The 62525-nt window shown below is 54.1% G+C and overlaps 4 protein-coding genes and 1 long non-coding RNA gene across 14 annotated transcripts; 2 read left to right on the top strand and 3 right to left on the bottom strand.

The window, feature by feature from the left end:
• The first annotated feature begins 3683 nt into the window (after positions 1-3683).
• On the top strand, positions 3684-17202 carry KCNN4 (potassium calcium-activated channel subfamily N member 4). Of its 6 annotated transcripts, none has more exons than NM_001435316.1 (9): positions 3684-4014; positions 7098-7193; positions 8488-8918; positions 11093-11228; positions 14165-14275; positions 14399-14517; positions 14922-14991; positions 16201-16368; positions 16626-17199. In NM_001435316.1, the coding sequence occupies exons 1-8, from the start codon at positions 3856-3858 to the stop codon at positions 16363-16365; spliced, it is 1287 nt and encodes a 428-aa protein (NP_001422245.1). In that variant the 5' UTR covers positions 3684-3855; the 3' UTR covers positions 16366-16368; positions 16626-17199. The 6 variants fall into 6 exon arrangements, 5 of the variants coding, with proteins under 5 accessions (NP_001422245.1, XP_005219369.1, XP_024834148.1 ...); XM_005219312.5 differs by having other exon boundaries at positions 3728-4014; positions 16201-16300; positions 16626-17202; XM_024978380.2 differs by having other exon boundaries at positions 3728-4014; positions 16150-16300; positions 16626-17202.
• Positions 17203-20251: 3049 nt separating this feature from the next.
• Positions 20252-26909, bottom strand: LOC104974883 (uncharacterized). The gene is made up of 2 exons (XR_812869.4): positions 26601-26909; positions 20252-25963 (listed from the first exon to the last, which is right to left on the bottom strand). It is a non-coding gene; the product is annotated as an uncharacterized lncRNA (long non-coding RNA).
• A 150-nt stretch (positions 26910-27059) lies between these two features.
• Positions 27060-47407, top strand: SMG9 (SMG9 nonsense mediated mRNA decay factor). The gene is given in 14 exon segments (NM_001046559.1): positions 27060-27196; positions 30454-30609; positions 33120-33194; positions 33289-33553; positions 33650-33747; positions 35481-35593; positions 38708-38819; positions 40863-40958; positions 41344-41429; positions 43967-44073; positions 44804-44911; positions 45111-45239; positions 45519-45663; positions 46901-47407. Coding segments are annotated over 13 exon segments (1563 nt in total). The 5' UTR covers positions 27060-27196; positions 30454-30459; the 3' UTR covers positions 46980-47407.
• Positions 47408-49350: 1943 nt separating this feature from the next.
• On the bottom strand, positions 49351-55435 carry LOC616722 (immunity-related GTPase family, cinema-like). 3 transcript variants are annotated; one of them, XM_002695160.6, is made up of 3 exons: positions 55069-55435; positions 51642-52288; positions 49351-50115 (listed from the first exon to the last, which is right to left on the bottom strand). In XM_002695160.6, the coding sequence occupies exons 1-3, from the start codon at positions 55107-55109 to the stop codon at positions 49460-49462; spliced, it is 1344 nt and encodes a 447-aa protein (XP_002695206.3). In that variant the 5' UTR covers positions 55110-55435; the 3' UTR covers positions 49351-49459. The 3 variants fall into 3 exon arrangements, with proteins under 3 accessions (XP_002695206.3, XP_059733551.1, XP_059733552.1); XM_059877568.1 differs by lacking the exon at positions 55069-55435 and adding an exon at positions 54807-55003; XM_059877569.1 differs by lacking the exon at positions 55069-55435 and adding an exon at positions 53089-54771.
• Positions 55436-55524: 89 nt separating this feature from the next.
• IRGC (immunity related GTPase cinema) lies at positions 55525-59495 on the bottom strand. 3 transcript variants are annotated; one of them, XM_024978427.2, is made up of 2 exons: positions 59396-59495; positions 55525-57197 (listed from the first exon to the last, which is right to left on the bottom strand). In XM_024978427.2, exon 2 carries the CDS (start codon positions 57008-57010, stop codon positions 55613-55615), a length of 1398 nt encoding a protein of 465 aa, XP_024834195.1. In that variant the 5' UTR covers positions 57011-57197; positions 59396-59495; the 3' UTR covers positions 55525-55612.
• Positions 59496-62525: the final 3030 nt, after the last annotated feature.

Below are 62525 nucleotides of genomic sequence, written 5' to 3'. Positions count from 1 at the left end.
TTTGGTCTCTTTGGAGGCAAAATTCCCCTCTACTCCAACTTCCAAGTCTTTGATTCTGACTCCTGCTTTCTCCTTACCTTTGGGTCTCTTCTGTCTCCATCTCTTTGAGTTTATAAAAAAAAGTTCCCACCCCTTTCTCTCCCACCATCCCCTCCCCTCTGTTCCTTCTCTGTCTGTCTGTCAGTCTCTCTGTCTTCCTCTCCTCTGGCTACAACTTTCAAGGTCTCCCTTATTGCCTCTCTTCCCTCAGTGTTTCACAGTTGCCCACAAGCATGCACGGAGGCAGTGGAGGGCCTGGGGCTAGGGGCCCGTTCTGTGGCTACCGACCCTCTCAGGCAGCTGCAGTCTGGATGTCTCTGGCCTTTGGCCCCTGAAGCGAGGCGGGGGTGGAATGGGGGTGGGGGGGGGGAGGCAAGGCTGTCCCCAGCTGTGTCCCTGAACAGGAGAGGGAAAGTGAAGCAGAGATGAGCTTAGAGAGGTCCAGAGACACCAAGCTCTAGAGACAGAGAGAGGATGAGACAGAGAGCAAGAGACAGAGACCCGGAGTTGGGGTGGGGATTCTCTGGATGTTCAGTGGTTAGGACTCTGCGCTTTCCCTGTGGAGGACCTGGGTTCAAACCCTGGTCAGGGAACTAATACCCCGCAAATCACTTGGCACAACCAAAAAAGAAAAAGGAGAGACAGAGCCTGTTAGAGACACAGACAGTGAGAACACAGAAGAGGGGCATGGAAGCAGAAGGACGAGGACAGGGAGAGAGAGCGAAATAGAAAAGCAGAGGGGTCATCGGGTATCACCTATATATGGAGTCTAAAAACATGGCACAAATAAACTTACTTACAAAACAGATATAGAGTCAGAGACACAGAAAACGAACTTATGGTCACCAAGGTAAAAGGAAAGCGAAGTTGCTCAGTTGCGTCCGACCCTTTGCGACCCCATGGACTGTAGCCTACCAGGCTCCTCCGTCCAAGGGATTTTCCAGGCAAGAATACTGGAGCGGGTTGCCATTTCCTTCTTCAGGGGATCTTCCCCACCCAGAGATGGAACTCTGGTCTCCCACATTGCAGGCAAAAGGGGGTGGGATAAATTGGGAATTTGGGATTAACGGATACCCACTACTGTATATAAAATAGAGAAACAAAAAGGACCTACTGTATAGCATAGGGAACTACATTCAATATCTTGTAATAACCTATCATGGAAAAGAATCTGAAAGAAAATATACATTTATACACGCACACACACACATATATATAACTGAATTACTTGCTGTACACCAGAATCATTGTAAATCAACTATACTTCGTAAAAATTTTAAAAAGCAGTGGGATGCAGAGACAGAGATGCTGAGAGACACAGAGACACAAAGAGAAGCAGGGTGAGAGAGAGAAACGGAACCACACAAATGCACAGAGTCAGAGGTGCTCAGAGAGAGAGAGCCGGAAGAGACAGAGGGGCTTAGAACAGAGGAAAACAGAGACCGAGAAAGACAGCCGGAGACAGAGATAAAGACGAGCCCAGAGGCTTCCAGAGTGGGAGAGACAAGAGGAGTCAGAGGCGAGGCCCCGGGGAAGCCGAGAGGGAGGAGAGGAGAAACGGAGGGCTGCAGGTGGGCGGCTGGGGTGCGGGCTGCAGTCTTGTGATCGCCCAGAGGCGGCAGCGTCTCCTTAGAGCCGGCACACGCGTGCGTCTCCATCGCGCTCCCGCCGTGTCTCCGCCTCCCATCCTGAGTGGGGATCACACGCGCGGCATGGGGCAGGGTCCCAGCCTAGGTTGTGTTTTTGTCACCGGGTGTGTCTGCGTTTGCGGTTTGGTGCCTCTGGGCGTGTCTGTGTGGGTTGTGTTGGTGTGACGCCAGGCGTGTCTGTGTGTGTCTCGTTGCCCTGTGGCTGGCCGGTCCATGGTCCTGCTTGACACGTGACTCCGGGGAAGGGAGAGGGGCTAATGTCTTGTGTGTCCCTCCTCCCCACCCAGAGTGGTGTCCATGGGTCCGTGGGCCACACCTTGAGAGGGGTTTTGTGTCACCCCGCCAGCAAGTCCTCGTGCGTTGCTGCGGGAGGGCTTTGATCTGTGTCCAGCTGTATACAGTAGAGACCCGTGAGTGACTTCTGTGCTGCTGCACGCGGGCACGTGACACACGCCATGCGGCTGTCACTCTGGGAGTCATCACGCGTCATTCTGCATTGCATCTGCTGTTCTGTACAGCAGCGCACGTGCTGTGTCTCTTTATAGGTTGTGTGTGTGTAACAGTTGTGTCTCACTCAGTGATGTGACACTGTGCTCTCCTTTCAAGGTGTATGTCCATGTTGGGGGTCTCTCCTTTCCCTGCCAGGAACACAGCCCGGCGACCACACTCAGAGTGTTGTGACTGTGTGGCTGTGTATCACACTGTACCAGAGGGTGTCCCTCTGGTGCTGTGTGGGTGTTGGTGCTGGCCTACGTGACGGATGTGTCAGTGGGCCACATCCGCCGGTTCACGGGACACAGTGTCTGTGCTGGGCAGACTGCATCCGTGTTGGGGTCATGGTGTCTTTGCGTAGTACCCTGTATATGTGGTGTTTGTGTGGCCGCTGGTGTTGGAGTGTATCATGTGCGTGGGGTGGTACGTGCTGTCTGTCAGTCTGAGGCAGTGGTGGTGTTCTATTCCGTGTATGTGGCTCTTGGGCATCAGGGCCTATGCAGCCTGTGTGCCCGGCCTCCCTCCCCCGGGCACCATTCTGTTGTGTCCTGGATGATGCAACAAAACAGCTCAGGACGTCTTATAGGGGCAGGTGCCCCCTGGGTTTCTGCGTGCATCACTGTGCCTGTAGGCTTTTCCCACACGCATCCATTCCTACTGTTCTCTGACTGTATATTTGAATGGCAGCGTGTACTTGGGTTACATTGTGTGTTGAGGTGAATCCGTGTATGTTGTGAATCATTCTATGAGCATATGTGCTGGAGACACTGTGCTAGGTGAGTGGTGACAGCCATGGGTGTGTCACTAAATGCCGTGTGTCTGCATGTATTGGGTACTGTTCCACGGGTGTGTGATGGCTGCGTACCTTGTTCATACAGATATGCTGTGCGTGGCACAGGGGGATTGCTAAGTCAATACAGATTGCGTGTTTGTGGAACACTTGTATAGGTCGTGTTTGTGTAGCTACGGACGGGCATCATCCCCTGTGCCGTGTCTGGGTGTGGCTGTTTGTGTCAGACGATGTTGTGCCAGTTTTGACCGTGATGTCCGTGCTTCTGTGTGGACAATATTTGGGTGGCCCTGTGTGCCACGGGGCGCTGCCTGCTCGCTAAGTGCCGGCGTGTGTCACACCGTGTGTGTGGTGTCTGGGTGTGGCTGTGGGTTTCAGAGCTTGTCGGGAATTGTGAGTCACTCGGTGTCAGTAGTGTTGTGTGCCCATGGGTGTTAGGTTCCGTCTCTGGCCATGCCACGGTTCAGGGTGTAATCACTGCATGTTGAGTGGTGTCCGGGTGTGGCCCAGTGTAGGTGTGTATTATACGCTGCAGACAGTTGTGTGTGACAAAGCCCATTGTGTGTTGGTGTGTGTGTGTCTTAATCCACGTGGACGCACGCCTCTTCCTTGCTCTGCCCTAAGACACACCCCCGCTCCTCCTTAGTCTGAGAAGGGGGGTTGGGGAGCCTCCCCTCTGCCCGGGGGCCTCCCCAGCACCTCCCCGCCCTGCCCAGCAGTCACCACCTCCCAGAGGGCACAGACTCTGCTGTGCCTCAAAGCACAAGCCCAGAGCAAGGGAGCAGAGCGGGCCGGGGGCCTCAAGCCACTGTGGCTGCCCTTTGCGTGCTGCGAGGTAGGGGACCCTGGGCAGGAAGCTGGCTGGGCCCCAAGACCCCGGGAGCCATGGGCGGGGAGCTGGTGTCGGGCCTGGGGGCCCTGCGGCGGAGAAAGCGCCTGCTGGAGCAGGAGAAGAGTCTGGCCGGCTGGACACTGGCACTGGCAGGAACTGGCATTGGACTCATGGTCCTGCATGCGGAGATGCTGTGGTTCGGGGGGTGCCCGGTGAGTGGAGGGTAGAGGCAGAGACTTCTAGTCTTGAAGGAGGAGGGGCTGGGGGCCAGGACTCCTGGGTCTAAGGGAGGAGGAGGCGCTGGGGGCTGAGACTCCAGGATCAGAGGGAGGTGGGGCCGGGGACCCCTGGGTCTAAGAGTGGAGGAGGTTGAGCGCTGGACTCCTGGGATGCAGGGAGGGAAATGGTAGGGGGCCCCCTCTGCAAAAGGAAGGGAAGAGGGGTCACAGGGTGTCAATTTGAAGATACTGCAGTCAGACAGTTGGAGGTCCAAGGGGTGGCTGGTCAGATACCGGAGTCTCCCAAGAGCAGATTAGGGGAGGGGTAGCCCCAGGTTCAGTGTAGGGAGGGTGAGGAGAAAGGCTGACTTCCACTAGGTGGAGGCTCCTTGGTCCTTATCTGAACTCAAATGTTTGCCCAGTATCTCAGAGGCAAAGGGCAGAGACGGAAAAAACTGGCTGGGGTTGGGGGGGGGGGCCTGGGGGGGGAAGAAGCATCCCCCCCGCCCCCCCCGCCAATTCCATCTCCATCATTGAGAAGCTCAGCTTCCTCAGAATCTATTTAGTCTGAGAAATAAGGGAGAGGTAGGTTTCTCGCAGGCTGAGCTCCTGGGTCCTGGGAAGGAGAGGCTGGGGGCCTGGGCTCCTGGGTTTGAAGGGGAGGGCACCTTAGAGTGTGTGTAGGGGAAGAGGGGCTGACTTTGAGGATAGTGTGCGTAGGGAAGGAAAGGACAGGTGGGGCCGGGACAGGTCTGAGCAGGCTTCCAGCACATTCCAGCCCGGGTCCGGGCTATGATGGGGGCAGATGAAGGACATGGGTCAGAACTGGCAGCTGCAGGACGGGACAGAATTGCTCAACAGGAAAGGAGGGGCTGCAGATCTGTCTGGGGTAAGGGGTGTGGAACTGGGCTCGTCGGGGGGCCCTCGATTTGAGGGTTGAGGTGGGGGCATTCCCGGGGACAAGGCTCAGGCTTGGATTTGGGAGTGGGAGAGGCAGGCAGCTTTGAAGTACCCAGGAGCCCCACGGAGGGTCGGGGCAGACTGGCTTCCTCTGGCCGGGTGAGGGCAGCGGGCACTGAGGGGGTGGGGCCGCCGAAGCCCAGGCCAACAGGAAGCATGGCCCAGCTGACCTGCCGCTCCCAGGCTTCAGCACCCCACCCAGCAGGGGAGGTGAGGCTAAGGGGGCAGATGCTATGGGTCGGGGGTCTTTCCTTCACCATCCAGTCTCTCTACCCTCTCACCTCCCCCTGCTTCCCTCCACTGCCCACCAGGCTGCTGCCTCCAGCAGGGCGACTCTGGCATCTGCTGCAGCTCTCTGGGCCCGTTTTGTCAACTGGAAATTGGGGGTGAGGGTTGAAATAGATGACCCGAAGGGTCATCCTCAGCCCCCTTTCTATGACCACCTTGACAATACCCATGTCCCCTCCCCACCTCCATCACAATCCATCACAGTCTAATGAATTCATTCTGCAGGGATCCAGACACCTGCTGGTAGCAGGGAGGGGCTGGAGGAGAGGCAGGGGCCAGAGCCCACTGAGACAGGGGAACGTGACCGATGCAGCCGGGCAGGAGAGGGAGGGTGGTGAGGGGTACAGAGAGGCTACCCAGGTGGTGCTAGTGGTAAAGAACCCGCCTGCCAATGCAGAAGACATAAGAGACACTGTTTTCATCCCTGGGTTGGGAAGATACCCTGGAGGAGGGCATGGCAATCCATTCCAGTATTCTTGCCTGGAGAATCCCGTGGACAGAGGAGCCTGGCGGGCTACAGTCCAAAGGGTCACACAGAGTCGGACACGACTGAAGCGACTCAACACACACACAAACACACAGAGGCAGAGATACACAGAAAGACACAGAGAGAGACCAAGGCAAAGATGCAGTGAGAGACAGCGTGCTACAGACAGAGAAGGGGGTGCAGGATTCGGGGCAAAAGGAATTGCAAAGGAGAGAGGACCACCAGAGAAGTGGACGACAGAGCTGGGAGAGGGCTGGGTCAGGTGGGGTGCTGGTTGAGACAAACTAAAGAAAGGGAGAGGGAACTGGGGAGCCGTAGAAGGATGAGGGGGTGGGGGAGGGCTAGGGACAACAGCACCATTGTTCGGGGAGGGTTGGGGGGGGAGGCCCCCCGGGGCAGGAAACTGGCCCTTTTCCCCTGCACAGAGGTGGGGCCCTGGCCGGCGGGGAGAGCTGGCAGTGTTCTAGAAGAAACAGGTGCTGAGCTCATTGCGGGCGCTCAGGTGGCCCTTTCCCCCGACACCACCTTCCAGGCAGGCACCCCCTCCTAGGGAATCCAGCAGTCCCATTCCCCTCTAAATCTCTCCCTTAAGAATTCTAGATTCCTCCAAGGTATAGACGCACAAAGAGAGGGAAAAAAACTTCCCCTGGTTTCTGGAGGCCATGTGCTTCCGGCCAGATCTGCCCTGGGCTTGGAGCCAGGAGAGAGGGCAGGAGAGAGGGGGGAGAAAGGCCATTCTGGGCAGGACTGGAGGCCTTTCTCAGAGCTGGGGCTGGGGTCTCAGGGACCCAGCTCCTGAATGAGGGCAAGGGAGGGTGTCATTCATTCCTTGGGGACTGAGTAACAGTTTCTAGGCTCCTTAGGAATTGGGTTGCTGGGGTGGGGGGAGACTTGAAGTTGCTTTCTAGGGCAGAGACCAGCTGGGGAGGAAGGGAAGAGGAGGGACACTCTTTAGAGGCTAAATATCTGTTTCTAGACACCCCTCCGCCAACTGAGAACTATTTTTGATGGGGACCCATACGCGGCAGTTAGGAAGGAATGTGCATTTTGAGGTCTTCTCTCAGGGGTGTGGTCTTAGGAGAGGCTGAGGAGGAGGGTGAACCCTGCATCTGGGCCAGGGCTGTCCCCTTAGGAAGGAAGAGGGTGCTCTCCTTGGGGACCCGATGACAGTTTTGAGGCTTCCTCAGACCTGGAGGCATCAGTAGAGGGCTGGACTGGACGTGGGGTTAGGAGGCTAGGAATCAGTGGGAAGGGAGAAGGGATGGTGGTTTGGGAGGAGGGTAGAGGGGGCAGAGCAGGTGGAGACCTAGGATCTCACCCCTTTCTCTCTCCCTCCCAACAGTGGGTGCTCTACCTGTTCCTGGTTAAATGCATGATCAGCATTTCCACGTTCCTGCTCCTCTCCCTTATCGTGGCCTTTCACGCCAAAGAGGTCCAGGTAGGGCAGGCCCCACCCCCAGCCCCTTCTTGCTCCCCTAAGCCCCCACCACACCCTGTCAGCTCACACTTTCCAGCCTGCTGAGCTGAGTAATGAGCTTCCTCCACCCTGAGATGCATCCACGCCCTGATCTACCTGGAGGGGATGAACCGTGGACAACAGACAGAACCTCCCGGAGCAGCCCTGACCTTCCTCCACCTGCTGCTCTCTGACTCACCGGGCAGGCACACCTGTAGGTGCTGAGAGTTCCCACCCCCAGGCCTCTCTGTCCACTCTAGCTCCAGGCTACCTCACACCAGGCCCAGCCTCCCAGATCTCCCTTCTTCAACCCTTGGGCCCCCACCTATTCCGGTCCCAACAACTCAGATCCTAGTTATGTGCCTGAAGTCCTTCCCCATGCCTGAGCTCCCCACCTCTGTGCCAATGACCCCCAGATCCAGGCGCCCTTCCCATCACATGGAAGGGCGCCCTCTCCCCGACATGGATCCCCCCTCCCATCGCATGTCTCAATCCACACTGGGCTCCACACCCCTTCCCCTCTGCTCCCATCTTCCATACCCCTAGGTCCTTGCCCCACCACTTGGCGTATAAAACGGAGGTTATTGGCCGAGTGTGGTATGCCCCTTGCAGAGACTGGCATACAAGACAAGCTCAGTAAGAAGTAGACCTTATCATTCATAGCAGTCATTCAAGTAGTTAAGCGGCCTGATTTCGTAGCCCAGCTGTGCAGCTGCACCTGAGCACCCTGGGCCTCAGTTTCCACATCTATAAAGTGGGAGTAGGAATACCTTCATTCTCACTGTCTTGTGAGCATTCCGGGAGTCACAACACCAAAGAGGATACCGCAATGCCGGGCACCCCCCAGGTGCCCCGCACGTGTTGGCTATTGTCACTGTAATGGGATGATGCCAGTTACACTGCTGGGTCCCCAGAGACAGGAGTAAGGCCTGGCTCTGTGGATGTAGAATGTAGGCTCCAGGGAGGAAGGCGTTTTTGTCCTGTTCACCCATATCCCCAACATATCTCAACGTCGGGCACACAGTAGGCACTCAATAAGTGTTCCTGGGCTGGAGGTTCTGGAAGTAGGCTGCACGGAACACAGGAGTGAAGGCGGAGAGATGTCTTCCTCTGGTCCTGCCGTGTCCCTTCCCCACCCTTCCCGGCCCCAGGCCCTGCGCTATCTGCCTCCCTCTGCGGCCCCGCGAGTGCGCCCCCCTTATCTCCTCGCGCAGGCTGGGGAGCTGGCGCCTGACCTTCGCGTGACTCCCTCCTCCGTCCGTCCTCCTCCCCGCAGCTGTTCATGACGGACAACGGGCTCCGGGACTGGCGCGTGGCGCTGACCGGGCGGCAGGTGGCGCAGATCGTGCTGGAGCTGGTGGTGTGCGGGCTGCACCCGCCGCCGGTGCCGGGTCCGCCGTGCGTGCTGAGCTCGGGGTTCCCGAAGACCGCGGCCACGCAGTCCTGGCCCAGCTTCCTGGACCAGGGGGAGGCGCTGCTGTCGCTGGCCATGCTGCTGCGCCTGTACCTGGTGCCCCGCGCCCTGCTCCTGCGCAGCGGCGTCCTGCTCAACGCCTCCTACCGCAGCATCGGCGCGCTCAACCAGGTCCGCTTCCGCCACTGGTTCGTGGCCAAGCTGTACATGAACACGCACCCCGGCCGCCTGCTGCTCTGCCTCACGCTTGGCCTCTGGCTCACCACCGCCTGGGTGCTGTCGGTAGCCGAGAGGTAGGGTGCCAGGGCGGGTGGGGATGGAGGGTACCTGAAGCCTCTGGAGGAGCCGCTTACAACCACGCTTGCCCTGCACGGTGGTGCAGATCAGGACTCCCCGGGACCAAGCCGTGGAGAAAGCTATCTGTCCACACTCTTATGCAGCGGGGTGGGAAGAACCGAGACAGACCAGCCCCAAAGCCTTTCGTCCACTTGCAGCCTCCAGTCTCCCCCACCCCAACCTCCCAACACACATATACCCTAGGAAGCCCCGCCCTTCCTGCCTCAAATCTCTCCTGCCTCCGGAATCCAGGTATAATGCAGGCCCTGGGGCCTGGCTGGCCAAGGGTTACACCTGCTTTGAAGGAAGGAGACTTTCTGCCTTTCCAAATAAGCACAGATGCACTGGTAGGTGCTCCTAACCACCCCAGGGCTGCCCTGGAAGAAATTCCCAGCTGCCTGCTGGACTCTGACCTGATGCTGGAACTGTACCCCATCAGGGCCTCCACTTATCTTTGTTGTTGTTTTAGTCACCAAGTCCTGTCTGACTCTTTGCGACCCCATGGACTGTAGACTGTCAGCTTCCTCTGTCCCTGGGATTTCCCAGGCAAGAATACTAGAGTAGGTTGCTATTTCCTTCTCCAGGGATCTTCCCAATCCAGAAATTGAACCCACGTCTCCTGCATTAGCAGGTGGATTCTTTACCACTGAGCCACCAGGGAAGCCCCATTTATCTTACAGATAAAAAAAATTAGGGGTAATCTTAGCCAGTGGTTCTGGGACCAGCAGCATCTCCTGGATTTAGTTCAGTTGCTCAGTTGTGTCCGACTCTTTGTGACCCCATGGACTGCAACACGCCAGGCCTCCCTGTCCATCACCAACTCCTGGAGTTTACTCAAACTTATGTCCATTGAGTCGGTGATGCCATCCAACCATCTCATCTTCTGTCGTCTCCTTCACCTTCTGCCCTCAATCTTTCCCAGCATCGGGGTCTTTTCCAATGAGTCAGTTCTTTGCATCAGGTGGCCAAAATATTGGAGTTTCAGCTTCAGCATCAGTCCTTCCAATGAATATTCAGGACTTATTTATTTAGGATGGACTGGTTGGATCTCCTTGCAGTCCAAGGGACTCTCAAGAGTCTTCTCCAACATAACAGTTCAAAGCCTCGATTCTTCAGCACTCAGCCTTCTTTATAGTCCAGCTCTCACATCCATACATGACCACTGGAAAAACCATAGCTTTAACTAGACGGACCTTTGCTGGCAAAGTAATGTCTCTGCTTTTTAGTATGCTCTCTATCTCCTGGGAACTGGTTGCAAATCCAAATTCGCAGGCCCCACCCATATCTATGGAATCCAAGACTCTAAGGGGCGGGACCTAGCAATCTGTTTTTAACAGTTGATTCTGATGCTGGCCCAAGTTTGAGAACCTCTAGTTTAGTACATCGAGCAAAGGATTCTTGAGGGGAGGTAGAGAATGGGACCATCTGCCCTGAGATTTCTCCTCTCTGAGCCTCTGAAAGGCGAAGTCCACAAACTTGAGTGTACTTTGGGATGAAGGGGGTGGGGCTTAACCATACAGATTCAGTCCCCACCTCAGGGCACTAACTTAGTGGTTTTGAGGTTTCTGGGACCCTGGTGAATGATGCTTTCTTTGCTCTGGCCTAACTATGGGTCAGAGTTAGACACATCCTGATTTTCAGTCCTTTCTATGACTAGACCTAAATATCCCCTTCCATGAAGTGTGGGGAAAGAAGAGAATCCCCTCGCCCAAGCCTTTTTAGAGTCCCATCTTTTTAGTCCTGACAGAGCCACCTCTAGGCCACATAGAATCTTTGTGGAAATCAGAAAACCCACTCTTTCTCTGGGTGGAGGCAGTTCCCTGCCAGGGACTGACAAGTGAACTTCAGGTTGGGTTTCTTCCCCCTTTCAACCCCTCAACCACATTAAATGCAGCAGCCCTGGTAGCCTAGCTGAAACCAAATGGGCTTTGGAATTGACAGGATCCAGGTTCAAAGCCCATAGCCCACAGTGGTTGAGCATTTTGTCTAGGTCACACAGCAAAGAGGAGGCCAGGCAGGCTTGCCAAAGCCAGGCAAGCTTTGAGTGCTTTTTTTGAGTGTGGGTGTGTGCTAAGAAAGAGGGTATCAAACACCACAGGAACATCAGAACTAACCCGCTCTTCCCCTATAGGCAGGCCGTGAATGCCACTGGGCACCTTTCAGACACACTGTGGCTGATCCCCATCACATTCCTGACCATTGGCTATGGTGATGTGGTGCCAGGCACCATGTGGGGCAAGATTGTCTGCCTCTGCACTGGCGTCATGGTGAGTACATCCATTCAGGGACTCCTGTATTGCACACTGCTCATCCCCTGGGCCCCAGGAAACCATGGAGCCAACTGAAGCACTCAGGGACACCCCAGGAAACATGGGTGTCTGGACCCCTACAGCCTCACTGCCTGTCCAGGACACAGTCGTTGCTGTTGTTCAGATGCTAAGTCATGTCCAACTCTTTGCAACCCCATGGACTGTAGCATGCCAGGCTCTTCTGTCCTCTACTGTCTCCTAGAGTTTGCTCAAATTCATGTCCATTGAGTTGGTGATGCTATCTGACCATCTCATCCTCTGTTGTCCCCTTTTCCTATTGCCTACAGTCTCTCCTAGCATCAGGGTCTTTTCCAATGAGTTGGCTCTTCCCATCCAGTGATCAAAAGTATTGGAGCTTCAGCTTCAACAAGAGTCCTTCCAATGAATATTCAGAGTTGATTTCCTTTAGGATTGACTGGCTTGATCTTGCTGTCCAAGGGGACTCTCGAGTCTTCTCCAGCACCACAGTTCAAAAGCATCAATTCTTAGCTCTCAGCCTTCTTAATGATCCAGCTCTCACATCTGTACATGACTGCTGGAAAAACCATAGCTCTGACTACATGGATCTTTGCTCAGAACACAGACACCAGCCCTATTTCCTTTGAAAATCCCAGGAATCCATCCCCTAAAGCCCTAACTCTCTCTGGAATCTAGCACCCCAGACCTCATCCTCCTTGGGAACCTCCCAGTCCTTTTTCCCTTTTTCCTCCCAGAATTCAGGAATCCAGCCCTGAGTTCCCCCAAGGCTCAGGATCTTGCTCTCTCCCCTCTTTACCCTCTCAATCATCTAGGACTCAGGGTACCTGGTTTCCCAGCTCCAGGTTCCTTCAGGACCCAGGGATCCAGTTTCCCAGTCTCCATTAAGGCTATTGCATATAGATATCAGGAGCTTGCCTGTGGGCTTGGGCTGCTCAAGTTCAAATTCTGTTTCTGCCACTTCCTAGCTGGGAGTCAGCCATATAATCTTTCTGGGCCTCAGTTTTCTCATCTATAAAATGGGGATGATGATACCAGTGTACTGCTCAAGGAGCTTCTGAGAAGACTAAATGAATTAAACCATGTAAAGGGTCTCAAAAGGGCTTCCCAGGTGGCTCAGTGGGTAAAGAATCTGCCTGCAATGCAGGAGACACGAGACACCAGTTCGATCCCTGGGTCAGGAAGATCCCCTGGAGAAGGGCATGGCAACCCACTCCAGTATTCTTGCCTGAAGAATCCCATGGACAGAGGAGCCTGACAGGTTGCAAAAAGTTGGTCATGACTGAAGCAACTGAGCATAGCACAGCACAGCACACAAAGGGTCTCAAGCATAAGAAAGGCTCAGAAAATGGGTCAGGGGTGGCAATGGGGAAGCTGTTATTGTAGCTGGTTCCAAGCATGTGGCTGTCTGCTATCCTAGCTCCTGTGCCCTCAAGGATGAGACAGAGGGCTCCCTAAGCCTTAGACCCGAGCCTGTACCCCAGAGTCAGCCTCCCTCTGAATCTAGACACCCACCCCCTTCCCTTCGTAGACCCAGCACCCAATGCCTTGGCCTCCACCTCCCTATGAGATCTGGCTCCCTTCAAGCTCAGGAATTCAAGCCAACAGCCCCCAGCCCTGATTTGTCCCAGGAAGGACATGCTGAACCCCCGAGTCCTGGGTCCACAGGTGATGCATGGGGTGGCAGGGAAATGTGGCTCACACACACACACATACACACACACACACAGTGGTGAGTCTCTGTGACTAGGAAAGAGGGGCAGGGATGCAGCCAGGGACACACTCCCAAAGGGTCAGAGGCCCTCAGGGCTGCCTGGGACCTCCTCCCTCATTTGAGAAAGGGAGAACCTGAGACAGAAGGCTCTCTCATGGTGAGTTTTGCACTAGCTTTGCACTAGAGTTCACAGCCTACTCCCGGCCGAGAGGTTCCAGGTGCAATGAAATAATAATGGCTAACTTTTATTGGGTCTGTACTCTGCCAGGCTCTGCTCTCAAGGTGCTAACTGATGGAATCCCTGGAGTAATTCTGTGAGGGCGTGCACATTGCACAAATAAGAAGCTCAGGCACTGAGATTAGATAACTTGCTCCAAGCTGGGCTTGGAACCCAAGTGGTCTCTGTAGCTAGTAAATTGTTCCGAGGGTCAAGAGCTGAAACAGAATGGGATGGGAACAGACTTCAGACGATTCATTCTAACTTCAGGAACAGTGAGCAGGTGGTACAGGGCAGTCGGGATTTTATGGGGCCTTGATGGATCAGAGGCCTCGAGAAGGAAGGGATGAGAGTGAGGGTTTGGAACAAGGTGCTCAGGCAGGTGAAGGATGAATTGCCTGAGAGGGAGGCTGGGCAGAGAAGAAGGAGTGGCCTGGACCTTAGCAGGCCCTGAGAGCCGGGCTAAGAAGTTTGGGGCAGTGGGAGTCCAGAAGGAGATTAGGGTGAGGGGGTCAGGGTCACAGCTGGGTCAGGGTGGGGTGAAGGGGAGGCTAGAAATTGCCCAGGAGGGAGAAGATGTGGCCAGAGCTGGGCAGCGTCTATAGGGGTGGGGAGGAGGGGGAAGAACACCCCTGATGACCTGATGGCCGACTGGAACGTGGGGAGGCAGGGGTCCTGCCGGAGCCTGAGGTCTGCCCATCACCCAGCACCAGCCCTTCTCCCCCGTCTCCGATCACACCCTTAACAAAACAGGACATGGTGAGGTGTAAACACCTCAGATGTGTGATTTTGACCTCAGCTCCACCTCTGGGACCTCTGGGACCCTGGTTCTCTCCCAGTGGGTTTGCTTGTTTGTCAACTAGGAGGGTGGTGCCTGCCAGCTGTGGCTGTTGGGAGGATTCAAGGAGAGATAGAGAGAGTTGGTGGCACACAGCTGGCACTCAGAGCCCCAGGGCCCCTGTGTCGTAACACCTGCTGTGCCCACAGGGGGTCTGCTGCACAGCCCTGCTGGTGGCCGTGGTGGCCCGGAAGCTGGAGTTTAATAAGGCAGAGAAGCATGTGCACAACTTCATGATGGATATTCAGTATGCCAAAGAGGTGAGGGGGGCCTCCAGCACCCAGAACACACCCTCTCTCAGACCCAGCAGTCCAAGCCCCCAGCCCCTCCTCCCAGAGCCCTAGGGGGTCCATGTCCCCTGACAATGTGACCCCCACACCCAGATGAGGGAGTCAGCTGCCCGAGTGCTGCAGGAGTCCTGGATGTTGTACAAACATACACGCAGGAAGGAGTCTGGAGCCGCCCGCAAGCACCAGCGCCGGCTGCTGGCTGCCATCAACAGGTGAGGACCTCTGTGTGTGCACATGCCGTGTACAGCCCTGTCTGAGTCTACACCTCTCTGCAGGGTGTGAGTGTGTGTGTGTGTCCGTGTGTGAGTATGAATGCATACCCAGGTCAGGATGCCTGCGTGTGGTCCCACTAAACAGATGCCCACCTGGACATCACAGTGACTCTGTGCGTGTGTGATGGTTTCGTCTGCATGTTTCAGAGTGCCTGTGGGTCTGGCTACCTGGTTCTCTATGTGGGAGGTGGGCTCATGGGTGCAGCCACTCACTCCCACCCTTCAGTTCTCTGGCAACTTTTCCTCATTATATTCTTATCTTTGTGAGTCTCTCCTCCCCTCATCCCACCCCTGTGCTAGGGCTGCTCTGACCCCCACCCCTTGCTGTTCTTTTTAACCCCCAGGTTCCGCCAGGTGCGGCTGAAACACAGAAAGCTCCGGGAGCAAGTGAACTCTATGGTGGACATCTCCAAGGTACTGGGATCCTGTGAGAGGGGGTCTAGGAGAAGAGGGAGGTAGGGGTGGCTGGTAAGGCGCTCTAGGCCTGGAATCAGGGACGCTGGCACACACGGGCACTCAAGAAAGCTCTTGTGGTTGAAGGAACAAACAAATGAATAAGTGAATGATGCAATAGAGCTTCTCGTGAAAGGTGCAGCTTCCTTTGAAGCTTAAGGAACTTACTTGTGCAAAGAACTCCAGTGTTTGATGTGAAATTATTTCCATTATCAAGTTCCCTACATGTGGGTAGATATAAAATTCCTTTCAACTATGACTCTTATACAACCATAAAACCAAAGCAAATTGACAAAGTTCAAACACAAAGTGCAAAGCAATAAAATGTGAATTAACAGCACCAACATACAGACGAGTGACATTGTTCCGGGAAAACTCAATCTGTGCTGCTGCTCTGAAGAGGAGGAAGGTGGCCAGGAGCGCCGGGCAGGCTTGCCTGGTCGAGGGCTTGCCCTCCTTCTGCTGGGTCTCCTTGACTCTGAAGTGCTCAGGGTCAGTGATGTCGCGCCCCACTGGCTTGGTTAGCAGCTCCTCTTGCTTATCCGGTAGCCTTTGCTTTTTTCTCATTAGCCCGCGACAACTCAAACAGTGGCCCTGGGCCCTGATGCCATGGTAAACACAGCCGCAGGTGCCGGGCCCCTAAACTGCATGGCAGTGGCCTAGATCTGCCGGAATTGGCAGGTCGTGATTTCTAAGATTAGCCACCTGGCCCCAAACGCGGAAGTCAAGAGTTTTCATAGAAAGCTCCCACGCCCTGAAGGACGAAGCTGTGAATCCTAGTTTGAGAAGGCAGAGAAAGCGCTCTGTGGGTTTTAAAGTCAGGCGGCCATCAAGGCCACAAAGATCTAAGTGAGCACCCACTACGTTCTCGGGTCACCCTGATCCAGGGGCTGCCTTGGGCATGTCAACTTATCTTCTCCAGGCCTGTTTCCTCAGCTGTTAAAAATGGAAACAGGACTCCCATTTCCACACTTTTAGGAGGATTTTAAACTGCATATGAGGATCACGTGGCCTAGTCGCTGGGCAGGTGGTTGATAAATGGTAACTGTTATTATTGAGGATAATCTCCTGGGCCTGTAAGGACTTAGGAAATGCTGGTTCCACTGCCTTACTCTGCAGGGCAGGGAGGGAGTCTCCCCCAGCCCCCTGATTCCTCTGACCTCTGCCCAGATGCACATGATCCTGTGCGACCTGCAGCTCCGTCTGAGCAGCTCTCACCAGGCCCTGGAGAAGCAGATTGACGCGCTAGCAGGGAGGCTGGACACCCTGAGTGAGTTGCTCAGCGCTGCGCTGGGGCCGCGGCAGCTTCCAGAACCAAGCCAGGAGGCCACGTAGCTGGTGAGGGGGCTGGGACTTGGGCAAGAGAACCTCCTGGAGGAAGGGTGCCCTGTGGCCAGCACCCCATGTGGCTAAAGGGGAGGGGGACGGAGGGGCTAGAGTTGAGGCCACCCGATCTCTTCTGCTCTGGCTCTGCCTGCAGTGAGGGACACCAAGTTTGGGGCTGGACCGCCCCCCGCCCTCTTTCTTTGCTTGGTTTGTCTCTTCCTCTGGTGTCTGGCCTGCCTTTCTATCCAACTCTCTGTTCGTCTCCCCAGGACCCATCTGGGAAGAACGAGGCTACCCTTCCCCAGGATTGAGGTCAAGGACATTCTCTCTGCTACTCCTGACCCAGCCGCACATATAAAGCCCCCCTAAGTGTGAGGACTGCTGGGGGCCCCACCTTGGATGGTGGATGCTGAAGGATGCCGGAGGGGATGCTGGATTAAGGAGGGAGGCCGTGGCCCACCCCCGACCAAGGCCCCAAATGGGAAAACGGTCACCCCTGCCCCACATACCCTCGACAAAAACATCCTCACTCTGCTGCTGTAGATGGCCACCAGCTTTCAGTTGGACGTGGAGGTGCTTGGGGGCCGGGACTCCTGGGTCCCAGAGGCCCAGAGTCCAGGATCCAGGGCTGCCTCAGTGACCCGCCCGCCGGCCGGCAGAGCTAAAGGAACCAGGCCCGAAGCCGGGACGAGGCAGGAGGCAGCGCCCCCTGGCGGTAGAGCGAGGAGGACACTGTTTCTCCAGAGGTGCAGAGAACTATCTGGTGGGAGAAGATGGGAGGGGCCAGGGTGCAGCCCACCAGTCTCTGCTCTTATACTTTGCAATAAATGTTAAACAAAGCCAGAAGTTGTTGTTTCTTTCTAAACACACCCACACTCCAAACAGGCAGGTCAGCCAGTGGAAGGCCCTTTCCCTGTCTCAACCTGCTTGCCTGCTCAGTTGCTACAGTTGTTTGGCTCTTTGCGACTCTATGGACTGTAGCCCTCCAGGCTCCTCTGTCCACGGGGATTCTCCAGGCAAAAACACTGCAGAGGGTTGCTGTGCCCTCCTCCCAGGGATCTTCCCGACCCAGGGATCAAACCTGAGTCTCCTGCATTACAGGCAGATTCTTTACCCCCTGAGTCGCCGAGGAAGCCCGGCTGAACCAGCTTCTGCAACTATAAAGGAATGCTCCGAGAAGTATCCTCCCCAGGTCTGTAAGCTGAAGAGTCCTCAACACTGTCCCTACCCCTGCCCCAGCCCAGATCTTAGGCTAAGAGCAAGGGCTCTGAATTCAGACAGATTGGGGTTCAAACCCTGGATCTGCCATCCACTGGTTGTGTGACTTTGGGCAAATGGCTTCATCTCTCCGAACATTTCACTTCACCTGTGAGATGGGGTTACCTTCCCACAGGGAGGGGCACAGAGGGTTGGGCATTTAGTAAGAATTCATGAGAGATAACTTAATCGTTTTTATCAGTGCTATTGATTTTCAGACACAATCAGTATATGGCTGCTCTTTCCTCTGCCCCCCTCTAATCATAGCCCACCAGAACCCAGATGACAACTCGTCCATCAGGAGAGTAACGGGAACCCCAAACTATCCCCTGTACTCATTTCTCGTATCTGCTAGGACTTGGCCAGGAAATGGGAAGGGGGCTGGCGCTTATGGAGGTCCTCCTGTATGCCCAGCTCTGCGGTCCCATTTTGTAAGTCACCACCACCTCTGCCTGCCCCGCCCCACCCCACTGTACAAATACAGAGACTGAAGTTTCTAGAGGAGGAAGGCTTCAAGGGTCTGGCTTCACACCCAGTGCATCCTGAGACTGAGCCTGGCTTGAGGTGAGTCAGAGACAGAGTGGCCTTGGATCCTGAACCTGGATCTCACTTCCCACAGCCGCTGCCTTCCACTTTGAGAGGCTGATTCATCCCCGCTTCCCTTGACTTGTGGGGAAGCCCGGGCTGCGAGTCATCCTTCTCTGCTGAGCTATCTTTGGATTTCCCTGCAAGTCCTCAGCCAGCCCCGCCCCTCAGCCCCCAGAGCTAAACTGGGGCTTGCCCCACCCACTGCCCCTTCCTCTGGACGCCAGCCCACCTGGGCGGCAGAGGAAACAGGAACACTTCCAACACCCTCCCCTCCAGTGAGCCCTCCTCAGTGCTGCCAGATCCCTTACTGGGACCACCCTTTCCTAGTTCTACTTGGCTTCACTGGGCAAACTCCTTCCAACTCCTTTGGGCCCCAGCTTACGTGTCCCCTCTGCCAAGAAGCCCTCTCTGAAGCTCCCACAGACCCCCTGAACCTGTCTCTATCACAGTAATATTTATTGTGCCAAGTCCCACATTAAATCCTTTATATAAATGATCTCACAAAATCTCTACAGAAGGAAGGTGGTATTACTGGTCCCATTATACAGATGAGGAATCCGAGGCACAGAGATTGAGAACCCTACCTGAACCCGCAGCAAGGAGATGGCAAAGCTGGGATTTGACCCAGATGGCCTGGCTCTGAAGGCCCAGCGCTTAGCCAGCCAGCTCATTCATTTAGGGATCATTATACCCTCCTTTCATTTTTGCTCTCTATATTGTGTCTTCATTGTCGAGGGCCTGCATATGCTGGGCCTCAGTGAGTCACCACTGAATGAACACACTGCCTACCTGGGGTGGCCGGAAGCGCCGCACCTTCTATGGCTTGGTTTCTCCTGCGACAAGGTAGGCACTGGTGAGAAGGGGCTTTTTGCCTAAGGCACTAAGAGCACGGGAGAGCACTGCCGTTCTGAATGCTCGGATCTGCCCCCGCCACTCTGCTGCCACTCACTGTGGAGCACGGGTCCCGACGCCCCGCTTCCAGCAGTCTTTGCTCACCCCCTCACACCATCACCACTTCCTGACTGCCCTGCACCGGCGTGGGGGCTGCAGGCATGAGTCAGAGGGCTCTGCTCCCGAGGGACTTGGTTTCACGGTGATTTTGGCAACTTCCCCCTCCTACTTCAGTTTTGCCTCCATGCCTGTAAGAGGACAGGGTGGGGAAAAATGGGTCCAGAAAGGGCTGGGGGATTACTGGGGTTCGAGGGCCAGTCAGGGGTTGGGGCCACCATCCAAGACATGACCGGGCCCTTCCCTTGCTCAAAACCCTGCCATGATTCCCACCTGTATTTCCGTCAAAGTCCAACTCCTAGACCTAGCCCTGCGGCATGTGGGATCCTAGTCCCCCCACTAGGGATGGAACCCATGCTCCCAGCAATGGAAGTGCAGATTCTCAACCACTGGACCGCCAGGCAAGTCCCCACTCATTTTTTCTTTTATTGAGATTTATTTTACATAAATGACACAAAGTTTAAAAGCAGCCTCAATAGATTTTTTTACAAATGCATTCACCCGAGCAAATACCACTCAGCTCAAGCTTGAAGTTTCCATGACCCTAAAAACTCTTCCTTCCCATCTTGATTTTCTTTTGCCCAATTCTGAACTTTGAAAAGAAACCTGCTGCGCACCCTGGTGTGTACCGGCTTCCAGGTATCAGCCAGTGCTGTGTTCTTTTTCCCTACAGAATGGTGTTAATACCCCACAGGCCTCACCTGGGGTGCTCTTCAGGCTGTGGCCCAACCCCTCCTCCAGCCTCCCTATCCCCTCCCTGTCACAGCAGATAATGATTCTGCACCCAATTCCAGTGTTGTGGTTTGGGTTTTTTTCCTCCCCCCAAGCAATTCTCAGACATCACAATTCAACTCAGCCCTGACACTGTCTACCCAGAGACAGCATCAGATTACACAGGTTAAGGGTTGGGTCCTACAAGACTGCCCCCAACCCCTACCCCTTCAGATGCCAATTTCAAGTCCAGATTGTCACCTGTGTGTCTGACCAACTGGCTACAGATCCAACAGCCCCTTCCTTGGGTTCAATGAGTGACTCACAGAACTCAGATACACGTTTTATTTACTGGATTATAGGTTTCTTATAAAATGATGTAATTGGGGAACAGCCAGATGGAAGAGAGGCACAGGGCAAGGGTTGGGGAAGGGGCAGGGAGTTTCCATGCCCTCTCTTGGCACTGCTCTCCCCAAATCTCCAAGTGTTCACCAACCTGGAAGTTCTCCAAGCCCTGTCCTTTGGCGGTTATTATGGAGGCTTCATTTCATAGCCATGACTGATTAAATCATCAAACTTTGGTGACTAATCCAACCTCCAACCCCTCTCCCCTTCCTGTAGATCTGGAAGTTCTAAACCTCTAATCACCTCTTGGGGCCCCTGGCACCCAGCCCCTATCCTCAGATTACCGAGATGCTTCGCAAAGCCACCTCATTACAAAAGACACCCTTATTACTCTCTTCACTGGAAGTTCCAAAGGTTTTAGGAGCTCTGTGCCAGACTCCGGGATAAAGACCAAATCCATATTTATTATAAACCAAGTATCACAGCTGCTCCAGCCACAGGGCTCCTCTTTCTTCCCAAGAATTGTCAAAACTGGTCATCTTTCCTGGACTCTCCTGTCCCCTTTTCCCCACCCATGTAGAACAAATATCACCAGTATTTTTCCATTTCTTTATGAGGGTCCATGAAGGAAGCCATATCATCTACATCAATACCAGACTGCAGACTAAAGACTTGTTTTTAGGTTTTCTGCTGTGTGGGACAGCTGCTAACATGTAAAAACCAGGAGAGTGCTTTTGCAACTTGGAAGCAATGTCTTTTCTTTCTTCTACCAGAATGAACTGGCCCTTCTTCTAGTCCAGCCAAGGGTGTACCCTGGCTGCGCCCTTTCTCACTTCCTCAAGGGCCAGAGTCCTAAGTTTCTTCCCTCATCCATTTTCCCTGCTATTGAAATAGAAGGGAAGGGGCAGGGGGCAACCTTTAAAAGAAAGACACTGCCATAGGACATGACAAACTAGAACCAACTAGAGCCAAGATGGCTGGAGACTCGACTTCCAGTAGACCTGAGTCTCATTATTCACTCACTGTAATACATGAGCTAAACGACACACCCACCAGCTCCATGACAGTTTCAGGGCCAATGATAAAAGGTCAAAAAGTGGGCTGTGGTGCAATTCCTGGCAATCCCTGCCCCTTCCTAGAAATAGCTGGACTAATCCTCCCACTCATTAGCCCCAGTCCATAAAAAACTCACAACTCCAAAATTTCCAGGGCCTGTCACCTTCTGAGACGGCCCACGTTCTGTCTGTGGGGTGTGTTTCTCTCTAGATAAATCTATTTCTTACCCGTCACTTTGTCTTTCACTGAATTCTTCCTGCAAGGGGACATCTAGAACCTGAGCTTCATTAAGTGCTGAGGCCAGGTGTGGGATCTCAATTAAAGGACCGTGGGTTTGAGTCCCAGTCTGGGTTTGGCCGGGTGTGAGTCCTGGCCCGTGGGTTCAAGTTCCAGTTTGAGTGGCATGGTTTCACTGTCCCTCCCAGCAGCACACAAACATGCTGTCTTTCCTCCCATCTTAAAACTGGCCCCCCGGAACTTTAAGCACTTTCCATCCTCCACTATCCTTAAAGCCCACCATGTACTCACCACACTGCAAAGCAGCTGGAATTCAACTTGAGTCTTTATTTTCTACATTGTAAAACAACCTTCATGTAGAAATCCTTTCCAAGTTCTTACAAAACAAGCTCCTGATACACTCAACAGCAGGGAAGACTCTCACAGACCAAAGAGCTAAAGAAGGCAGACAACCCAGAAGACCTGCTGTCAGATCTCTATCAAGTTCAAGAGCAGCCGCAACTCATCTGTAATGACTGGAATCAGATCAGAGGCTGTTTCTGGAGCAGGGGAGCTGACAGGGAAACAGCCCATCAGAAATCTCTGGGGTTTCAGAAATGTTCTCTATCTTGACCTGGTTAGTGGTTACATGAGTACATATATATATTTGTAAACATTTAATGACCCTTTTCTGCACTTGGCCACATTAAGTTACACTGAGACAAAAAAAGATAAAGAAAAATAAGTGCCTATAAACTTTTCCTTATAGATTCTCTATTACGGTATTGAGAAGTTTCCACAACAGAGTGAGACCAAGACAGGAGGGAAGGGGACAGGACCCAACCTTTAAAAGAGTGATGCAGATCTTGATGATACAATTCAAACTAGGCCTACTAGGCCCAAGATGACAGAAGATACAACTTCCCTAGACCCTGAGCCTCATTATACGCTCATTGTAATATATCAGCATATGCTAAGTGACACACCACACACGCCATGACAGTTCTGAAGCTGACCACAGAAGGCCAAAAAGTGGGTGGTGGCCCAATTCCTGGAAATTCTCGCTGCTACCCCAAAATAGTTGGAATAATACTCCCACTTGTTAGCTTATGAAATTATCCAGCCTATAAAAACTAACCATCCCCACACCCACTGGCCACTCTTGCTTTCTGAGATGGTCTCCTTTCTGACTACGGAATGTGTCTCTCTCTAAATAAACTGACTTTCACTTTACACTATGGCTCACTCTTGAATTCTTTTCTGTGTGAAGCCAAGGACCCTCACTTGATCCTCTTCCAGACAATTATCCTGCAACAAGACTGGGAGATAAGACAGTCATGTTTTCTTCATGGTGGACCCACATCTACCTCCAGCTACTGCTCTGTTATCTCTGCTCCCCAGTTGATCACCAACTTTTAGGAACTCTTCTTTCCCTTGGCTCTAGGTTATCACCTCTCCTGATGTTCCTGCTCCTTCTCTAGGACAGTGGTCCTTTCTCTGATTCCTAAATGTGGGAGGCCCAGGGCCCAGTCTCTGCTCAATCTACTCCCTCAGTCTGGATGGTTTCAACAAATCCCCAGGCTTTAAATGCCATCTATATATGAACAGCTCAAAATTTAGCATACTTGTATCGTTATTGATAAAATGACAGGACATCTGAAAGTCTGCTTAAAAGCTTAAAAAATAAAACAGAAACTCTAGGAGAAAGTGTACTTATAAAATTAGAAAGAAGAAAACAGAAGAAAAAAGTTAAGTAAAATGGGCTGACTGGCCATACTGGGTGGTGGGTTTCGAGTTCTTCATACCAGAAAAACTTTTGTGTGTGTTTTTAAAACTCCACAATGAAAAGTCAGTAAAAAAATTCTGAATCTACAAATGCTGGCTTCTCTCTATTGTGACCACTTACTTGGACCAACGTGCACCTCAAAGCTTGGTCCCACCAAGTCCGCTCGTTCCCATCTTCAAAAAGCATCACTCTTCACCCAGTGGGTCAGGCCCAAACCTCCAGGATGACTTTTAAGTCATCCCTGATTCATGCTTCCTCTCACAACCCTCCTCCTGAGTCATCATCCTCTCTCGCCCAGGGAAAGGACAGTGGCTTCCTCATCTCCTGCTTCCACTGCTGCCCAGCTGCAGCCCACTCTCCTCATGGCAACCAGCACTGCTTTAACTTTTTTGCATGTTCATAACAGTCTCATAGTTCAGAAATGTAAAAGTCTTAAGAAAACGTACATCACAACACGCTGGTCCTTGCTCCAAAGGCTTCCTGTTTCACTCAGAAGTAAATTCAAAACCCTTTACCATGGCTTACAAGGCCTCATGTAACTTGGCCCTCTCTATAGCTGTATCCCTAAATAATCCTATCCCTATTTCACTATGCTTCAGCCACTCTGGCTGATAATCCTTCAACTTGATAATCCTTGAACACCCTGGTCCGTTATCACTTTGGGATCTTCAATCTGTTTTTCAGCATCTGCCTATGGTTCATCCCCTTACCATCTTTCAGGCCTCTGTTCAAATGTCACCTTCTCAGAGGAGCCTTCCCCGACGACCTGTCACTTTCTGTGACCTCTGTCACTCTCAATTCCCTTATCCTGATTCTTCCTTCCAAGCATCTTTTACCTGACATCATCCACCCCATGAGAAGATCTGTTCCAGGAGGGCAGGTGCTCTGTCCTATCACTAAAGCAGCGGTCCCCAACCTTTTTGGCACCAGAGACCAGTTTTGTGGAAGACAATTTTTCCACAGATGGCATGGGGTGGTTTGGGAATGATTCAAGCGTGTTACATGTATTGTGCACTGGATTTCCATTATTACATGAGCTCCAGCTCAGATCATCAGGCATTAGATCCCAGAGGTTGGGGACCCCTGCACTACAGGATCTCCAACTTATACCACGTCTGGCAGATGACTCGAGTTCTAGAATTCATTCACTAGATATAAACAAATGAATGAAACCAACAGAGAAGTGCCTTGAGAAATGAACAGATCATTTGGCAAAGGGCTCTTAAAATTCCCAGTTCATGTACTCTTTGACCCAGCAATTCTACTTCAAATGAGGTACTCTATTGATAATACTATCACCTACATGCAATCTGATGTACAACAATATTCATTGTGATCAATGTTTGTAACAGCAAAAGTTCAGAAAGAACCTGAGTGTTTATCACTAGGGCAATGGTTAAATCCTGCACATCCACACAACTGCATACCATCCTACTAATACCAAAGGCAGCTCTCTGGGTGCTCAATTGTGACTCACCGCTAGGCAGGCTGCCCATTGCCTGAGAAAAAAATATGGGCTCGCCCTAGAATGAGACAGGCTGGAGTTTGAATCCAGGCCTTGATGCCTCCTGGCTATGGGGGCTTCAGTAAGGCCCTTCTTCTCAGACTCGTATTCTGCATGTGTTAAATGAGGAGGGAAGGTGGTTACAGTGGGCCCACGGCCCAATGCCAAGCCTCTCCTTTCCCCTTAACTCAAACTTCCACCTCTAAGGGTTTCCCAGAGGTGAAACTGGCATGGAGGCTCCCCTGGGGTTGAGAAATTCAGGTAATAAAAACAGATGCAACCTAACAGATGAAGATGCTAAAAAGGGATACCGACAGACATAACACAAAGGTGTCCTGTCATGTGTATCTCTGCCAAACACCCACAATCGTCTGGAGAATCATAAACAACAGGACTCTCAACTCAGTCTGTGTGATGGTTGTTTTCACCCAGACTGTTAACGGCCTGGAGCAAGAATTCCACCTGCCACCTGTGCTGAGAAAATGGCAGCAGGGATGAGGCCTGGAGGGGAGGGGAGCAGTTCAGTCACTATCACTGTCTTTGTAAACCACAAAATCATAACACAGTACCCCTCTGCATGAGTGCTCAGCCCCTCCGTTGGGTCTCACTCTTTGGGATCCCATGCACTGTAGCCTGCCAGGCTCTTCGGTCCATAGGATTTTCCCCAGGTAAGCTTATTGGAGTGTGTTGCCATTTCCTACTCCATGGGATCTTCCCAACCCAAGGATCAAATTGTGTCTCCTGCGTTGGTAGGTGGATTCTTATTCACTGTGCCACCAGGCAAGTCCATCTCCATTGCACCTTTATTTGGCTGTACTGGGTCTTAGTTGTGGCACTCTGGACCTTTGCTCTTTATTGGGGCATTTGGAAACCTTAGTTGGTGCACATGAACTCTTAGCTGAGGCATGTGGGATCTAGTTCCCTGACCAGGGATGGAATCCAAGCCCCTTGCATTGGGTGTGCAGTGAATTAGCCACTGGACCACCAGGGAAGTGGTGATCCAGCACTCCCTTTTTCTTTCTTTGGCCTTGCAAAGCTGGATGCAGGACCTTCGTTTCCCAAGCAGGGATCCATCCCGTGCCCCCTGCACTGGAAGCATGGAGTTTTAACCACTGGACCGCCAGGGAAGTCCTCCACTGTAGAAACAGACGAAAAGGCAGAAAGGGTTCAAGAACTTGGCCAGGCTCAAGTTCTCAGCTCCAATGCTTTGGTGTAACAGCAGCTCCAGGACACTGGGAAGCGGGGCACTAGGAATGGAATATGGGAACCAGCGTGGAGAAAGACTTTTCTCGTGTACTCCATGGGCTGCTCGAATTTTGTCAAAAAGTACATGTATTCCCTGTCCAAATAGAATTTTTACATGAAAAAGGGTGAATTCTCCACTTATCTACATAGCTATGAATACACATACACTTTTCTCTTGAAGTATCTAGCGTTCCCATGGGTAACCATCAGCTCCATCTAAGTCGCGGAGCCCTTTGGACTGACTGCGCACGCACCCTCTGCAGACAACGCTCCGCCTGGCATTCCTTTTTGGCGCACAGTGGGCTGCGCACGCAGGCGTTTGAATTTTCGACCTTTAGCACTATCCCTCCTCCACCGCGGCTAGCGAAGGGTTTAATACGTGGTCTTCTTCCCACCAGTCTGTCTCTCACCCGTGGAACTCCAGGAGTCCAAGCCAGTCTGGCTGGACCTTTCTCCCCCGGTTCCCTCGCCTGAAGTGTCCTTGCCCGACCTTCAAGACCCGCGCCCTTTCCTAAGTGATTTGATTACCCAACAGTCTCTTTCCACAGGCCGGGATCCCTTCCAGCGTATGCGCCAGGTCTGATTCATCCCTGTGTTCTCAACACTCAGTCAGCCCAGGACACTTAAATTCTCCCTTGCTGTCTCACCCCACAGCGTCTCGCCGACACTACTGAGGAAGAACTCGAACCTAAATTCTTCGGCGCCACCCCCACCCCACCCGTCTCTGCAAGCCTACGCATGCTCCCTGCGACGCGCACGCGCACCAAAGCAAAATCGGCGAGCCCGTTGAGGCTACTTCCATCGACGCATGCTCAGTCTGGCGCTCACGCTCGATTCTTGCGCGCCCAGCCCGCGAGCCCGTGAGACCCGATTTCAGTTTGGTCTCGCGATATTTCATCCAGCTGTTCCTCCCTCCGGCTGGCCTTCCTTCGGTGCTGCTTCCGGGATGCCCCGACCTGTCCTGGGTTGACCGGTACCGGTTCTCTTACTTCGCTCCTGCGACGCTCCTGGGCCCCCAGACTCCATTTACAGGCCGGTGGCTTCCGGTGGACCCTGCTCACCCCTACCCTACCCCATCTCGGAGAGCCCGCTGCGCCCCAGGAACCAATCAGCAGCCGCCTTAGGTAAGAGGCCCGCGTGTCCGCTCGAGGCGGGCGCCCCTACCGGGGCGGGGCGCGGGGCGTGTTTCGGGGCCCGCCCCTTCCTCGACCGCCAACTGGCTGCCCGGACTCCCGGCGGCTGTGTGTCACTGAGTACCCAGCTAAAGCAACCCATTAAATGCTGGCTGGGTTGGCGGGAGTTCGGTGGAGAGGAGACAGATGATATGTGTATAGCAATTTCAGTTCTGGGGGACGATTAATAGTGAGGGCCTGTAAACTAGCGGCAAAGTACTGCGAAATCCCTTTAATAACGTGCAAAGAGAAATTTAAGTCCTGGGGACACTCGTAGAGGGCCTCCAAACGGATCCTTGACTTTTGTCTTCCAAATGACAACAGATACTGCATAAATAGAAATTTAAGTTCTGGGGTTCTCCCCTGGGAGGCTTCTAAACAGATTCATAATTATGAGGACGTCCCCTGAGTAAAACATTCTAGACTCTAGTTCCAGGGGAGACCCCATATAAAAGACTGTACATATATATGTAATTGTTAGAGAGTGTTTTAGAAAAAGTGTGAATAGATTCAAGTACTGGGGGGTGTTGCGTCATTATACCATAAATACAGGGTTAGGAATTGGGAGACTCTCCAGACAACTTGGAGATAGACACTTTGATTCTGGGAGATCCCCCAAAAGGGGCTTGTTAAGAGATGCCTGAGTACTGAGGAAGTTCCTCAAAGAGCCTTAATTTAATTAGGCTCTTAATTTCTGGGAGGTCGCCTTAAGAGTCCTGTAAATAAACACAAATAGACTGGCTTTATACTTTTTTGGGGGTCGAATCCCCAGAGGAGCCTAGAGACAATGTTTCGAGTTCCCCAGTATGCTTGTAGGTGAACTCTTAAACTCTGGGGAACTCCCCTTCAGGGCTGTAGAATTGACTCAAATTCTGTGTGAGTTCCCAGAATAACATGCATAGGAAGAGGATCCTGCTCAGGCAGAATCCCCATTGAGACAAGAAAACAGACACTTAAGTGCAGGGAAGGTCTCCAGGATAAAGTGTAAACAGACCCTTAATTGCACAAGAGTCCCAGTTTCTGAGGGGACTCTCCATGACTGTAAACAGTCATTTAAGTGCTGAATCAGTTTCCATAAGCATCTTTAAACTGGCCTTGCCCTCCTTTGTCTCAGAAGGCAGTCTTCCATCTAGTTTGTGGCTGGGGAAGAGGTCATGTAAAGCAGTGGGAGAGGAGCTAGACAAAATTACTAGCTAGCAAAATTACTCCTGCATCCAGTAAACAGTTATTTCTGTTCTAGCGAAAGTGTCTCACACAGAGACCTGTTAATGTCACTGTGTAATGGGGTAGGAGGTGGAGCGATTCATAGAATGATTTGAAGGCACCTAAGAGCTAAGCAAAGGTCAGCATACTTTTTCTGTAAAGGTCCAGAGGGTAGTTATTTTAGACTCGGCAGTCTGGACTGCTCTGCCATTGTTTCAAGAAGCCAGCCATAGACTGTTTATAAATTGATGGATGTGGCCGTATTTCAATAAAACTATTCCCCAAAACAGAAGGCAGACCAGCTGTGGCCCTGTGAGCTACTCAGAGATTTCCCTGGAATGAGGTGTAAACAGCTGGATAAACTCCCTGCTACTGCTACTGCTAAGTCGCTTCAGTCGTGTCCGACTCTGTGCCACCCCATGGATTGCAGCCCACCAGGCTCCCCAGTCCCTGGGATTCTCCAGGCAAGAACACTGGAGTGGGTTGCCATTTCCTTCTCCAGTGCATGAAAGTGAAAAAATAAAGTGAAGTCGCTCAGTCGTGTCTGACTCCTAGGGACCCCATGGACTGCAGCCCACCAGGCCCCTCTGTCCATGGGATTTTCCAGGCAAGAGTACTGGAGTGGGGTGCCATTGCCTTCTCCGGGATAAACTCCCTAGGGACCTATAAAAGAAAGAAAGAAAGTGAAGTCACTCAGTCCTGTCTGACTCTTTGCAACCCCATGGACTGTAGCCTACCAGGCTCCCCTGTCTGTGGGATTTTCCAGGCAAGAGTACTGAAGTGGGTTGCCATCTCCTTCTCCGGGGGATCTTGCAACCCAGGGATTGAGCCCAGGTCTCCTGCATTGCAGGCAGACGCTTTACCATCTGAGCCACCAGGGCTAGAGAGTGGGTCATGGAGGTAACTATATATTTTATAATGTCTTAGATTAAACCCTGGTGAGAGCTTGGAGTTTGAGGGGTGGCAGACCATCAGAAATGGAAGGTAAACACACTGAAAGCAGAGGGACACCAGATGAAAATGGGTCCTTGAGTATTGGAGCCCCCCCACCCCCCAAACATGTGCTGTTGGCTTATCAGAAGAGTAGTTGTCAAACTGGAAATCACGTTACAAATATGTTTGGACAGGATTTGCTACACTTTGGGAAAGAGTGTGTCCCATTTTGGGGGGTTTCCCTGGTGCCTCAGTGATAAAGAATCCACCTGCAATGCAGGAGACAAGAGTTCAATCCCCGGGTCAGGAAGATCCCCTGGAGAAGGAAATGGCAATCCACTCCAGTATTCTTGCCTGGGAAATCCTAAGGACGGAGGAACCTGATGGGCTACAGTCCGTGGAGTAACAGAAGAGTCTGACACGACTGAGCGACTGAACAACAACAATATCTCATCTTTATGTGACCCTCCTGCTATGTGTTACTATTTATGCTGAGCAAAGTGATTAGTAGTTGGGAATAGTTTTGGCTTCAAGAGAAGGGGATATTATTTGTCTCTGCATCCAGAGATAGCCAATTTAAGGTTAACGTTCAGTTTAAGGTTAATAGGGAATCTCCGAACCTCGTGTTTTGTTCTGTCCTGCCTTCTTTCCATTCAGTTGCCTCACAGGCCAAAATAGCTGCTTAAACTCCAGCCTCCAGACCCACAGTCCTTTCAGCCAGGAGGAGAAGGGGACAAACGGCATGTACCAGCATCTGTGAAGAAGAGTTTCCCAGCGCTGCCAAAACACACTTCTACTGCCATACTGTTGACCAGAAAGAATTTAGTCACATGGCCACACCTAACTGTAGACCAGCCCGAGAAGTGTATCCTGGATAACCATGTACCCGGCTCAGAACTCCGGGTTTTATTTCTTTGAAAGAAGTGAAGCATGGATGCTGGGAGCCCACTGGCAATCACTGCCACAGCCACAGAGCTCTCTTGAAAGGATGTGCTTTCTTGTATTCCAGGGTAAGCCAGATGGAGTGAGGAGAGACTCTCTTCACCCTGGAATCAACCTCATTCTCCCCGCAGGTGACCATGTCTGAGTCTGGGCACAGTCAACCGGGGCTCTATGGGATAGAGAGGCGGCGGCGCTGGAAGGAGCCGGGCCCTGGCGGCCCCCAGAATCTCTCCGGGCCCGGAGGTCGGGAGAGGGATTACATCGCACCCTGGGAAAGAGAGAGACGGGTGAGTGTCTGGGTCCAAGGGCGGCGTTCATGCGTCTCCTCATTCCACAAAGTTTTGTTAAGCGCCTGCCTTGTGCCAGGGATGTATCTGTGGACAAGACGAACGGTCCTCAGAGAACGATAAAGGGGCTGTCTTAGATGAAGTGGTCAGAGGAGGCTTCTTTGAAGAGCTGACTCATGAGCAGAGACCTGAGGTGAGAGGACAAGCCCTGACAGTCTGAATAAAGAGCCTTCAAAACAGAAAAACAGCCAGTGTGAAGGCCCTGATGCTTTTATCTGGTGTGTTCAAAGAGGAGCCTGGGGGGCACCAGTGACTGCAGTGGATGAAGAAGGGAGAGCGATAGAAGATGAGGTCAGAGGACACTGGGGCCAGGCCATGTGGGATCTGCTCGGCCTTGGGAAGCACTTTGGATCTGATGCTGGGAGGGATTGGGGGCAGGAGGAGAAGGGGACGACAGAGGATGAGATGGCTGGATGGCATCACTGACTCGATGGACGTGAGTCTGAGTGAACTCCGGGAGTTGATGATGGACAGGGAGGCCTGGCGTGCTGCAATTCATGGAGTCGCAAAGAGTCGGACAAGACTGAGCGACTGAACTGAACTCAGTGGGATTGGCATTGGAGTTGGAGCTGAGAGGTGCCAGAGCTCCTGTCTTCCAGAGTTGTGTAATTGTAGTGGCCATTTCTGTTTGCTGAGCAGTGTGCTGGCGCTCTGCAAAGTGCTTTCTGTCCTTTGGTTCTTCTTCAACTCCTGCAGCTGCCCTGTGAAGTGGAGCCTACATTTGACCTGACTTTCAGTAATGAGGAGATGAGTCTTAGAGGGGAAGGGACACCCCCAAAGTCACAGGTCAATAACCTATGGAGCCAGAACTCGAACCCAAATCCAAGGGAGCCTAAGGCATAGCACCCTCACACCCAGTCTAGAGACTGTCCTGTCCTGGGATTCAGGACTTGGGAACTTCAGCCTGGGCCCCGCCCCACCCTGCTCCTCTCACTGCCAGAACCACACTCCCAGGTTCTTTCTCCAGCGCCCTGCCCACCTCTGAGGGCTGTTTGTGGGGAGGTGGAAGAAGGTAACAGTTGGGACAGTTTCTGAGCCCTAAAATGGTACACATGAAGGAAATTTCTTCACAGGGGGCTTGGCTCTTGCTCCTTCTCTTGGGTCTCAGGGTAAGTGGTAACAACAGTCTCCCCTCCCACACACATCCTTCTGGGGAGTGTTACCATCTTCCTGAACTTTCAGCTTCAGCCCCTGAACAGGCAACTCCCAGATCTCTGGTCTGTGACTCTGACTTCGCTGCTGAGCCCCACAATCTGCTAACTGGCCAGTGGACTCCTCACAGCCTCCACATCTCCCGCTGACCCGAGTGTCTTCCTGCCATTTCTCTTCCTCTCAGGATCACTGACAGCCCATCAGGCCTCATCGTGGACACTCCCCACCCCCACCCGCCCTGCACCTGTTACTGTACAAGGTGCCTTCTGACTCTGTCTCCAATCCATCATCATCTCCCCACCCTCACCTCTTCTTTTTTTTTATTTTAATATTCATTTTTTAGTTCATTTATTTAATTACTTGGCCGCATCAGGTCTTAGTTGCAACATATGGAATCTTTCCTGGTGGCATGCAGTCTTGAAAGCCCAAGGGATCCATAGTTACAGCACTTGGGCTTAGTTGCCAACCAGGGATCAAACATGCGCTCCCTGCACTGGAAGGCAGATTCTTAACCACTTTTCCCCCAGGGACATCCCCTCACCTCTTCTTCCCAAAGCACTTGGATATCCTTTGGTTTGTCCGTCATAGGCCAGTGAGTGAGCAGGATTTAAATGTGTCCTCAATATGTGGGTGAAGAAACAGATCCAGTGAGGGGTCAGGACTCTAACCCAGGTCTCTCCCCTTTCTTAGACAGATTTGGGGTGAGTCAGAAGAGGCCTGAAGAGGGCAAGGCGTGGGAATCAGCTCGCAGGTCTGGGGAGGAGAAGGGGACCGCAGGGCTGTCAGATGGCAGCTCTAGGTAGCTTGCTCCTGCCACGTGCCTGATGCCACGTGGACGTTTGGGGAGTCCTGTCTTTCAGCCTCCTAACAGTCCTATGAGGAAGGAGTTCCTGTCCCCATTCGCCAGATGAGCACACAGGCCTAAGTGAGGGTGGTTCCTGGTCCAGGTCTGCACGACCAACAAAAGCCAGGGCCAAGTTGAACGCGGTTCCCTCTCCTGAGCCCCAGCTCCTCCCACCCAGGCTTGTCCAGCAGAGCAGCTGGCAGCGTGGTTCTGGAGCCAGATCCAGAACTGGGATCTGGCTCCACCACTTAATGGCTGTGTGACCTTGGGCAAGCCGGTTAACCTCTCTGGATCTCAGTTACTTCATTCAAAATGTGGGGCTCAAGGTACCTCTCTGACAGCGCTATCTTGGTAGGTTCGGGGGGGTTCATGTCTGAAGGCATTTAGAGTGGCACTTGGCACTTACCGAGTGTCCAGGGCATCATTGCTGAGTAACTGCCCTCCCTCACCACAGGATGGCAGCGAAGAGACCAGCACGGCGGTCATGCAGAAAACCCCCATCATCCTCTCAAAGCCTCCAGCAGAGCGGGTGAGCAGGGCAGACCCTTTTCTTTGAAAGGGGAGGCTGGGAGCAGTTAGGGCAAGGATCTCTTCCGCTGAGCAGCACCTTCTCGCTCCCGCAGTCAAAGCAGCCCCCGCCTCCAGCAGCCCCTGCCGCCCCGCCTGCCCCAGCCCCTTTGGAGAAGCCCATTGTGCTCATGAAGCCCCGGGAGGAGGGGAAAGGGCCGGCGGCCACCACGAGCACCTCAACTCCCGAGGGCACTGCCCCACCACCCCCGGCGGCCCCCGTGCCACCCAAGGGGGAGAAGGAGGGGCAGAGACCCACACAGCCCGTGTACCAGATCCAGAACCGGGGCATGGGCACTGCCGCCCCAGCAGCCATGGACCGTGAGTTGGGGGCAGGGTGGGATCTGGTTGGGAGCCGACACCCCTTCGCACAGAGCCTCACCAAGTCCTCTGCCTCCTGCTTTCTCTCGCCTGCAGCTGTCGTGGGCCAGGCCAAACTGCTGCCCCCAGAGCGCATGAAGCACAGCATCAAGTTGGTGGATGACCAGATGAATTGGTGCGACAGTGCCATTGAGGTACTAGGGGGCTGGGCGACTCCTGCTCGAGCTTCTCTGGGTTCTACCCTCCCCTCCCCTCCCCGGTGCCCTCCACTCTCACCCTCTTGGCAGGCTACACCAGCCTAGACGGCTTTTGGGCAGTGGCAGCAGTGAGAGGGATTCTCCGGTGGCTCAGCTGGTAAAGAACCTGCTAGCCAATGCAGGAGACACAGAAGACTCGGGTTCCATCCCTGGGTCGGGAAGATCCCCTGGACAAGGAAATGGCCACCCACTCCAGTATTCTTGCCTGGGAAATTCCAGGGAAAGGGGAGTCTGACGGGCTCCAGTCCATTGAGTCACAGAATCAGACACGACTGAGCGTGTCCATGCAGGGGTGAGAGGGAAGGGATGAGAGAGTTTTCACCTAGCTGGGCAGAATCTCAATGGCTCAGCTGTGCTGGTGGTTCAGTTACTGAAATACTTGGATACTGGTTGGCCAAGAGGGCTCCACTAGCACCGCAGAGTCCCTGGGATCTCCCCGCTCCCACAGCAGGGCAGCCTCCAGGGCCTGCACCAGTCCTGATGGGTCGAACCCCGTGCTGGACCGGTGCAAAGTGGGTTGAGTGTCAGCCCTCCGAGGTTCCCCGCTCCGTCCCAGGAGCCCCCACTCTGGTTCTCACCTCACACTCCTGGCTGTCATACCTACTTCCAGCGTCCCAGTCTTTGTTTCCCCTCTTCTGATGTGTTTCCCCCACACCTGACACATCACTTCTCTTCTCGAATTCTCCCAGCTGATCCCCTCCTTCCCAGCCTGGCCTGAGTAGGACAGCATGCCAGCCCATCTGTTTCCTGGCCCCTGCTGCCTTGCTGGGTCCACTGTCATGTTGATATCAACTGGGGCATGGGGAAAAAAAAAGATCACTGTCCAGACCCTGCTATTGAGCGCTTACCCACAAATCCCCAAATATGGATAACTGAAGAACTAAATTTGTAGTTTTGTTTCATTTTAATTAAAGTTAAGTCGTCACATGTGGTCAGCGTCTACCATATTGAATAGCGCTAGCCCTTGATATTCTACTTTGATGGGTCCAGAGTTCGGCCCAGGATTAGATTCTTTTTTTTTTTAAGAGCTCTCCAGGTGATTCTGAGGTGCAATAGCCGCATGGAGGGCATGACTGTTTTCCTTGAGGAGTGTGTCTCTCACACCCCCTGGTGGTGAAAGTCAGCGTCGCTGGCAGCCCAGAGGCGAAGGTCTCCAGACTCCACAGGACTCTTAAATCCCACAGACAAGAGCCAGGACCGGCCTGGCTCCCCTTCCTGCTTGCTGCTCCCTTTCTCACGCTTTCCCAGTTTCCCCAACTTCCCTGAAGCCCAGGGCCTCCCAGGGGCCACTGCAGTGGCCCACAGCTACCTGGTACTTTCTTCCACCTGTCTTTTTGTTCCTGAGCCTCTCCCTTTTCATCGCCAAAGTCAGGTGCCCCTTGTCCACTGTGTTCCAGCCACACGGACTTCCTGTTAGCCTCTTGACCAGACAGGCTCTCGTCCACTTCGGAGCTCTCACAAGTGCTGTTCTTTGTAGCAGGAACATTCCATGTGTGCCTCCACCACCACACACACACAGAGTCTCTGTGCCCATGTGAGGGGATTTGGGGCCATAAACACTTCTATATCTGACAAGGCAGGGGGGCAGCCACGGAAGTCTGTAGGGCCCCCGTCTCCCGCATTAGCAATGGGCAGATTTATGAAGGTTGCATTCCGGCATCTCCCCACAGTACCTGTTGGATCAGACCGATGTCCTGGTGGTTGGTGTGCTGGGCCTCCAGGGGACGGGCAAGTCCATGGTCATGTCGTTGTTGTCAGCCAACACTCCGGAGGAGGACCAGAGGTGAGGGGGGCATTGGGTGGGGGTGTGGAAGGCCGTGGGGAGGTGGACACCCACCTTAGCAGCCAGGGTGTTGCACGTGGCATCACCAAGGGCTTTGGGAATCACTTCCTCTCCCTTAACCTCAGTGTCTCTGTCAGAAGAGGGTGATGATGGGCAGGACCACACTCTCCTCTTATGCAGCTCCAAGGAAACCAGTCCTGTTCCTCCCTCCCTTCCTGCCTTACTCCTGGAAATGGTGCAGGGCCAGCCAGGAACTGGGATGGCCCATTCATTAAGTCTGGATTTAGGTCCACCTTGGTCTGAGCCCTGCGCCAGCTGGTTGACCTCGGGCAAGCCCCTTCACCTCTTGGTACCTCACTTCCTCATCTGTCAAGTGAGTTTTGGGAGGGTGAGACAAGATTGGGGAGGCAAACTTGAGCATGAACCTGGCACAGAGCAAACGCTCCCAGGATGTGGCTGTTTTGGCCTGGAAAGCCACAGTGAGGAGAGAGACCTGGAAGAAGGCTGTGGCTTCTAGACTAGCCTCTTGCCTGCCTTGTTAGGAAGGATGGGGTATGATTGTGAAGGCAGAGGATGGAGTTGTGGGAGAGGATGTGGGGGAGGGCAGAGTTTAAGAATTAGGGCTCCAAACTCAGGGCAAGGAAGAGAGACAGGCAGGGATTATAAGGAATAAGAGTAGGGGACATAGACAGTCTTAATTCAGGAAGAATCAAGATGGGGGGTGGTGAGCAGAAGTAGTAGCCATTGGGGATTCCTTTGAAACAGTAGGGGTCTGTTTTTTTATGAAACCAGTGATTTTGCTGTGGACTCCATGGATGGGCCTCAGGGGTCCATGAACACCCCCAGTGGTGTATCTAGGGTTTTACATACATCTACAGCCAGGCTTTTCTTCTAGGGAGAGGCTCCACAGTTCCCGGCAGATCTCAGAGGGGCCCGAGGGAAGCCCAGAATGGGTTAAGTTTCCCTGTGGCAAGAACATACACCCCCAGACCCAGAGCTGCAGGCGCTCTGCCTCCCGGCTGGCTCCATCCTGCTCTTCTTGCTCACGACGTCAGCTCCGATCTGGCACAGCTGCAGCTCTCTTGGCTGGCATTCTTTCCATCTCAGCTTCCACCCCCAGCTCTTGGCTCAGAGTCCTCAGCTAGACTCCCATCAGCCTGACATGTCTTTCTGAGGCAGCTCAGCCTGTGGTGTGGTAGACGTTGCTACCAACTTTTGTCATCAGGTCTCATAAGGCTTTTTTAAATTTTTTATTTTGTATTGGGGTACAGCCAGTTAACAATGTTGTTAGTTTTAGGTGAACAGCAAAGAGGCTCAGCCATACATACACATGTATTCATTCTCCCCAGACCCCACTCCCATCCAGTGTAGGCTGCCGCATAACGTTGAGCAGAGTTCCATGTGCTATACAGTAGGTCCTTGCTGGCTGGCTGTTATAAGGATAGCAGTGTGTACATGCTAATCCCAAACTCTCTAACTATCCCTTCCCCCCAGCACCCATTAGTTCATGTTCTAAGTCTGTGAGTCCCTTTCTTTTTGTAAGTTCATTTGTATCATTTCTTTTTAGGTGCTACATTTAAAGAACGTCATACAGGGTTTCTGCTTCTCTGTCTGACTTACTTCAGTCAGTGACACTCTGTAGGTCTGTCCGTGTTGCTGCAAATGGCATTATTTCATTCTTCTTAATGGCTGAGTAATACTCCATTGTATATATGTGCAGCATCTTCTTTATCCATTTGTCTGTTGATGGGCATTTAGGTGGTTTCTGTGTCTTATGCTTTTGTAAACAGTGCTGCAATGAATATTGGGGTGTGTGTATCTTTTGGAGATACTTAACATTTTTTTGTTTGGGATTTTTTTTTGGTCATACCACACATGTGGAATCTTCATTCCCCAACCAACGATTGTGCCCTGTGCATTGAAAGTGCAGAGTCTCACCACTGGACCGCCAAAGAAGTCCAGATCTCATAAGGTTTACTCCTAAATATCTTGAGAATAGGCTTCCCAGGTGACTCAGATGGTAAAGAATCCGCAATGCAGGAGACCCAGGTTTGATCCCTCGGTTGGGAAGATCCCCTGGAGAAGGAAATGGCACCCCACTCGAGTATTCTTGCCTGGAGAATCCCATGGACAGAGGAGGCTGGCGGGCTACAGTCCATGGGGTCTTACAGAGTCAGAACCTTGAGAATTCATCCGCTCCTTTCCTCCTCCACACCCACCTCCTGGCCCAGGCCACTGCCACCTTCCCTGGAGGAGGCCAGGAATCTCCTAACTGGTCTCACTGCTTCACTTCAATTCAATCAGTATTTACGAGGCACTTGCCATGGGCCAGGCCCTGTTCTTCACGTTGGGGCTACAGCAATAAACAAAAACTGGCAGAAATCCCTGTTCTTATGGAGCTTGCATTTTAATGAAGGAGATGGTAAACAAGCACGTTAGATGGTAACTGAACGGGGAAGGGATATAGGGAGGCGGCATTGGAGCCAGGTTACTGTTTTAAATCAGGTGGTCCAGGAGACATTTGAGAACAAGCAGACTTGGAGGAGGGGAGCAGGGAAAGCATTCCAGTCAGGGCAGGAACGAGGCACCGAGACACCCACATCCTCTCACCGTGGGGTGGAGAGTTTTCAGGTCTGCGTGTCCTGTGCCTGGCGTATGGTGGGTACGCTTGGTAGTGAATAGCTAGCGATTTCATATCGCCGTGTGTCAGCCACTCTTCTACGGGCTTTACGTATGTTAACCTCACAGTCACCCTGAGAGGTTGACACTACTGTCCCCATTTTACAAACGAGGAAACAGAAGAAAGATTAAGGAACTTGCTCAAAGCCACACAGCCAGGAAGAGGCAGAGCTAGGGTTTGAATCCGGGCAGCCTGGGGGAATCTCTGCTCTGAAACACCTCAGTCTAGTAATTTTGTTGAGAATTCGCAGGTCCACTTGTGGGTTGGGGTGAAGTCACATGATATAAAACGTAGCCCCCAGACAGCAGGGCCATGGATGGAAAGCTTCACAGATGGGTGGGGAATCAAGTCCCACAGGCTCACTCATGGCCTCACTCTGGAGGCGGCAGAGGCCGAGAACCTGACCCCTGATGACCCTACCTGCTCCTCCGCAGGGCGTATGTTTTCCGGGCCCAGAGCGCCGAAATGAAGGAGCGAGGGGGCAACCAGACCAGTGGCATCGACTTCTTTATTACCCAAGAGCGGATTGTTTTCCTGGACACACAGGTGCTGGCCCCCACCCCCCCCACCCTCCCCCGCCGCATGCCGTGTTAAGCTCCTTCCCTGCAAGGGTCTAGGCCACAACTTTGCTTGTGTTCCCCGTGGCTCCAGCCAAGCCGTGGACATGCTCATGCCTTTGGGCAAGTTGTGTCTCTTCTTGGCCCTTAGTCTCCTCTTGTCAGATTTTATCCCCCTCCCCTCCCGTCCGTTGTGTACAGAGGCGCCTCAAGAATCAGTGGTCCCCAGCCTTTTTGGCACTGGGGATCAGTTTCGTGGAAGACAATTTTTCCACAGGCTGGGCAGACGGTGGAATGGTTTGGGGATGATTTCTCATAAGGAGCTCACGAGCTAGACCCTCACATGGGAGGTTCACAATAGGATTCACGCTCCTGTGAGAGTTTAATGCCGCTGCTGATCTGACAGGTGGAGCTCAGGCAGTAATGTGCACATGGGGAGCGGCTGTAAATACAGGTGAAGCTTCATTCGGTTGCTTACCACTCACCTCCGGCTCTGTGGCCTGGTTCCCCCAGGGGTTGGGGATCCCTGCTGTAGCCTGTTGGTTAAAAGTGGGGGCCCTGGAGTCAGTCTGAAGCCAGATCTGACCTTTAATTCTTACCAGCTGGGTGACTAAGTTTTAACCTCCCCCATACACCTCAGTTTGTTCATCTGTGAATGGGGTTGACGGTTGTTTTCAGCTTCATAGTCAGTGGACCAGTCCAGGCAGCGTGCTGGGCACAGGAGCCGGCACGTGGGAAAGCTTCATGGGAGCTGGCCTGTCCTGTGATGCCCGGCAGCTTTCCTCAGCTCCTCCGGGTTCCCCGTTCCTCAGCCTGGCATCCAGGGCCCGTGTGGCTAGCTTCCCTCAGGCTCACCATGGGCTCGCTCCCGAGCTGCGCCACCTTGACCAAGTTACTTAACATTTCCATTCCTTAGTTTTCTGAAGCAGGATAGACAACGTTACCTCCCTCATGGGGCTTCTGTGAGGTGTCAGTGAGTGAGCACAAGTGAAGTCCTGTCAGGGCCTGGCAGGAAGAGGGTTCTCAGTACTGTTGGCCGTCAGGACCGGCACCAGCAGAACACACTCTCTGCCCCTGCTCTGTTCCCTGGCCACTGCCTTCTCCCTGAAGACTGCTTGGGGGGAAATGCCTCCTCCCAGGAGCCACCGCCTCTGAGCGCCTGCTGGTGCCCATGTGGCCGTCCCAGCACCACTCATGACTGACCTTGGTCTGGTTCTCGTGTACGACACTCGCTCCCCCGCTGCCTGCAGCTCCTCAGGGAGCGTTAGTGCAGCAGAGTTCTGGCCGCCGCACACATGGGTGACGGGAGAGTGGGAACCCTTGCACAAACGTGGGATGAGGCCTGCGTGCTAGGACCCCCGGCACCTAGAGACACAGTGACATGGCTGTGGGCGGGGCTGGGAGCTCTGTGGAGCAGAACAGAAGTTAAGATCCAAATACCACTGTGGTGTCTGGATCCAGTTATAGAAAGTGAGCCCTTGGGAAAACCTCTTTCTTAAAGGATTCTACCAAGTGCAATAAGAAATAGATAGCCCAGCCACTAATTTAGGCTCTTGTTTTTCTAAATGGAATGTTCCTTTAAGAAGAGGTGATGAGCTCACCGCGGATTCTTGCACACCCACTGATACCGTTTTTAAAATCCTCACCAATCTTCACATTAATCATGGTTATTTGACCTAAGTAATTGTCTTAGTGAAATTTTGAAGGCATTTGAAACAACAAAACAAGGGTGTTGTAGGGACATGACTCATTCATGTAGATGTTAGATTTATTAGCCCTGGAAGTGTTCTTCTAGGGCAGGCGACACTTGAGAGCAGTGAGGATTTGCAAAAGAGCTGGGGAAGGTGAAACTGCTTTGAGACTTTTTTCTTTCACTTCCTCTGGCTGATTAGCTGTGTACTAATTAGAAGGAAGCTGCCTGTGTTTCCAAACTTTCTTTGTCCTGAGAGGCAGTGTACTTGCCATCACCAAGTGGAACTTGGGTGACTGTGTACCCTGGGATCCCTGACAGTCCTCTTTCTTCCTACCCCAGCCCATCCTGAGTCCCTCCATCTTGGACCATCTCATCAACAATGACCGCAAGCTGCCTCCAGAGTACAACCTGCCCCACACCTACGTTGAGATGCAGGTGAGGGGACCGAGCCAGGCCTGGGGACCCGGGGCAGAGAGCTCATGGGTATGGGTTTGCCACTTCTACTTGCAAAGAGCCCTGGTACCCCGAGAGCTGGTGGGAGAAGATGGCATCAAGAGTCGGGTCTGGCTCTGCCCCTCGGGAAAGTAACCCCCGCCCTTAAGCCTCCACATCCGCCTGTATGACTAGGGGCTGATCATTGCCGTCTGGCCTGATCTAGGGACAGCTTGGAAGGGAAGTACCACTGCAATCTGGGCACACAGTAGGTGCTTATAGGCTCAGAGGCCTTTGTCCTACGGCCCCCTCAGCTGAGTCCTGAGATCAGGGACCCCATTCTGGACCTGGGGACCTTCAACCCTGTTGTCCCTTCCTGCCCCCTCAGTCACTCCAGATCGCTGCCTTCCTCTTCACGGTCTGCCACGTGGTGATAGTCGTCCAGGACTGGTTCACGGACCTCAGTCTGTACAGGTGAGGCACTTGGGGGGGTGAGCCAGGGGAAGGACGGGCCCCCAGACTCCGCGATCTGCCCAGCTCTCACCACTCCCATACAGCAGCCAAGGGACCCTCTGAAAATTTAAGCCAGAGAGGGTCACTGCCACTGAATCCCCCGTCAGCGCACGCACGTAGACTGCGCCTGTCACTCCCGGTAAAATCCGAAGCCCTTCCCCTGCGTGGTTTACAAGGCCAGTGTAATGGTCCTGGTCACGCCACTGACCTCTCCCACCACGTCCCTCACTCCTTCCATCAAGGGTATAGTGGCCCCATAGCTGCTGTTCTTGCTACTTTGAACCTCTGCTCTCCTCATCCCGCAGCCAGAAACATTCTCCCCGGGTTCCAGGCCCCCCTCATGTCCTGGAGGTCAACCCGAGGCCTCCCCTGACCCACTGAGTCTCCTGTGACCCTGCTGTGTACTTCTTTGCACCGATGACACAGCCTTCTTTATGGTCTTTCTCCCTCCTTAATCCCAGTGCCTCGCACACTGCCTGGCACAAGGTGGACGTTTAACCCTAGTTTGTTGAATGAACAGCGTGCTGAGGAGCTGGCATGTCTGATTCTTCAAGCCTCGTGGTCCATCTCCTCCAGGCACGGGTGCTGTCCCCGAAGTACCCTGCTGGGCTGGGAGGGGAAGGAGCCAGGATCTGGCAGGAGTGCTGCCTAAAGCAGCTGGAGGTTCCAGAAATGCCCCCAGATAGGACTGGCTCCCATCCGTAGGTCCCAGGAGGTAGCTGTGGGTTGGCCAGCAGCCCTGGGCTCAAGGCCCAGGCAGACAGATGGAAGGAACGGGCGCTCACAGGGAGGGGGAGCCAAGCTGAAGGCAGCAGATGTCCCCAGAGTCAGGCAGCCCTGGGTTTGAATCTGTGTCCTTGTTAGGTGGTGGCTGCTTTTTCCACAGCTTCTTGTAAGCAAACGGTGTCCTGCGATGAAGTGAGTTAAAGAATGTAAAGCGTTCAGCGCAGTACCTGAAGTGAGTTAAAGAATGTTAAGCGTTCAGCGCAGTACCTGGTACATAGCAAGATATTGACAAGTAGGAGCTTAATGTGTGTGCTAGCAACTCTGGGGATGGAGATAGGCTGAGGGTCTGGCCAACAGTAAAAAAAACAACTTGTTGGGAGAGCCGGCTGACATGACCGGATCTAAGTGGCTTTATTCTGAAACAGCCCCCTCCTCCCACCATTGTCTGTTGGTTCAGGGACAAGTGTATTGGACGTTGTTAGGCCAGTCGCTGTCCTTTGCCCTGGGGATACAGGTGTGATGAACAGATACACAGGCTGCCCTGGGGAGTTCCCATTCTTGGTGGGGTAGGGGGTGCCTTGTGGGCTGACCTGGCCCATGCAGAGCCTCAGTTTTAAGTCAGTGTCTTCAAGGTGGGCTTCCCAGAGTGGGTGAATCACTGGAAACTGTGGGCAACATACTTGTGCGTGTGTCTGTATGAGGAGAATAGCCAGAGTTAATCAGACCCCGTTATCTCTTATCTCAGGTAACAGGTTTATTTTATTTACCTTTATTTACATATGTTTGGAAAAATTTACTTTAAAATCGCATAAACTGAGAACTTATATTGATGCAAAAACCTGCACAGCTTTATTCATGGTTGCCAAAACTGGGGCAGCCAGGATGTCGTTCAGTAGATAAATGGATCCGTGAGTTGTCGTACATCCACATGTTGTTGTTGTTCAGTCGCTCAGTTGTGTCTGACTCTCTGCGACCCCATGGACTGCGCCACACCAGGCTCCTCTGTCCTCACTGTCTCCTGGAGTTTGCTCAAATTCATATCCATTGAGTCAGTGATGCTGTCTAACCACATTATTCAGTGTTGAAAAGAGATGCGCTGTCATGCCACGAAAGACATGCAGCAGCTTCAAATGCATATAATTAAGTGAAAGAAGCCAGTTTGAAAAGGCTTCATACTGTACGATTCCAACTCTGTGACATTCTGGAAAAGGCAAACCATGGAGACCAGTGAGAATACCAGTGGCTGCCAGGATTGGGAGGCGGAGGCGGGGCAGAGACAGCTTAGGGCCCGGCAGCTACTCAGTGTGACGCTCTGCGGTGTGCTCACGTGATTTTTTCTTTTGTCAAAACCCATAGAACAGACTAACAGCAGGAGTGAACCCACATGTAAATCAGGGGCTTTGGGTGACAGTGGAGGGTCATCAGAATGTTGCTAAGTTGGGGGCACAGCGGGGGCAGGCAATCTATGGGAAACCTCTGTACTTTCCACTCAATTTTGCTGTGAATCCAAAACTCTCAAAAAATAAAGTCCTTCTGGATGGCATGAATTTGTTAAAAAATACGTAACATGTTGATGTGGGTCCATGAATTGGTGTCTAAGGGTTGTTTCTGGATTCCCTGAAATTGTGTGAGGAACGTGGTGTCTGTGTGGTGTTTTTTCCCAGCATGGCTCTTGCTTTAATCAGATCGGCAAAGGGAGCCCCCTCCTTCCCCAGACAGTGGGATACAGAGGGCCGGTGCTGGAGCGCCAACCTCTTACCCCAAACCCGCAGGTTCCTCCAGACAGCAGAGATGGTGAAACCCTCCACCCCATCTCCCAGCCACGAGTCCAGCAGCTCATCAGGCTCCGAGGAAGGCGCTGAGTACTACCCCCACCTGGGTGAGCCGCTTCCCCGGGGGCTGGAGGGGTGGGGGCTGGAGGGGTGGACGGGGGGAGAGTTGGGGCAGAAACCAGGAGCGCTCTGGGGAAGGGGGCGCCGGGAGAGCGCCTGCGAGAGCTGTGAGGAGGGGGGCCAGGATTGTCTGCCACTTCCTCCGAAGGCCCCCTCAGGCATCAAGGGCTCGACCCCCGAGTCTGACTTTGGCTCTTTGATCAGAACGGGAACCTCTTGGGGGCAGGACCCTAGTCTTCCCATATCTGGATCCCTGGCCTGGGGCTTAGGGAGCAAGTGTCAAGTTGGCCTGAGTGGCGCCGTGCACCCTGGCCACACTGCCTGGGGCCCCTGCACGCATGTCCTTGGCCTGCTCTGTCCCTGCCCTGCTCTCCTGTAAAGATATGGCTCATTTATGATGCCCCAGACAGGCTCTTCCCTATTCTTCCGCCTGGCCTGGCCCCTGGTCTTTCTGGCTCAGTCCTGATCACATGCCCATCTACTCTTCATCTTTTCCATCAGACTAGGGGCTTCTTGAGTGCAGAAGCCAGATCTAACTCATTTCTCCAGGTCCCCAGCATCAATCAGCACAGGGGCCTGGTACTGAATACTTAGCCGTGATCAGAACTCTGGGTCAGGGCAGGTCTTTGGAGTGAGGAGGGGAGTCCGCGTGGCAGAGCACCAGCTGCCTCTCAGACTGCGCCTCCCCCCCAACACCCGCGCGCCCCCCGCCCCAAGTCTTCCTGCAGAATAAAGCTCGCCGGGAGGATTTCTGTCCCCGCAAGCTACGTCAGATGCACCTGATGATCGACCAGCTCATGGCCCACTCCCACCTGCGGTACAAGGGTGAGGGTCCCTGGCCACCCCCAAGCTGGCCCGTGGCCGCCTGGCTCCTGGTCCAGTCCCACGGCCCTTCTCCCAGACTTGGGAGGGAGGTCAGACGTGGTCGCCTGACCCCAACTTGACCACCCAGCACAGATCTCCCTCCCCACTCCCTGGCCCTGCACCGCGGTGCCTGCAGCCTCTCACGGGTTCTCTCCACCAGGTACTCTGTCCATGTTGCAGTGCAACGTCTTCCCCGGGCTCCCGCCTGACTTCCTGGACTCCGAGGTCAACCTGTTCCTGATGCCCTTCATGGACAGCGAGACAGAGAGTGAAACCCCACCTCGCGCAGGTACGGTTCCCCCCGAGGGGATCTGGGCCATGGGGAGACACGGGCTGCCCTGGTTTGAGTGTGAGAGAGACTCTTCCTGGTCTGAGCAGAGATGCAGGCCTGTCCCTGAGTTGCTCAGACCCTTTCTTGGGAGTGTGTTTCCAAGTCGTGGAAGAATGGGAGGACCTGCACCGAGGCTGAATTCAGAGGTGCTCCTGGGAGGCCAGGGCGCTGTTGACGGGGAGGCTGGCCCTCTCTTGGCAGGCTCCCCCCCTCCCCTCCTAACCTCTAACTTTCCAGGACCTGGTTCCAGCTCCCTCTTCTCCCTGCTCCCTGGGTACCGAGGCCACCCCAGCTTCCAGTCCTTGGTGAGCAAGCTTCGGAGCCAGGTGATGTCCATGGCCCGGCCGCAGCTGTCACACACGATCCTCACCGAGAAGAACTGGTAAGAGTGCTTGGCAGAGGGAGGGGGTCAGTGTGAGGGCCCCATGTCGAGGGTCTCGGGGATCTCTCCACACCTCAGCACCTGTCCCAGAACATTGATCGCCGCCATCTTGCTGCTCTTCTGTGTGATTTTGAATCCTCACGAGCTGGTAGTGTGTGGGTCTCGTTACCCGTTTTACTAATGGGGAAGGTTAGGCTCAAAGAAAGGAAGTGTTGTATAGTGAGGTCACATACCTGTAATTAGGTGTCACTTGACTGCAAGGAGTAGGAGCAGTGAGCCTGGTCAAGTTAAAGGATTTATTCTAAGACCCTGAGTGCAGAAAGCATAGTAGCACCGGAGAGGAAAGCAGAAAGCTGTCAGGAACCATGGGCGCCGCGTTCTCCAGCTCCCACTGGCTCGCGGGTCCCGTGGTCCCCTCCACTTTCCCACCTCTGCCCTCAGGCTTTCTTCATCTGCCCTCATAGAGCCCTGCACCACCTCCCACCCCTGACTCTACGTGACTTTCTATGGCCAGAGCCCACAGCAGGGCTGCCACAGATCCAGGACTGCCTCATTTCCAAGGGAAACAAGAACTTGAGAAGTAGCTTTAGCTTGGTTCCCTGGGTCTGTCCAGTCGGCTGTGGGCAGAAGGGGCAGGGAGTGTGGGCATAGCAGGATGCCACTTGGCGGGTGCACGGCCTGGGGGATCGGAGGTCTGCTCCTCTTGTTGGTCTGAACCAGGACCCAGCGGGGAGAAGAGAACTGGGGAGGTGGTAGGGTTATGCTGCTGCTGGACATTCCTAAGGGTCTTCCGTGGTGGCTCAGTGGAAAAGAGCACACCTCCCAATGCCGGAGACTCGGGTTCAGTCCCCGGGCCGGGAAGACCCCTGGAGAAGGAAACGGCAACCCACTCCAGTATTCTTGGCTGGGAAATCCCATGGACAGAGGAGCCTGCCAGTCTAGTCCATGGGGTCACAAGAGTCAGACACAGCTTAGAGACTAAATGACAACACAAGACATTTCTGATCATCACAAGACTCGGGGGGCTGAAGGGATAGACCCATACCCATGAAGGCCAGCACTGAGGGGAGTGGGAAGCAGTTTGGGCTCACAGCTGGGGGCTTGCGGACTTCAGCCTCGCTTCCCCCGGGGAGGTGAGGGGCTTGGGCCACCTCACATTCTCCGCATCCCAGGCGATGGGGTCGGTCGTGCAGGGCCTGCAGCCAGGGCAGCGCTGACTCTTGACCTCCCCTCACAGGTTCCACTATGCCGCCCGGATCTGGGACGGGGTGAAGAAGTCCTCCGCCCTGGCAGAGTACAGCCGCTTGCTGGCCTGAGACCGAGGGGAGGAATGTCACACAGAAAACCCCCTTCCGGGCCCCCGGTGGGTGGTGACGGGCTCCCTCGTTCTCCCCCCACAGGGTGGAGAAGGGCAGCAGGCCTGATGGACGAGGGACCGCGACTTCCTCGTCTGGAGACACGAGGGGTCCAGGGCCAGGCCCCTACCCTCCAGGGAGCATTGTTCAGGGGGCGACTGAGATCCAGCCCGGCAGCTGGGCGGGCAGTCCATCCTCAGCCCCCAGGGCCAGGCGGTGGGAGGAGCCTGTGTGGTCACCAGGAAGCCCTGCTCCGTGCCGGCCTCCCTCTGCAGGGACCAGAGCAGCAGGTCCCTCTGCCCTGACTCCAGGCTCCTGCCTGGAAGGTGAGGCATCTGGGGAGCTCTTCATCGGAGTGTCTGGTGGTTGGAATAAACGCAGTCACACAAGTCTGTTCCAGTGCTTCTCTTCCTCCTCCCCAGCATGCTGTCCTGACAAGCCCCGAAATTTCTGGTCCCAGCCCTTGGGGACAGAGGAGCCGTGGCCTCCCATTGAACTTCCTGTGGGGACACGTCCACTGAAATCAGAGTTGTCAGCAGATAAAGACAAGTCTGCTGAGGAGGAAGCCTCTGTAGAGAGGGGCTTTCTGTTTTGTGAGGTGCCGTCAAGCCTCCTGTCTGTCATGGAGAAGAACGTGCAGGCCCTCGCGTTTCATCTGTTCTCTTAAAGATGGTGCCAGCCTTTGGTGATACGGCCTAGCTAAGCGCAGTGCCTAATTCAGTACGTTAAAAAGTAGGACAGGTCCCTAGTTAAATACCATACAGAGTCACTCAGTGTCCACGAGGGATTGGTCCCAGGACCCTTGCAGATCCCCAAATCGTGGCGGCTCAAGTCCCTTAGGTTAGATAGCACGGCATGTTCTTATAACCTACACACGTGCTCCCATCTACCTAAGTCGTCTTCTAGACTGCTTAAAGCACCTAATCCACTGTCAATGCTATAAATGTAAATACAATGTAAATTGTATGTAAATAGTTGCCAGCCCTTGCTAAAGTCAAGTTTTGCTTTTTGAACTTTCTGGGTTTTTGTTGTTGTTTTTTTTTTTTTTTACTATTTTCAAGAGTGGTTGAATCCGCACACGTGGAACCCTCCAGTACAGAGGGCCAACTGCCCTTCCCCTTAGTCAAAACAGGCGCTACCCTTGTCAAACGCTCATACATTATTAACTGTTAGACATGATGGCTTCCCCTGTGTACCTCAACTACTCTTTGAAAAATGGCCCCTCCCTTCAAAGCCAGAACCTAACCCTCAATTAAATACACCATTCAGTTCATTATAGAACCTGCCCTCCCCTACTCAGTTAAATACAGCACACCATCCTAGTTCAGTGTTTCCCAAAATACGTCTCCGAATTGGTCTGGTCACCACACCCTAATCCCAAACTAGTCCTGACCCTCCAATGATGCCACTCCACCTTTGAGTAAAGCGCTTGGTTCCAGTCTAAGTGGCTTGAGCCAGCCTGCCCAGCCCGCCCCCCGTGCCACTTTGGTCTCCCTGGCTTCCCCTTGCTCTGGGGGATAGCCTGTACGCAGTCCTGGCGTGCAGGTCATGGCGGCCCCGGGGGCACTGGCCTCTGGAGGAAAAGGTACAGCTGAAGAGGGTGAATTAAAGTGATAGTCGCTCAGTCATGTCTGACCCTTTGCGGCCCCATGGGCTGTAGCCCGCCAGGCTCCTCTGTCCATGGAACTCTCCAGGCAAGAATACTGGAGTAGGTTGCCATGCCCTTCTTCAGAGGATCTTCCCACCCCGACCCAGGGATCAAACCCGGGTCTCCTGAACTGCAGGCGGATTCTTTACCATCTGAGCCACCTGGGAAGCCTGAAGAAGGTAGGGGGACAGGGAAGAAAGCAAACTTCTGGCCTCAGAGCAGGCCTGGCCGAAAGTGGGGAATCTGCAGATTCAGAGCAAGTCTGACTGGAAGCCGCAGACTCAGAGCAGGTCTAGCCAGAAGTCTAAGAGTTACGAGGCCCAGGGCAGGCTCTGGCCCTGCCACACACTGCCTAAGACCTTAAGCAGGATCTCCCTTTGTGACCCCCAAGATTACTGAGAACTGTTCACTGCCCTCTTACAGAAATGCTTCTGAACCCTTTGCCTTATCCCGTCCCCCTACCCTGACCTGCGTGGTGGACACCCTCCTGACTGCCCTCCCCAGCCAGGCAACTGGCTTTTCCCTGCCTTGTCACAACTTAGCATGCCCGTGTCTGTCCCCTCCCCGCGATTCCCATGGGACTGCTGGTTGATGCGGGGTTCACCAGAAGAGGGAAAGTAGGGGCCATGGCCAGAGAGGGCACAAGACCCAGGGCGCAAAAGCATGAGACAGCACACGGCTCAGTCCAGGACAGTTAGGAGCTAGAGTTTCTTCCTTCCCCTCCCCCAACACCCCCCCAGCCTGAGCACAGAGCCTGCAGGCTCCCAGCCCCTCGCTGCCACCTCTGGCTGGCCTAGGCGCTGGGCTGGGACCACTGACCATCTGGGAGCCTGCGGTCGGGGTTGTCAAGGGAGGCCTGAACCAGCACGCTCTGGGCATCACTGACAGCCACGTCCAGGGAGGTGCGGAGCATCCGGTAGACGGTGGCGAAAGACAGGCCACAGGAGGCCAGGGAGCCCAGGATGGGCACGTTGAGGAGCTTCTGACTGAAGGCCGAGGCATCCCCGGAGGCCTGACCCAGCAGCTCTGCCACCAGCACCTCGGTGACCTTGGTCTTCGGGCCCTGGAGCACCTGCAGGATCTTGTGCAAGGGCTGGCCTGTCTGCTCTGCCAGCCTGACGAGGGATCCCCCATCCAGGCCGAAGCTGTGGCGGTAGCCCTCCAGGGCCCGGGTGAGCATGTACAGGTCACACGCCACCTCCGGCAGGCCTGGCACGGGCCTTGGGTTGGCCCCGCAGGCCACCGTGGCCACAAGCCAGGTGTGCTGCCTCAGCGAGGCCGCCTTCCGCTCCAGTGTGGGCTTGGAGACGTTGGGCAGGGCCACCAGGAATGCATGCCGCTTGTGACTCTCAAGGTCCCTCACCATTGACTCCTCCAGCAGGTGGAAGTCGTACTTGCCCAGCTCGAACATGGACAGCAGGAAGACCTTGGGGTCCCTGAGTCCCTGTGCTGCAGGAGACAAGGGCACCTTGGGTGAGTTTCCCCACTGAGCAGACCCAGGTGTCCTGACAGCTGCCTGTGTGTGTGTGGGGGGGGTAGGGTGGGGGAGGGAGGGGGGGTGATAAGCTGTGTCTACATAGCACGTGGCTTAAGAGCATCAGCCCTGGAGCCAGGCTGCTTGAGTTCAGATCCCAGCTGCTAAGTCGCTTCAGTCATGTCTGACTCTGTGCGACCCCATAGACGGCAGGCCACCAGGCTCCCCCAGTCCCTGGGATTCTCCAGGCAAGAATACTGGAGTGGGTTGCCATTTCCTTCTCCAATGCGTGAAAGTGAAAAGTGAAAGTGAAGTCGCTCACTTGTGTCTGACTCTTAGCGACCCCATGGACTGCAGCCCACCAGGCTCCTCCGTCCATGGGATTTTCCAGGCAAGAGTACTGGAGTGGGGTGTCATTGCCTTCTCCGTCAGATCCCAGCCTCCCTCCTATTCGCTGTGTGGCCTCAGGCTAGTTACCACACCTACCTCTCTGGGCTTCCCTATAAGTAAATAAGTAAGTGAAGCTGCTCAGTTGTGTCCGACTCTTTGCGACCCCATGGACTGTAGCCTACCAGGCTCCTCTGTCCATGGGATTTTCCAGGCAATAGTACTGGAGTGGATTGCCATTTCCTTCTCCAGCGGATCTTTCCGACCCAGGGATCAAACCCAGGTCTCCCACATTGTAGACAGATGCTTTACTGTCTGAGCCACCAGGGAAGTCCATGTACTTATCTGTAAAACAAGAGGATGGGTGTACCTTCCTCCTAGGAATGTCACGCTGGTGAAATGAGCTGTGAACATAGTGCCTGGCCTCTGGTGAGCCCCCAAGAACTGTTAGCTGGCCCCCGGGCCCCGGCCCAGAGGTGTGTCAGCATGGCCGTGGGTGCATAGCATTTGCATTGGCCAGTGGGACTTCCTGGGTGGCCCTAGTGGTAAAGAACCGGCCTGCCAATGCAGGAGATTTAGTAAGAGACTGAGGGTTCGATCCCTGGGTTGGGAAGATCTCCTGGAGGAGGGCATGGCAACCCATGCCAAGACTCTTGCCTGGAGAAGCCCCATGGACAGAGGAGCCAGGCAAGCTACAGTCCATGGGGTTGCAAAGAGTCAGACACGACTGAGCGACAGCACGCACACACCCTTTCTTTTCTTTAATGCAAGTGACTGGTCTCTATCATCTGTGACTGAAATGGCAGCTGTAAGCGGCATTTCACCAACAGGGGCCACATAACTGGGTGGCCTTAACCCCACCTTGGGCCTCAGTGGGAAGATGCAGGGGAACTGGGGTAATCCCTCAAGAATCAAGCCCCCCCCAATCAATGAATAAATAAAATAATTAAAAATAAGATAGGAATTTCCAGGCAGTCCAGTGGTTAGGACTCAATGCTTTCGCTGCCAAGGGCCGGAGTTCAATCCCTGTTCAGGGAACTAAGATCCTGCAAGCCGCATTGTGCATCCAAAATAAATAAATAAATAACCCAGCCCCCCAGAGCCTGCCCCTCACCCTCCAGCCGCTGCGCACAGTCGTCCCGGATCTGGTTGAGCACCCTCTCCTCCGAGAAGGAGCTGGGGCGGCGGCTGCGGGAGGCGGCGATGTCCACGTCCACCTTGGAGCGGACGCAGTAGAAATGCTTGCCCCGCCGCAGGATCTCGAGAGCCAGCTCAGCGAGGTCGGTGGTGAAGCTCTCGGAGGTAATGATGAGGAAGAAGTCATACCGGAAGAGCTGCACCCGCTGGAAGTATTTGTCAGCCCGGAAGGCGGGGGTGCCGACGCCTGGCAGGTCCCAGAAGACGACGCTGGGGTACTTGGGATGTGGGTACGGTGTGGGGTCCACGGTCATTTCCACCACGCCCGTGCAGGCCGAGTTGGGGTCCTCGTCCCCCAGCCCCCGGATAGCATTGACGAAGGTGGACTTGCCTGAGCCCATCCCCCCGGTGACGCCGACGTCCAGCCGGACGTTCTCCAGAGAATGAAGCGTAGATTGTAACTTGGCGGCGACTGCTGGCAGATCCCCCGCCTCAAAGGCCTCCTTCAGGGCCCTGGTGTCCTTTGAGAGCTCCAGGATCTTGCATTGGCTGAGGCATGATTGGAAGACCTCGCTGGCCATCGGCTGCCGGACCCCCAGTTCTCCGTCTTCAGGACCTGATGACCTTGGACAGGGAAGGGAAAGGAGTGTTTTCACTCTGAGTTGCCCTATCTTCTCTACATCCCTCAGCTTTCCCAGAGTATTTGTGGCATCACCAGTAATAGCGCTGAGGGTGTTACAAGATGCCAAGTCTGGTGCTAAGCACTTTATTTTAATTCACATTTACTCATCACCGCCAGCTTCTCCTGAAGTATCCTCAAATACTACAAATCCTCAAACCAGCTGGAGAAGAAATTTCCCTCCCTTCTTATCCACATTTGGCATTGAGAAAATAAATGAGGCCCAAGGTCCTCCCCTGGCGAAGGAAATGGCAACCCATTCAGTACTCTTGCCTGGAAAATTCCATGGACAGAGGAGCCTGGTAGGCTACAGTCCATGGGGTCGCAAAGAGTGGGATACGACTGAGCGACTTCACTTCAAGGTCCTCCAGCTAATGCGTGGGAAAACTGGGAATGGGGCTAAGGTCTTCTGGCCCTAGAATTCAAAGTCTTAACTTTGAGGAAGGGGGCAGGGGTTTTACCACGCGCCCAGCACCAGGATTAAGAGCTGGAACCTTCATCACTGGTAGTCATAGCTTGGGTTTATTTGAGGTTTACTAGGGGCCAGCCACTCTTCTAACCACACGCATGATTTTGTCAAGTCCATATGATGGGTGGGGCAGCCACGCTCACATCCTGGGATTGTGTGACTGTGTCTGGTCCCAGCCGTGCCAGGGATTTGCAGAGGTGACACCAGCCAAGTCACAGCCCCTCCGGGGCTTTTATTTTCCTCTCCGTGAAGGGTGGGGGGCGCCAGTTTCCTCACCTGTGGATTGGAAAGATGACTCCTCAGAACCCTCCAAGCCCTACTGTTTTAGGAAGACTCGGGGTCTTACTGCTGACGAGATTCAGGCAGAGGCCAGCTTGGGAAGGGCGTGGAGCATCCGGCTGCACTTGATCGTTATCTGTGGGTAGCTGTGGAAGGGTTCTGAGCAGGGAAGGGAGAGGTCCACTGGGGACGTTACCAAGAGCCCTCCTGGGAAGTCCTTGGTGGTCCAGTGGTTAGGATACCACGCTTTCATTGCCGAGGGCCCAGGTTCGATCCCTGGTTGGGGAACTAAGATCCCATAAGTCTCGTGGTGAAGCCAGTAATTTTTTCCAAAGAGCCCTCCATGACCTTAAGGTGCAGGAGACTGGGGCCTGGGAGACAAGGGGAGGGGTGGGGGCAGGACCTGGGTGGGCAGGGCCAAGAGCTGGAACAGGGGCTGGGGGTGGAGATGGGGGAAGGGAGAGACAGAGGCAGAAGGGACAGGACAGAATGAGGCCACCAGTTGGAAGCAGGGGACAGTGGTCACCTAGGCTCTCTCTTTTAGCCTCAGGCCCATTGTATTGAGAGCATGCCCAACCTTTCCATCCCAGCCACTTGGGGCCAGTGAGTCCGAGGGTCCTCAGGTATAGGGATGTGGGCTGTGCCTTTTGAGAATGGATTTGAAAGAGACTGTCTTTCTTATGCATCTGAGAAATGCCTACCATGGGGATTTCCCCTTGGGCATCTGGAATATCCTTGATCCTTTGTACCCTCTTTGGTGCAGAAAGGTCCATGTGAACCCCAAATAGTCCTCGCAGAGCCAATGGGAGGCCTTCTGGGAAGACAGGAATCTTTTTTGCAAAGCAGAGAGTTCTTCAACAAAGAAATTTTAACACCCCAGGTAAAAGTGGACCCTCTTAGTCCATTTCCCAGAGTCAGGGGTGATTTGAGGCCCCTAGATGGGGCGAGAGGAGCTTCCCAGGTGGCGCAATGGTAAAGACTCTGCCTACTAATGCTGGAGACGCAGGAGATGTGGGTTCGATCCCTGGGTCAGGAAAATGCCCTGGAGTAGGAAATGGCAACCCGCTCCAGTATTCTTGTCTGGAAAATTCCATGAACAGAGGAGCCTGGCCGGCTGCAGTCCATGGGGTCGCAAAGCATCATATATGACTGAGCACGCATGCACATACACATATGTACAATGAGGCTAGAACCATCATCAGGTCCTGGAACAGCTCAGGGAGTGTTAGTGAGGCCATCTCCACTGCACCAGAACCACCCTGTGAATTCCTCAAATCCCACCCTTCCTTGGACCCTCGTCCCAGTCCACGGATGCTCTTGGGGCAGCCCCTGTCCTGTCCAAGTGCCCCAGTCTGGTGATTCCTTTTTAAACATGCGTGACCCTCGACTCAGCATGTGAGTTTTGGTTTGAGCAGATAAGGGTGTCAGATTCACTTCTGTATCCAGCTGGAGAGCCCAGCACACAGCGGAGGGGCTGTGGCAAGCAGTTGAGGTCCCAGGGCCGCCTCACTGTGTTATACACCCCGTGTCTTTTGAAACCTCGTGCAGCTTCAGAAATCCCAACAGGTGCCCTGTCAGACCCACGGCCTTACAGCACCATCCCCAAAATTTGTTCCCAGCCATGAAGCTAGGCACACACAGACCTGGAATCCCAGTCTCAGCCAATCACTCACAATCTTAGACCCACCCGCAGCATCCAAATCACCAAGGCTTACCAAGATCCCTCCCAGTCAGGCACACCAGCAAGCTCATTCCCGCACGCATCCACATGCAGACACGCTGGCCATCTTTCTGAAATGAGGTTTGTTCCAGGGGGCTGGTGCCGTCCCCGCCTCCTTTCTCCGTGGATGCTCATAGACGCGCCCACCCACCCCCACTCTCATTCTGTGTCCCCAGGTTCTGCACAGAGGCCAGTCCAGTGGCCACCTGGCTGCACCCTCCCTGCTCCCCACACCTCCCCCACCCCCCATCACTCACAGGCAGCAGAGCTGGCTCAGGATGTCCCATCTCCCTGGCATCTGTTTCACTCAGTTGGTTGCTAGGCACTATTGTGCCCAGCCCGAGTACCAATTGGCTGCCCCTCCCCCACTAGAGCAGACCTTTGGAGTTCTCAGAAAGGGACACGAGAATGCAGGCCCCAGGGCCCATTCAGCCACCCACCTACGTTGACAGGGGGCTCCTGGCTTGGCTCCAGGCCAGGCTGTCCTGTTGCCCCCAACACCCCCCCTCCACCCGCCATGGCCACTTGGGGATCAGGGGAGAGAGAGGCTTTTTTTTTTTTTTTAAGAGTCCTGCCCACCCGCATCCACACCTTGAACCTCTGGCTCCCAAGATAAATTCCTATCCTCAGTTAGGGACTTGGCCCTGGGCCTCCCTCCACCCGCCTCCCTCAGCCCGCCCCACCCCGTCCCCACTCAGCAACTGCATCTCTCATTTTCACCACATTAGGCCTTTTTTGATTGTTTGGTGGGTTTTCAAAAGGCTTGGTTTGTGGGTGAGGCAGTGGGTAAGGGCTGCACTTTCATTTGTCTTCGGCCAAGTCTCGCTTCTTCCAGCTGTCCAGAATGTACTTAAGGAGGAGGCCAAGCTTCCGGCGGGTCGAGAGGGGGGCTTCCTCCATGCTCCCCTCCCCGGATCCCCGTTTCTCCACTCCGTTGTCACCAGCCGCCTCCAGGCTGACATCGGGCTGAGTGTCCTCCTCTTCCTCCAGAGCCTTGATGCGGACGCGCTGGGCATCCTCGGCCATCTCGTTCAGGCAGCCCTGGAGCATGGTGTAGACGGTGCCGAAGCTGATGCCCCCCGCCACCAGCGTCCCGAACACGGGGATACCCTTCTCAAAGGCCCGGGCCACCCTCATGGCACCGTCGGACGACTGGGAGTAGAGCCGCAGGACCGTCTCAGGGGAGACCTCGTTGGCCAGCGGGGAGCGGATGACGGAGCGCAGGTCCCCCGCCTGTTTGCCCACCTGCTCGGCCAGCTTGGCCAGCGAGTCGTCGTCCAGGCCGAAGCTGCGGTGGTAGCCGCGCAGCGAGCGGATGAGCAGCGCGTCGTCGTAGGCGGCCGCCAGCCCGGGCACGGGCAGGGCCTGGATGACGCCGGACACCAGGGCCGTCTTGAGCACCTGCTCCTGGAGCATGTCCTTCTTCTTCTGCAGGGCCTCCAGCGAGATGTCCGGCAGCGACAGCAGGCCGGCGTGGCGCCGATGCGCGGGCAGATCGCGCTCCCAGGTGGACATGAGCAGCGGGAAGTCGTAGCGCGCGGGCGAGAGGTTGGACACAAGGAAGACGCGCGGGTCGTGGACGCCGGCCCCGCGCAGCCGCTCGACGCAGTGCTCGCGGATCTCGTGCAGGACCGCCCCCTCGCTGAAGCCCGAGGGCCGCTGCATGCGCGTGGCCGCCAGGTCCTCGTCCACCTTGGTGCGCACGAAATAGAACTTCTTGCCCTGGCGCAGGATCTCGGAGGCCAGGCGGGTCTCCACCGCGCCGCAGCGGCGGGGTGAGACAAGTAGGAAGAAATCGTAGCGGCCGAAGTCCACCTGCTTCAGGTACTTGTCCGCCGAGCAGCCGGGAGAGCCGGCCCCTGGCAGGTCCCACAGGGTCACGTCTGGAAACTGCGGGTGCGGGTAGGGCGAGGGCTCTATTGTGGTCTCCACGACGCCGGTGAGGGCCGCGTCGGGGTCCTCGGCGCCCAGGCCGCGAAGGGCGTTGATGAGGGACGACTTGCCGGCCCCCGATTCGCCTGTGACGCCCACCTCCAGCCGGGTGCAGTCCGAGGAGGCCAGCAGCTCCCGGAGGCGGGAAGCGGCCTGCGGGATGTCTCCCGACTCGAAGGCAGTGCGCAGGGCCTCCAGCTCTTCCTTGGCCATGAGGATGGTGGTCTCCTCCTCCCCGGACACCGCTGGCAACTTCGAAGTAGCCATGGTGACTGGCGGGTCAGAGGGTGCGGGGGGGTGGGGGAGAGTCACGGACGGACGCGTGGTCCTCAGTGTCTGCGGAGGGGAGAGCAGAAGGGAGCCAGCCGTTCAGGCCTCCTGGAACGTGGCGTGGGGCAGGGAGAGACACACCAGGGCTATAAAGGAAGTCTCTCTGGAGCCCCACAGCCCTCTCCTTTAAAAAAAAACAAACCCGGGACACCTTTTAGACAGGAGGTAGGGAGGGGGCTTTGTAGTCGGTGGCCCCAGGTTCCCATCCTATCTCTGCCACTAACCTGCCGTGTGACCTGGGGCAAAACGAAGCACACCTCTCTGAGCCTGTTCGATTCTTGCTTAATGAGTGTAATGACTGACCTGCCTTCCAGGGCACTGAGGAGTCTTCGGGATAACCCTAGGAACTCCCACCGTTTTGTGGGCAGCTTGAGACCCATGCCGTCACATGGGGCCCCACATTAAAAGGCCCAGCTCTCCTGGGACTTCCCTGGTGGTCCAGTGGTTAAGAATCCACCTTGCAAAGCAGGGAATGGGGTTCGATTCCTGGTTGGGAAACAGATCCCGCATGCTGCTGGGCAACTAAGCCTGCGTGCCACCTCTAGAGAGCCCAATTGACCCGACACAGCCAGATAAATAAAATAAATAAAATTTTAAAATAAATAAAAAACAAAACCCAGCTCTTGCCTTAATGCTCTTTTGACATTGACTAAAATTCTAAACATTCGAAGCAAGGGTGCTGCATTTTCACTTTCGACTGGGCCCTGCAATTTGTGTATGTAGCCAGGCCTGCAGTGGAAGGGGCTTTACTCAGCTCCTGGGCCCAGGAAAAGGGAGCAGTGGATCTCCCGCTGCTGCCTCTGCGGTGATTAGAAGCAGCAAGAAGTGATGGCCAAAGGGACCCAGACCCTGGAGCCACACTGCCTGGGATTCCATCCAGGCGGGCCCTACCGCACACCAGCTGAGAGACTTGGGGCAAGTTCCTGACCGCTGCCTCACTTTCCTCATCTTACAGATCAAAGCGATCTGCAAGCCTTATAGCAGACCACTTCCTAGAGCTTTTGAGAATGAAATGAGTTCATCCAGAAAAAGCACTTAACATAGTGCCCAACCCGGTATCTGTCCAACAGAACCCATTGTGAATTTTACTGCAGAGGCCAAGTACGTTTAGCCTGGCATTGAGCTGTGATATAGTTTTACTTTGATGTGCATTTTGAATTTCAGCTACACCTAGATAGATGTAAAATGATAATTAAAGTGCTGTAGCCAACTTATCAAATGAAATCAGCACCCAGCCACTATTTTGTTGACTATGAGGAAGTTTATGTTAATTTTTAGGGTCTGATAGAATATTTCATGTGTATTACAGTGGTATTCATACGCTATGTCTCTAAACTTTATTTTCAAAAGCTTAAGGCCCAAATAAAAACTTCTCTGGAAAAAAAATTAGTGCCCGACTCAGAGCAGGTGGTCTGCATTATCAGCATCACTGTTACCATCATTATTAATATTCCTGGCTGTGTGACATCCCTGCCCTCTCTGAGCCTCTGCTGTAGCACCTGCATGGTGGAAGATAACCTTGCCCACGTCACAGGGCTTCTGTGACCATCATGAGCCCCATCACCTGTCTGTCTCTAGGTCACCTTTGAAGATATTCTTGGGTTCAGCCAGGCATGGGAGGGGTGCCCCCACCCTGGGCATCTCCTTAAACACCCAGCCCTGTTTGGCAGGGCTGGCTAGGCTAAGTCCCCTCCCTCCTCCATGAGCCTGTCATGGTGGTCTCTCCTGAGATCCTTCCTCCTCACCTGGGAGCTTCCCTGGCCCTCCCTCTTCCCGATGTCACACTCTCCTTGTCTATCGCCTCTAAAATACACTTCCTCATTGACTAAAGACTCTTCAGAGAACCCTGGGAGAGATGCTCAGGTCAGGGATCAGTGTCCCCATCAGATGGAGATGGACTGAGGTTCAGACTAGACATGAGAGGTCCCCACTCAGAGGCACAGCCAGGGCTCCAACCCAGGTCCTTCTGAAGAGCTGCTCTCCCTTCAATCACGTGTCTTTACCTCTCCTCTCTCCCCTCAGCTGCACCTGGCCCCATCCTCACCCAACCTTCTGCAGGAAGACAGTCCTTATTTCATTGTTCCCGCCAGATCTGATCACCCATCCCAGGTGGGGGCATTTCACCCTGGGGCTCAACCCAGTCCCTCCTGCGTCCCGACCCCTAACCCATCTCAGAGCGTGGTCTGGGTAGAGGAGAAGGGGAATCCTTGAACAGGTCTCAGTGCAAGGGGCGGACAGGCCAGTGGCCACTGGGGTGGACCGAGGGGCTGAGGGAGCTGGGCCTGGGACTGGACAAGGGGAGCTGCCCTCGGGGGGACTCACCTGCCCTGCGGGCTCTCCCTCTCCCCTTCACTCTCCCCGCTGGTGGGGCCTCCTCTCCTGTTAGCACAGGATCAGGGCCTGTTGCTAGGACCCATTATAGTAGCAAACCACAGCTTATTGGTCAGCCAGCCCTGGTGCAATAATGTGAGGGTGATGTCAGGGGGCGGGGTCCCAGCCCCGCTGTGGGACCCCGCCCCTCGCTGCTCATGGGACCATCACTGGGTAGTCTCGGGCCCTTAGCCCCCTCTACCCCTCCAGGGACCCAGAGAGAGCTTTCTGACACCAAGACTTGTTCAAAACCCGCCCGTGGTCTCCATCACCCCCAGCACACAATCCGAGCTCTGGCATCTGAGAATCTGGCCCTGCTCACCATCCCACCCTCTATTTCTCCTCCATCCCAGGACTGTTTCCCAAACAAGTCATTCACTCTCCCTCCTTTGCACTGTCTACCCATTCACCCACCTCACCAAGGGTGGTGTAGACTCTGTGGGTGGTGATTAAGCTCAGCCAGCTCTGGCTGAGTTGGGAGGAAGGGCTGGGAGAGCCCCGTGCAATTTGGCCTGGTCCTGGCCGGGACTGGTGGTCCATGGGGCAGTGGGGCAGCACCCACACCCCAATTCAGTATCTGGTTTCCAAGCTCCCTTTTGGGCTTCCTTCTTCCCTGGCATTTTAACATCCTCTGATGCTGGGAAAGATTGAAGGCCAAAGGAGAAGAGGGCGGCAGAGGATGAGATGGCTAGATAGCATCACTGACTCAACAGACATGAACTTGAGCAAACTCCAGGAGACAGTGAAGGACAGGAGCCTGGAGCGCTGCAGTTCACGGGGTCTCAAAGAATCAGACATGACTGAGTGGCTGAACATTAACAGCAGTGTACCCTCAGCCCATCCTTCAAATCCCAGCTCAGGTGCTGACTTCATAACACTTTCCTCCTTTCTCCTGTCTCCCTCCCCTGCTTCCTCACAACCATTTAAAATGGCATTGAGGGGGCTTCCCTGGTTGTTCAGTGGTTAAGACTCCACAGTCCCAGTGCAGAAGTCATGGGTTCATTTCCTGGTCGGGGAAGTAAGATCCTGCATGCTGCATGGCATGGCCAAAAAATAAAAATAAATTAAAAAAAATAAAACAGCATCTTTTAGTATGACAAAGAGGGAGATGGAAGCAGGGGAAGGTGTGAATGAGAAAAGAAAGTTGAGGGGGGTGGTGGGAGGGAGGCTCAAGAAGGGGAGGATATATATACACTTGTATATGTACAGCAGAAACTAACACAACATTGTAAAGCAATTATCCTCCAATTTAAAATAAATTTTAAAAAAGAGAGAGAAAGAGTTGGAATGGAAAAGAGACTCCTTAAGGAGGAAACAGAGGGAGAGTCAGGCAGGAATTCAGGGATGAGAGACTGAGTCAGAAAACCACCAAAGATACTCTCAGAGGCACAAGTTACAGACAGCAAAAAGATGCAGAACCACAGAGATGGAAAGCAAGGCGTGGACCCAGATGCACACAGGGAAGAAGCCGAAGGTCTAGAGACCAGGACACAAGAACGCCAGCCTTCTGGGGGATATCTCTGGCTCTCCTCAATTCCAGCCCCCATCTCTGCAGCTTCCAAGCCTCCCTTCCAGTCTAGGGAATCTTTTATGACAGTCTCCACCCTGGCTCTCCTCCCAACCCCCTCTTTGCCCAGGCCATGTGTCCTACCCTTACTCCCATTTCCTGGGATGTAGCCAGAAGCCCACACTACCCAGAGGCCCCTGCTTCCAAGGTGGCACTAGGGGTAAAGAACCTGCCTGCCAATGCAGGAGACATAAGAGATGCAGGTTCGATCCCTGAGTCAGGAAGATCCCCTGGAGGAGGGCATGGCAACCCACTCCAGTATTCTTGCCCGGGAAATCCGATGGACAAAGGAGCCTGGCAGACTACAGTCCATGGGGTTGCAAAGGGTTGGACATGACTGAGCAACTTAGCACGCACACAGCCAGAGGCCCTGCATACTCAAAGGGTTTTGCTGACAATCTGAAGCTCAATTCTGGAAAGAATCCTCCAAAAGAACAGCTGAGGAAGAGCTGTTCTAAGGAAGCCCCAGAAAGGAACGAGAGGGGACTCCCCCCTCACCAAAAAAAAAAAAAAAAAAGGGAAGAGACTAGTTGAAGACCACACTGAGAATGGGAAAAGGGTACTCTGCTGACTACACTGAGTTCTTAAACCACAGGCGAGACAGAAATGCAGGTCAGCACACAAACTCTTCCACATCCTCACGACTGGCACAGACACAGAGACCAAGAGCTGAAAAAAGATCCTCAGACATTCCCAGACGGCAAACACATGCACTAAGGTTTCTCCCCGCAAATCCAGACCCAAAGCCTGGCCCAGGAGGGAAAGGAAAGACACAGAGCCTCAAGTACAGAGTCATTACAGACAAGCCCAAAGCAGGCAGACTTAGAACAGCCTCGCAAGCCACTCACACGCAGGCACACACAGACTAGCAGACCGGAGGAGACGCAGTCACACTAGCATATTCAGATGGCAGCCCCTGAAACCCTCCACGTCCATTCATTCTGCTCCAGCTCCTAAGCTGTGTGAGCAGCCACAAGCCAGGGTCTCCAAAGTAGATATATCAGGCTCTGCCCTTGGGAGCTCCCGGTTGGAGGAAAGGAGGGGGATGGTCACGGCCGAGGGTAACTCTGGACCAAGACCAGGACGCAGGACACCTGCGCAAATGTGTCTAATGCAGGCTGGCACACTGCCAGGGGCGCTTCTCCCGGCTCCGGAGAGTGCCAGCCCATGGGAGGCTGCGCCTGTGCCTGTCCGCCAAACCTCCTCTCTGTCTTCATTCATCAAACACTCAGCACCTCTCCAAGGCCCTGTCCTGGGCTAGATGCTGGGAACACAGACAAGACCAACACCCCCGGCCCCCGGCTCTGTTCCCGCAGGACTGATTCATAGTGCAGTTAGAGCGTTAGTTGCTCAGTTGTGTCTGACTCTTTGCGATCCCATGGACTGTAGCCAGTCAGGCTCCTCTGTCCATGGGATTCTCCATGCAAGAATACTGGAGTGGGTTGCCATTTCTTCCTCCAGGGGACCTTCCCAACCCAGGGATTGAACCCGGGTCTCCTGTATTGCCGATGGATT

Source organism: Bos taurus, chromosome 18 (assembly GCF_002263795.3).
Source record: "Bos taurus isolate L1 Dominette 01449 registration number 42190680 breed Hereford chromosome 18, ARS-UCD2.0, whole genome shotgun sequence".
NCBI classification, from domain to species: Eukaryota; Metazoa; Chordata; class Mammalia; order Artiodactyla; family Bovidae; genus Bos; species Bos taurus.
The sequence above is the reverse complement of the archived record's forward strand: the minus strand, read 5'-3'. Positions and strand labels throughout refer to the sequence as shown.

Excerpts from the sequence above, each read along its gene's own strand:
- KCNN4 (XM_024978380.2), top strand. The coding sequence starts at position 3,856 with ATGGGCGGGGAGCTGGTGTCGGGCCTGGGGGCCCTGCGGCGGAGAAAG. Across the intron at positions 4,015-7,097 it reads TGTGGTTCGGGGGGTGCCCG|TGGGTGCTCTACCTGTTCCT; the intron begins GTGAGTGGAGGG and ends CCCTCCCAACAG. Across the intron at positions 14,518-14,921 it reads CTGCTGGCTGCCATCAACAG|GTTCCGCCAGGTGCGGCTGA; the intron begins GTGAGGACCTCT and ends TTTAACCCCCAG.
- LOC616722 (XM_059877568.1), bottom strand. The coding sequence starts at position 54,946 with ATGAGCATCCACGGAGAAAGGAGGCGGGGACGGCACCAGCCCCCTGGA. Across the intron at positions 52,289-54,806 it reads CCTGACTGGGAGGGATCTTG|GTCATCAGGTCCTGAAGACG; the intron begins GTAAGCCTTGGT and ends TCCCTGTCCAAG. Across the intron at positions 50,116-51,641 it reads CTGTGCGCAGCGGCTGGAGG|CACAGGGACTCAGGGACCCC; the intron begins GTGAGGGGCAGG and ends TGTCTCCTGCAG.
- IRGC (XM_024978427.2), bottom strand. The coding sequence starts at position 57,010 with ATGGCTACTTCGAAGTTGCCAGCGGTGTCCGGGGAGGAGGAGACCACC.